This window comes from Schistocerca nitens, chromosome 3 (genome assembly GCF_023898315.1).
Source record: "Schistocerca nitens isolate TAMUIC-IGC-003100 chromosome 3, iqSchNite1.1, whole genome shotgun sequence".
Lineage (NCBI taxonomy): Eukaryota > Metazoa > Arthropoda > Insecta > Orthoptera > Acrididae > Schistocerca > Schistocerca nitens.
In genome coordinates this window covers 341,660,091-341,732,179 of record NC_064616.1, presented here as the reverse complement: position 1 = coordinate 341,732,179, position 72,089 = coordinate 341,660,091, and the positions used below count along the sequence as shown (strand labels likewise).

Sequence of the window (72,089 nt, the reverse complement as noted above, 5' to 3'; positions counted from 1 at the left end):
TTGATGTGTAGCATTAAATGTAGTAAACCATTGCACGAAATTTTGAAGAGTTTGCAGAGGTAAAAGTCCATAGCGTATACTTTCCGTATGGTCGATTTTAGTTGCCACAATGTTGAGAATGAAATGTGGACAAGATACCTAAATTTCATATAATATTTACTGTATAACAATATCTCATTTAATTTAAGTACCACATAGGTTTCGTATGTAATATTGAGAAATATTCCGTCTTTCGCGACTGTAATAAAAGTTTTATTTACACAGGGCGCGTTTGGCTTTATTTTAAAGTGAAAGGTGAAAAGGTATGGCACATATACAATGGTATTCATGTTCTATTTCTTGTTTTTGTTCCACAGTCGCAGTTTTACCAATGGTATTGAAATATATCCCTCTTCTGCAACTGTAATAAGCGACTTATTTAGACCAGATGCGTTTCTCTCTTTTGAAGCATCATAAGAGGACTGCTTTTTGTGTCCTCCATTGCCAAGTCACCTTTCGCAGTTTTGTGCTGCGGTAGCACAATATTCAACGTTTGTGTTGGCTCATCAGTGTTTTAGCAAATAAATGCTGTTTGTGTGTGCCACACACAAAATTATATTTGACATAGCTCTGAGCACTTCACTGACAGACGGTATATTCAAGTCCTAATGTTTTTGTAAGTCCACAGTTTTGTTTAATGTATTTTGTCTACTTCCTTTTGATTGATTGAAGTGCTTTAAAATAAAGCCAAACGTGCCCAGTGTAAGTAAAACTTTTGTTACAGTCGCGAAAGGTGGAATATTTCTGAATATTACATACGACACTTACGTGGTACTTAAATTAAATGAAATATATAGGTATCTTGTCCACATTTCATTGTCAACATTGTGGCAACTAAAATCGACCATCCGGAAAGTATACTCTATGGACTTTACCTCTGCAAACTCTTCAAAATTTCGTGCAATGGTTTACTATATTTAATGCTGCATAATAACTGCGTTGAACATCGAAACAAAATTAAGTCATTTATGGGGGGAAGGTATCAGTCAAGAAGATAGGTAAAAATCTAATTTTTGAGCCAAATAGTTTTTGTGGAATCGAATGATAGAGTGTCAAAGCAGTCGGAACACAATGTGTCTGCACAGGCGAGCAGTGCAGTGACAAAATCGCCCACAGCGCGGAATGCAGGGAGCACGTCTTTGTAGCAGCGAAAGGGTTAATGCGGCCGTGGTGGCTTTACTTCATGAATTGCGCGCTCCCCCCTAAACGTAAGCTTGCGAACAATGCTATACTATGGCGCTGCTTCTCTTGGCGCGTGCGTCGTGTGCAACTGGCAACGCAGCAATCTCCCGCGTCTAGGCGGGCATGCGCGAGCCGCCAAGATAAAAGAATTGAACTATAGTGCCGACATTGTGCATGCTCTGTTGCCTGTGTCTATGTGCCTGTGGTTCTGTCAGTGTGATCATGTGATGTATCTGACCCCAGGAATGTGTCAATAAAGTTTCCCCTTCCTGGGACAATGAATTCACAGTGTTCTTATTTCAATTTCCAGGAGTGTATTTTCAACCCATTCAGCTGTTCCACATCCACAGGGATGTCTACCACTATGTCCTCCATACGGGAATCTGTACGAGACTCAAACGGTGGTATGTTTGTGTTCCGGCCGGTGTGGCCGTGCCGTTCTAGGCGCTTCAGTCTGGAACCGCGTGACCGCTACGGTCGCAGGTTCGAATCCTGCCTCGGGCATGGATGTGTGTGGTGTCCTTAGGTTAGTTAGGTTTAAATAGTTCTAAGTTCTTGGGGACTGATGACCACAGATGTTAAGTCCCATAGTGCTCAGAGCCATTTTATGTTTGTACGATCCTCCAGCGTGAAAGATTTCTCAAATACTAAATTTGAAATTTCAGCTTTCGTTTTGCTGTCTTCCGTTGCCAGGCCAGATTGATCAGTGAGTGACTGTATGGAAGCCTTCGACCCGCTTACCGATTTTACGTAAGACCAGAATTTCCTTGGAGTACAAGACGCTGGACCGATTGACTTACACTGAGGCTAAGAGGAAATTTGAAAGCCTACATCCTGTATGCATGACATCGTCTTACACCGCCGCTACAACAGCTCTAGCCCCATTAGCTCCACCAACCCCAGTCACCTCTCAGAGCCAGAAGACTACACCTGCTTCCTTGATGGTGGGGGCACTTCCCTCCCTATTGCTCCTGCACAACCTACTTCAGGAGTGGAGAAGTGTACAACTTCTTCGGCTGCTTTCGCTAGGAAGGGCTTGGGTCACTCCATCCCCAGGTTTCTGCTAGTGGGAAAGATGACACCCGCCAGTGGATGAAGAGCCCAATAGCTGCTGGTCGCAGGGTTTCACGCTTATCCTCAGTCCTGGAGACTGAATTAGTGAAGTCCTAACAGCCAGGGAAACCCAAGGAACTAAGAGAGAAATCCAAAAAGAAGATCCCAAAGACCAAGGGAATTGCGGTGGCACCCACACCACACTACCTCCGAGCTCTGCGTCTGTGTATGAGGTGGAGATTCTGCAGTCCACTGAGGAACTAGACCTCACCAGAACCTCTGAGAAAATGGATATAGACTGATCGGGCAAAACGTAGGTGGCAGCAGGTGACCCTGAGGCGTAAACTGCCTCATTGAATGTCCATGCCTTCCCAGTATCACGATGTCATCGTCCAGTGGAACTGCGGCGGTTTCTTCCGCCGCCTGGCTGAGCTACGGCAACTGTTAAGCGTTACACCTGATTTCTGAATGCCCTCCAGGAAACCTGGTTCCCGGCAATGCAGATCCCGGCCCTCTGCAGCTATAAGGGATACTACAGGAATCATAGTGACTGTAATTGAGTGTCAGGTGGAGTTTGCGTTTGTCCTAAACCCAGTCTGTAGTGAACCTGTGCCCCTTCAAACCCCTTTTGAAGAGGTGGCTGTCAGAATAAGGACGACACAGGACATAACTGTCCATAAAGTATATCTTCCTCCAGATGGTGTAGTATCCCTGAATGTATTAACTGAACTGATTGACAAACTTCCTAAACCTTTCATACTTTCGGGAGATTTTAACGCCATTAATCTCTTGTGGGGTGGCACCGTGCTTGCTGGCTGAGGCAGAGAAGTCGAAACTTTACTGTCTCAGTTCGACCTCTGCCTCTTAAATACTGGGGCCGACACACATTTCAGTGTGGCTCCTGGTAGTTACTTGGCCATTGATTTATCAATTTGCAGCTCAGGACTTCTCCCATCTATCCACTGGAGAGCACATGACAACCTGTGTAGTAGTGACCACTTCCCCAACTTCCTGTCATTGCCACGCCGTCAGGCCCACGGACGCCTGCCTCTATGGGCTTTAAACAAGGCAGACTGGGAAACTTTCACCTCTGCTGTCACCGTTGAATCTCCCCGACATGGTAACATCGATGTGATGGTTTAGTAGGTGTCTACCACAATCGTTTCTGTGGCAGAAATCACGGTCCCTCGCTCTTTAGAGTGCTCCCGGCAAAAGACAGTCCCTTGGTGGTCGCCGGAAGTCGCTGAAGCAATTAAGGAGCGTCGGCGAGCTCTACAGCAACATCCTTCCCTGGAGCACCTCATAGCCTTTAAACGGCTATGTGCTCGCGTTTGCGAACATACCAGATGATGGAAGCAAGAGTGCTAGGAGAGATGGATCTCAACAATTGGGTGCCATACATCACCTTCCCAAGTCTGAGCAAAGATCAACGTGTTTCTGGGTACCCGACCCCAACAGGTGTTCCCGGTATTAACATAAATTGCGTGTTATCTACCGGGCGCTTTGCCCCGGGCCCTCTGCCCCGGGCAGTTTGCCTCAGAGAATTACCCCCAGCCTTTCGCACTCTCAAACGGCGGCTGGAAGGGAAAGTCCTCCCGTTTACTAAACACCACTGTGAGTGCTATAACGCCCCATTTACAGAGTGAGAGCTCTTCAGTGCCCTTGCACATTGCCCCGACACAGCTCCTGGACCAGATCTGATCCACAGTCAGATGATTAAATGTCTCTCATTTGACTACAAGCGACATCTCCTCGTCATCTTCAACCAGATTCTGTGCGATGGCATCTTTCCATCGCAATGGTTCCATTCATATCCAGGAGAATGGAGTCCTAAAGTGCTCTGTATTGACTGTCTCTCTATTTTTAGTGGTCATTAACGGTCTAGCAGCAGCTGTTGGGCCCTGTTTCTCACCTTCTCTGTATACAGACGACTTCTGCATCTCGTACTGCTGCTCCAGTTGCGGTGTTGAGTGTCACCTACAGGGAGCCATCCACAAGGCGCAGTCATGGGCTCTATCCCACAGTTTCCAGTTTTCCGCTTCAAAGTCATGTGTTATGCACTTCTGTCAGTGTCGTACCGTTCATACAGAACCAGAACTTTACTTTAATCACGATCCACTCACTGTAGTGGAGACACATCGATTCTTACGACTGGTTTTCGACGCCTGATTGACTTGGCTTCGAAACCTTCATCAGCTTAAGCAGAAGTGCAGGCAGCACCTCAATACCCTCCGCTGCCTGAGCAACACCGAGGGGGGGGGGGGGGGGGGGAAGGAGGGGGGTGCAGATCCATCTATGCTGCTGCAGCTCTACAGATCCCTTGTCTAATCCCGCCTTGACTGCGGGAGTCTGGTTTATGGTTCGTCGGTGCCCTCAGCGTTGCATTTACTCGCCCCAGTGGACCATTGTGCCGTTCGCCTGGCGACAGGAGCTTTTACGATGAGTCCGGGGACCAGCGTCTTTGTGGAAGCTGAAGTGCCTCTATTGCAGGTTAGGCGTGCACAATTGGTGGCCAGTTACATAGCACACGTTCGTAGTTCTCCTACGCATCCAAATCGTCTCCTTTTCCCATCCATGGTGGTTCATCTCCCGTATTGGCAGCTCAGGTCAGGGTTTCCAATTGCATTTTTTGTCCGATCCTTTCTTTTTGAACTGGAGTCCTTGCCTTTACCACCTATGTTTGAGGTCCATTCACGTACACCTGGTCGTGCGGTAGCGTTCTCGCTTCCCGCGCCCGGGTTCCCGGGTTCGATTCCCTGCGGGGTCAGTGATTTTCTCTGTCTCGTGATGACTGGGTGTTGTGTGATGTCCTTAGGTTAGTTAGGTTTCAGTATTTCTAAGTTCTAGGGGACTGATGACCATAGATGTTAAGTCCCATAGTGCTCAGAGCCATTTGAACCACGTACACCTCCAGGGTGTACACCCAGGCCGCAGCTTCGCCAGGACCTTTCACATGGCCCTAAGGACTCAGTTAACCCTGCAGCTCTCCGCTGCCACTTACTCTCGATTCTTGGCAAGTACCGAGGCCACGAAGTGGTTTACACAGACTGATCGATGGCTGACGCTCATGTAGGTTTAGTGTATGCCCATGAAGGACATATTGAACAGCATTCCTTGCCCAATGACTGCAGTGTTTTCACTGCCGAGCTGGTGGCCATACCTCGTGCTCTTGAACATATCCACTTATGCCCTGGCGATTCATTTCTCCTATGTACTGACTCACTGAGCAGGCTACAAGCTCTCGATCTGTGCTACCCTCGTCATCCTTTGGTAGCGACCATCCAGGAGTCCATCTATGCCCTGGAACGGTCGAGTCGTGTAGTGATGTTTGTCTGGACCCCAGGTCACGTCGGAATCCTAGACAACGAACTTGCCAGGAGGCTGGCCAAACAGACTACCCGGAAACCGCTTATGTAGATCGGCTTCTCTGCAACTGACCTGCGTTTAGCACTACGCCGCAAGGTTTTGCGGCTTTGGGAGACGAAATGGCATAACCTCAGCACACATAACAAACTGCGTGCCATTAAGGAGACTACGAATGTGTGGCAGTCCTCCATGCGGGCCTCTCGCAGGGTATCTGTGGTTCTCTGCTGGCTCTGAATTGGCCACGCTTGGTTGAAACATGGCTACCTCCTGCATGATGACCCACCTCAGTGTCAGTGCGGCGCCTGGCTGGCAGTGGCCCATATCTTGGTGAGCTGTCCTCCTTTGGCTGCCCTGCAACGTAATCTTCAGTTACTGGACTCGTTGCTATTAATTTTAGCTGACAACACCTCATTGGCTAATATAGTTTTACGTTTTATACGTGAAAGTGGGTTTTATCATTCCATATGAGTCTTAGCGCATTTCCTTTGTCCTTTTGTGTTCTGGCTTCTCTTCTTTATTCTCATGGTAAGCCAGCCACGGTCATATGCTCTCTTGTTTTTACCCCTTCTACCTGTTTCTTGCTTCTCTCTGTGGTTTTTTTGGTCCCGTTTTGTCCATGATAGTGTTGGTTGTCCTTCTGTAGTTCTTCTGGCTCTTTTTTTCTCCTGTTATTGTGCTGTACATCTCCTTCCTTTTCTTCTTTCCCCTGTGTAATTATTTTACCAGGAACAAGGGACCAATGACGTAGCACTTTGATGCCTTCCCGTCCCTCTTTTAAACAAACCAACCAACCAACCTTTCCCACACCGCTTGGGAGCGTGGATCATTCGACCCTTCTCCACCCCTACTGGTCATTAGTTCTGTCCGGTCTGTACTACAGTTGTCAAGCTTATGAATTAGCTGCCCCTTTCACACTCTTCCTCTTGGATCTGGTTCATCATCGTGGTATCCGTTTAGCCACCAGTGCCTGTCCCACTACTCCTGTGGAAAGACTTCAGGTTGTTGCTTGGATCCCTCTCTTTTCATGTGGGTGGTCCAGTTCCCAGTTTCCTATGCAATCACTATCCACACTTACCTTGCTCACCCCTCCTATTATTTCTGCAGCTTTGGGCCATTGTCCACCTGCCACCTACGCTTGGGTGGGTTTACTGGTTGGCCTCTACCTTGCTTCTCTCCACCATGACTACCATCTCTCCTCCTTGTTCTCTTCCCCGCATTATCTCCCGACTAACCCTCTGCCACCAGTGGTTAGTTCCTTTATAACTTTGGGTGGATCTCTTCCAGGTTCCGAAAACCTCCATCGCTCCACTGATGTCAGTGTTTGTTTCGAGCGCTGTTATGCTAGTTTCAGGATGCCATTGTTGTTTACACTGATGGCTCTAAATGTGATCATCATGCTTTCACTTCTTCTTTTGGCATGGAGCACTTTCTCTTGCCTGCCATGTGTGGGGCGTTTACTGCAGAATTGATAGCCATCTATTAGGCCCTCTGTTTTATTAATCAGTCCTACGTTACCCGAGTTTTGTTGTGTATGGACTCAATGAGTGGTTTTCAGGCTATCCCTTGGTGTTTTTCCCACCACCCCATGGTCTCTGCTGTCTCCGACTTTCTCAATGACCTTGTTTGGTTGACCTCCTTTGGGTTCCTATTGCTGTAGTTATCCCGGGTACTGAACACGCTTATCATTTGCCTGGAGGGTGCTGGCCACTACCCCCTATTCTCCATGACCCCCTCCAGGGGTGGATTTGCGGCTTTACATCAAACCCCTTTTTGCTCAATCGTAGCCTAACGCTTGGGAGGCTACACCCTTGTCTAATAAACTTTGCGCCATCAAGGAGACTTCCACTATGTGCCTTTCTTCCATCTGCCTCTCCTGCTGGGAATCTACCAGCCTCTGCCACCATTTTCATATTGGCCACACTAGGTTGACCCATGGGTATTTACTCCACAATTAGCCACCCTCCCGCTTTGTGGCTCCGCTGATGGTGATCCATATTTTGCTGGACTGCCCCTGCCTTTTCGCCCTTCACATTAAATACGTCCTCACCTTCCTTGTCTTGCATGTTAGGGGCTGACACTCGCATGGTTATGTCTGTCCTACATTTTCTTCGTGAAAGTGGCCTCCACCCTCAGGTATAAATCCTTGAGTTTTGCTCTGGAATTGGAGTCCCTCAGTTAGCGTAGGCATTCGTTATGGAGGCCTTGACCTGCCTCCACTCTGGCCCAGTTCTCCACCCCTTTCCTCTACATTTTGTCTGGTGTGCTTTGCTATTTTGTTACCCCTTTCTTGTGTCTTCTTCCCCTGGTGCTGTCCCTGATGTATCGTAATAATGGTATTTTATGGTGTGGGTGTTTGGGCAGGTCACTGGCAGTGCTGGTGCCCCACTATGCATAGTGTTTCTATGACACCCCTTCTCTCCCCATTTTAAGCGCCCCTTTTCCTGTTCTTTCCTCCTCCTGCTGCACTGACATCCTTTCTCTCTTTGTTTGCACGTTATCCCTCCCCCTTAACAGGACTGTGATGTTTGTGTTTTTGCTCCTTTGTGTTTGCCATCCTAGATCTTGGGATGATGACCTTGCTGTTTGGTACCATCTCCCAAGTGAATCAACTAACCATTCCTTCACCCGCGCGGTTGACAATTCTTGGATGATCATTGGTGCACATTACGAGAGTTGTGAACACGTAATACTCCCAGGAACATTGCCGAAGATGATCGTGTTGATGCTCTAGGCGTACGAGACAGGGAGGCATAATGTTGCATGGGCGTACTGGCCTCCAAATCTACTGACGTGGTACTCTCACCAGGCAACGTTCTGGTGACACTGCACTTCTTCCCCATCTGCATATTTTCAGGGATGCCTTCAGCCCTGACTTTATTTTTATGGATTACAGTGTGGGACCGCATCGAACAACACACGTAGAGGAGCTCCTGGAACTAGAGGATATCCTGAGACTGGATCGGCTTGCCAGTTCCTCCGACTTAAAACACATCGAGCATGTGTGGGATGTGTTGGGCAGACATATTGCAGCACGTTAGATGAACCAACCACCATCCAGTAGTTGTCAACCTCTCTGGTGGAGGAATGGAATATTGTACCACAAGAACCCCTTACTAACCTTGTGGCCAGCATGGAAGCACGCTGCAGATCATGAACTTCGTTCTGTGGTGATCACACTGGCTGTGAGGAACTATGTGCCGCAGCTTGCAGTGTCCACAGACTACCAACAATCACGATGACTTCAGTGTAATTATTGTCTTTCAATTAAGACGTAATTTCTGTTCGTATCATTATGTATTTCTTTCAGTTACTTTCTCTACAATACTGTAGCATGTCTTCCTGTGTATAGTCAAAGTTTCATCCAGCTGTGTTACCTCGTAGCGAAAAGTCGTGCGAATGTAACTTACATCCTTAAGTTTTGCACACCATTGTATGTGGCCTACCCTGAACATGTGTACTGCCAATAAATGTACCTGTGTAAATCATTACAGTTGTGTGAAAGTAGAATACCACAACGTAAAAGTCTACTGTGAAAGCTAGTACGTAAATACCGTTCTACCTATTACAATTAGTGTTGTCTCAAAAACTGAAGCAAAGGTATTTCTCTGTGAACAGGGCGTCGTACAGGATGACACTTGGGCCATTAAAATAAAGAAAACTTTACTGAAACTGGTGGGCAGTGTTCATCTGGCGGGAGAGAGTGGACAGATTGCGATGGCAGCCCCACGTGATTGGCCCCAGCATCTGCCGCCAGCTGAGGCCATAGAAAGTAAGGTAAGCGCTACGAGAAGCCCGGAGGACTGACAACAATATTCTGTTGGAACAGAAGGCAACACTCGGTATGTTTTCTCCGTCTTTAATTAGTGACTTAGCTCAAATCCATTCACTTATATTTCAAATGTGAATCAAAAATACCTACAAATAGCTACAACCAGTCCCGCAAATACTTACTTCATTTAATAGTTTGGAGCCATTCCTGACACATCTTTTTCAGATGTGTGCACGGATGTTTTCATAGCGATATATTGGTTTCAATGAACATATTCTGCATATTATATCTAAGTTTTAGCTAAACGCATTTCCTATGCTAGTAAAAGTAAATTCAAAGCAAATCAGCAACTTACGCAGAATCAAAGCATGATAAATGATTCGGTATTGCCCATCAAGAACATTTTGTTGAAGATTTTTCTGTGTTAGAATGTTCCTAGGCTTTACTTGTGTTTGGTAACATTGTACATTATGAAGCTAGAGACATAGAAAATGAATCTCTACTGGTATATCGTGGATATAGGATAGCGGCTGGTCAGATATTTACCAAAGAAAAATCACCATACAGCCGGATGTTTCCAGGAGTTATTTTATTAACACAACCAGTTTTGGCATCTCATTAACACCCTTTTCAGATCCCTATGCACGACGAGTGCAGGGGATCAGATACATCGATACATACAACACTGGAGCCATCAATACGTGGATCCCTTGAATTTCTTGTGGAGCGTGTACTTCGAAGACTTAACAACAGCACAGGGTTGGGGGAAGGAGGAGGAAATGGGCTAATAGAATACTGGAATAAATACATACCAAGGCAACGCCAGGTACTCAGCTGGTTATCTATAAAATCGACTCGTTAATAAAGCGTATAATGCAGGCTTGGTCGAAATGCTCTTAATTTATGGTGACAATCACAAAAATGATTGAAGAGCAGCAAAACAGTTCCCGAGCAGACGCTGTCCAGCTTGACCCACCTCCGTTGAGACGCGAAGTGCATCAGGTATTCTGGTGCTGTTAAGACTTCAATCATGATGCGTCAGCTGCCCTGTGAGTTAACGTGTCACAACGCTGTACCGTGCTCGCAGGTTATAATCCTGTCACGGGCACGGATGTTAGTGTTAGTACTAGTCTAGCCTTGGGAATAATGTAGTTTCGACATACCACGAGTGACTATTGTATTCATAACTTATTTTGCAGAAAATCGGGAGAGGTGGTTAAAAATATCGGTATAAGGCCCTAAAAATCAGGACCTCAAGAAAACCTAATATTTCAGACATTAAATTAATACGTTTGCTTAATTTTCGTTTGAAAAATTAGTATAGTGGTACAACAACCGAATAAATAATTTGCTATTCATCTATACTGGATCACAAATGTAGTTTGGTAACGTTGTATTCAAAACTTCTAAGGCCTTTAAAAATTAATCAGCAAGGCTTTTAATACATTTTAAATAATATTTTGAAATGTGTAATCCACTGCCAGTATTACAAACATGAACCAAATTAATGGTATCTTTATCATTTAGGAATATGATGTCTGTCGTCTACAGTTGTTCTAGTCTTCTACTAGCTACTTCATACTTTTATATATCCCATTCTTTTACACAGCCCTTACAAGGTTTTCATTTCTTAAGGCGTATTTCTAAAATTCTGAACAACTAATTTCAAAGTTTATTGTTATGACAGTTACTTCTCCATTGTCAAACAGTTACGAACTGTGAACCATGTTAATGAATCCCGAGAAAAATCTGTCGCTACACGGAAACCATAAATGAAAATAATTTGAGCAGATTACTAAAGCTTGGATTTTTGAAATTACTATATTATTTCTCAATAGGTCTCATGTCTTTACTCATCGTTCTCAGTAAGTGCCTCAATGTAACACATTTCGGCATAAAACTCGTCTATTTCAAAGTATCGGGAGATATCTAAAGTCTAAATTTTTGAAACAGCTGCCTAATTTACTGCAGCACTTTCTATAGAAAAGGACCTAAACAGAACGATTTTTCTGCTGCGAAACTCACATTGTGTTTTATTATATTAGTGTGTGTGCTTTTATACCAAAGCAAGAAACTAATTTTAACACTGTAACTGTTTTCGAAAAGTACAATTTGGTCATGCACTGAGGCGTCTCTTTAGTTGATAGGCTGATCGTGAACTCCTGGCGCACCATATTCAAAGGTTACCGCCAAAATCTAATTTCGGAGGCTTTACGTACTCGAACATACACCATGTGATCAAAAGTATCCGGACAACCCAAAAACATACGTTTTGATATTAGGTGCATTGTGCTGCCACCTACTGCCAGGTACTCCATATCAGCGACCTCGGTAGTCATTAGACATCGTGAGAGAGCACAATGGGGCGTTCCGCGGAACTCAACTGACTTCCAACGTGGTCAGTTGATGGGGTGTCACTTGTCATACGCATGTACGCGAGGTTTCCACGCTTTTAAATATCCCTGGGTCCACTGTTTCCGATGTGATAGTGAAGTGGAAACGTGAAGGGCCGACATCGTCTATTGACTGACAGACCGCCGACAGTTGAAGAGGGTCGTAATGTGTCATAGGCAGACACCTATCCAGACCATCACCCAGTAATTCCAAACTGCATCAGGATCCACTGCAAGTACTATGCCATTTAGGCGGGAGGTGAGAAAACTTGGATTTCATGGTGAGCAGCTGCTCATAAGTCACACATCACGCCGATAAATGCCAAACGACGCCTCGCTTGGTGTAGGAGCCTAAACATTAGACAATTGAACAGTGGAAAAACGTTGTATGGAGTGACGAATCACGGTCCACAACTTGGCGATCCGAAGGCATGATGTGGGTATGGTGAATGCCCGGTGAACTAATCTGCCAGCGTGTGTAGTGCCAACAGTAAAATACGTAGGCGGTGGTGTTCCGTTGTGGTCGTGTTTCCCATGGAGGGGGCTTGCACCCCATGTTGATTTGCGTGGCACTATCACAGCGCAGGCCTGTTTAAAGTATCTTCTTGCTTCCCACTGTTGAAGAGCACCTGTTCATAATGCACGGCCTGTGGCGGAGTGGTTACACGACAGTAACATCCCTGTAATGGACTGGCCTGCACAGAGTCCTGAGCTGAATCCAATAGAACACCTTTGGGATGTTTTGGAACGCCGAATTCGTGCCATTACTCACTGACCGACATGGATACCTCTCCTCAGTGCAGCACTCCGTGAAGAATGGGCTTCCATTCCCCAAGATACCTTCCAGCACCTGATTGAACGTATGCCTGCGAGAGTGGAAGCTGTCATCAAGGTTATGGGTTGCCAACACCACACGGAATTCCAGCATTACCGATCGAGGGCGCTACGAGCTTGTAAGTCATTTTCAGCCAGGTATCCGGATACTTTTGATCGCATAGTGTAAGTATATTTGGACTTGGTAGCAATACCCAAAATCGGGATACTGGAAGAACTATGTAAAGGTTACGTGTGACCTCTAGTGACAACCATAAAAATCGGGACATTCCGCGAAAATTGGGATCTTTGACAACGTTAGTCCCTGGACACTTTTAGTCTAGGCTAAAACAAATGACAAATATCTTTAGTGGGTCAGAAATAGCTTGATTAAAATCCTGGTCAACTGGCACTACAAACTGATTTTAAGATACTTCTATTGCTCCCAGGTATCCAGCCGATTGCTATCATTACGAAAAACTATTTTCGATAGTCTGCCTTGCCTTCATCTTCAGGTGATACCTTTAGAATGAGGGCCTTTGCTAAATTGCACCTCCTTTATACTCTCACGACTCCCCACCCTTCCACAATTAATTCGCTGAAAGCTACGTCGGGTAGAGTGTTAGAGGGACGCAAACGCTGAATGCTGGGCGCGTACTCAGGTACCTCAGTGCTTCTGCCGCCTCCGTCTTTTGCGGAAGTATGTCGTGACCGGCGTTGTGACTTCAGGTGGCTGAGCGCTTGGGTCCCACGCTTTACTGACAAGGGGACCATCAGACCTGTTAACGACGGATTTTGATGAGTCTCAGGTGTGTTGTACAGGGGCTTGTCTTAATTGACCGCCCCTCGTTTACGAGAAAATCCATGTAGAAGTTTTATGCTTACCTCCTATACCCGCTGTGTTTGTCTTGTTTCGATAAAAGGGTGTGTAGCACAGTGGCTAAGTTCAGGTACCTCGCTGGCGGTACCAGTTCAAATCATTCAGGTGTACTTTTCTTTACAATACAGATTCTTCGTGAGGGCAGACTGATCAGATACTTTATAATCAAATGTATGAAGAAAAAAGAAAAGCATACACCTGCAAAGCAAAAATCATCCTACCAAATGTACTCCACTTTGCCAATCCTGTAATACTGATTTTTGCAGACAGTTGAACATTCAAAACAATTCCGACTCGCTGAGAACTAATAGAGAAATTGCTTCCAGGAAAGATTCCATAAAAATGCGTTCTTTAATTCTGCATCAGTGTAGTGCATATGCTTTCACAATAATGATAAAATAAGCGTGGATCGTATCGAAGTTGATGAAAGAAAGAACACAATCTTTTTGAATTGAAACGAACTGTTTTTTCCGGTATCGCTTGTGAAAAATCCGCGTGTCTGAAAGACAGCAACTTTTAGTAAATGTGCGTGGTGGTCTACACTTTCGTTTTGTTTGCTTACCGCCGGCCGGAGTGGCCGTGCGGTTCTAGGCGCTGCAGTCTGGAACCGAGCGACCGCTACGGTCGCAGGTTCGAATCCTGCCTCGGGCATGGATGTGTGTGATGTCCTTAAGTTAGTTAGGTTTACTTAATTCTAAGTTCTAGGCGACTGATGACCTCAGAAGTTAAGTCGCATAGTGCTCAGAGCCATTTTGTTTGCTTACCATCTGAAATTCTGTCCTAGCACAGAAAGCTATGCAAGCGACACCCTGTAAGACAATTCTGTAATCTATTCTGTAACTAGCAGAATATTTATTTGAAGAAAGTTTGCTGGAATGAATAATTAATTAATGAAAATGATACGGCGAAAATACTACTTTCGAATAATTTTGCAAGATATGTACTATTTACTATTCTGTACGATAAAACTGAGAAAGTACACGGTCAGAGCTGCTGCGCTATACTCGCTTGGTCGAAACATGACCAACGCTACCTGTATAGCAGGTACGCATAAAACGACATGGATTTCTTTGGGGAACTAGGCGCCGACGCATAAAAAAGGGTTAGCTCGGTAATCAGTATAATCCCATCTACAACATACTTAACTCATCAAGATCTGCGACTAGTGGGTCTGATGGTCCCATTGTGAGAATGGAGCCAGTGTCTCTATAGATAAGACGGTCAGCCACTAGTATATCAACAGCCTTCTTGAGAACACAGCCGCAAAACGAAAATGTCTGTGTTAGCGCCTTAGTTTATTCATATTCCATTGTGTTTCCTGTAGCCATGCAGTGTTCCGCAACCGCAGATTTTGTTGGTTGGTTGAGTTCGAGGTCTCTGCTGTGCTAGCGCATTTCTCAACTGTCCGTGCAGTTGTCCGATGTATGCCTTATTGAATTTGCATAGAGTACGATACATGGTCGATTTAAGTAGCCCTAAATCATCCTTCACCGTGGCTAATAATGCGTGCGCTTTCCGTAGTGGACTAAAAACACATTTAGTATTTTTGTCGAACCAATATCTTGCCAATTTTTTCGTTACCTTCCAGGCGTGAGACAGATACACCATTGTCTCAGCCTCCCTGTCGTGTTCTATTTGCCGGTACATTTTGCCTGAAAGCACTTCAAATTTATGCTGGTGTACAGTGATCGGAAGTTGGAAAAATTCCTGAAGCCTTTCACTTTCCTGTGGCCAAATCAAAAAACGCGTCATGAACATATTTGGAAAAGCATGTGGGCTTCAGTACAATTTTTACAGAGCTTTCTCTTATAAATCTTCCATGAATAAATTTTTCACGACCAGTAACAAAGTGCACCCCATGGCGACGTCATATATTTTTTCATAACAGTCATAATCGAAGAGAGGGAATGTATATGTGAGGACGAATTCTAGGAGGTTGGTCATTGTGGGATTAATTTTCTTCCTGACCTGCTTGAAGGAATCAACAAGTGGCACTAGACAGAAGAGGGAGACCACATCAAAATTTATAAGGCGCAGTTGTTGTGGCCACTAAATGAAATGTACAGATGTATATATTCAGACTGAAGCAATGAATGAAAATTTGTACCAAGACCGGGATTTTCACTCATCGCTTCAGTCTACATATATAAAACATAGATGTTTGAGGCTTGAAAAGGCCTCTGGAACCATATAGTTTAATTGAGAAATGTACAGAGTTCGTGGGTTGCTGGCATCAACCCACGTAGGGCCTTAATACTGCCGCTAGATTTTTGGCCAGCTAGTGTGTAGGTGCATCTATGTTGCTTACAATAGGTCGTAGAGGAATGTATTGTTTATGAACTTCTGGTAAGCCATAGATCCTTGGCAGTGAAGCAGCTTGTGGTCGAAGCATTTTGATGATTATCTTCGGCAGGGACTGGCGTAGAGGCTCGCTGTTCTCCTCTTTACTCTGTTAATCGAATCTTCTTTCAATTTCCTTTATGATGAATCATGGAGTAAGCTGCACATTTTGTGACTCTATTCTGGTAAGGGAAGTAGTGCAGTGGCGTTTCCTTTGTCTGCATGTAAACTGACTGTTCTAGGATCATTCCGTAGTTCTTGAATGAGAACTTTAGCGCCTGCAGGCTATTTGTCTTGAGTGGAACAGCTCTGGTGAGCACGCGGCACGTTTCCCGACGTAACTTTTCCACGTCGCTGGACAGGATGGAAGTTATTCGTGATTAAACCTGCAACAGGTATAGAAGTGCAAAATAAACCCTTTCCTAGAACTGATTTCGCCGCGTCATCGATCTTTCCCCCTTCAGATTGATTACGACTCGTCGTTTGTCTTCTTGCTGCCAGACGTTCGAACTTGGAGAATAATTTTGTTGTAGAACTACATCGAAATATATCTGCCTGAGCCCAAGAGACTATCCACTCTCAAGGAATAGATGAGAGTAAACAAACCACTTTTAAGGGGACTACGAGTAAGTCCTTAGGTGTTGTGTCCAGACGTCGACGTGTGTACCGAATCCTTTCCCTTTTCAGGACCGGACATGCTCTTCTTGCTATCTCTTGTGGGGCCACAGTATTTATGTGATGGGCAATGCTCGTGAATGTTGGTATTTGAGCCATGGTCACCGTACCTCATCAAGGAAGCGCGAGAGCTGGGACGACTCTCTACCCTATTGCGGAGCTTATCCAGCTTATTAAGTCTCTGATACATCTCCTTCCAGTAGAGTACACTGATGTGTGACCTTAAGATTTCCCGGTGAATCTATTGTTTGTAATGCTTTCGGGTGGCCAGCCGGGTGTAGTCTTCTATGTAACACGATATTTCGACAGTGTAACTTTCCATTGTTTTAAGGAGAAACCTGTGGAATGAGGGCCTTCACTACACAGTCTCTCTTTTATACTTACAAGGACTCCACACACAAGCGACGGATCGCAGCGTTCCCACGTATCATAGATCGCATGTGTGTGGGCAAATCACAGCGATTGCTGATCGCATGGAACTCTGACAATCTGATAGCTTGCACATGCGATTAGTGCATGTAATATGGCTACCTGGCTGGCTGACAACGATGGGTGCCTGACTGCGAATGGTTTGTCTAGCTATTTCCGCGTGGTTGCATAGTTTCGTTTCGATTTCTCCAGAATTTATTGTTGTTCAGGGATCACGAACCACTTCGAGAAAAGACGTTGACGCCAGAGTGGTCATTTATATTAAGACGTAATAAAAGGAACCTCTGATTTTGCTGTGATTGGCATTTTGAAACTTGTACTGTAGCAGAATTAATGGGAAGTTCATAGTAATAGTCAACATGCACTGAGCTCCATCTCACGATTTTGAGCTACTTATGAAACAATTACAAGCATCATTGAAGTTTTCAACTTCTAAACATTATGACATACAGTAATGTTAACTAGATATTTCAATTTAAATGTTCTGGGAAAATCTAATATGCAGCTATACTAAAGTCCCTCGTCATGTAATATAACCAAAATCTCCCTCACAAAATTTATAACATCAGTCTCGGTAACCAGCAGTGCTGCTCTTGACAACATTTCTATACACACTCCAGTATGCTAAAAAATTTTTGTCAATATTTGCTGTTGAACTGAAACACTAATGAATGATAAAGACACTAAGGGCAAATAACCGAACTGTATAAGCACACTGGAAAGACGTAAACAACCCACCTAGCGTCAGTGAAATGGAATATGTTCTATAAAGCTAGCAAAAGTTTCAAAGAAAAAGTTTCGAAACAATAAATTAAAATTTAATAATTTACTTTTAGCAAACAATCGTCGGGATACGGAGGTGAACTGCAACTACATCTAAACAAAAGTTCTTTTCCATAGCAGAACTTTACATCGGCAATCGTAGTACTGGTTGAAATTGCTTGGCATATCTCTCGTGTGTGGCGAGCGACATACTGCAGCAGCATCAAACATCACACGCCACGGATCGCTGGGATTCGTCGCTCGAGTGTGTGTGTCCGGGGGTCCCGGCTTCGATTCCCGGCCCGGTTGGGGATTTATTCTGCCCAGGAACTGGGTGTTTGTTATCATCATCATTCGTGATAGTGGCTAGATTGGACTGCGTAAAACATTGGAGTATGAAAAGATTGGGACTTTGTTCCGGCACTGTTGACCGCGCAGCTGAGTGCCCCACAAACCAAACAGTATCATAGCGTGTGTCCCCTTATCGCTCGCCACCTCTTCTCTCACTGTGCGGCCAGACGTTGCATCAACTGGATTGGTGGCTGGACGTGATTGCCGAATGTTGGTTGCGAACTCTTCCTTCAGAGCATCTACCGCCACAGTGCGGAAGTCGCTCTTGGCCGATGTTATGACTTCAGTTGGCTGAGCTCTGTGTCCCAAGCTTTACTGGGAGAGAAGCCAGTGTCTCTATTGATCGGGCCGTCGGCTACTCGTATTTAAAGATACTTTTCCGGACTCCATTCGTACAATTAGATTTCATTTTTGAAAAAATCTTAACCAAATCAGCAGAAATGTATTGTTGCAGGATCATGGTATGTGGCAGCTTTACAATTTCCTCATAAGACGTACAGAGGAAGAAAAGATACAAGAAGACACACAAGACGTGGAAGACGCTCCGGACGTTCCGCAGTCATCAAAGGTCAGTCAACGCACATGCAGCAAATGTGGTAGATTGTGAATGCCATTACATCATCTTGTTAATCTGAAATACCATGCATTTCGAATTGTGAATTTGCATTTAGAATTCCATTGCGTCCGATGTCAATTTTTCATGGGAAGTTCTAGTAGCATCAACAAATGCTTTAAACAATATAAATGAGTTTCTACAAATCGAGTCACATTTAATTTCAGAAGAAAACGTTCATTTACGTACAACAAACTAAATAATACAAATGACTAAAGTAATACATGGACAGCGTTTAGCGAATAAGACTATGATCCAAATTTTTTGATGTACGTTTTAATGAAACCTAGTCTGAAAAATCACATTATTAAGCTTCATTCCTACTCTTGTCACCAAAACACAATGAGAATTGTTTTTTTACAGCCAGGTAGTAGATGCCAGATCAGCCAATCAAGTAAACACTTCGACCAGATCGAGTTTGCGACACCGGTCACAGCTGAAGTGCCTCGAACAACTTACGCCACAACACAACGTGACTAAGAGTGAAGGAGCCTTTGGTAACCCAGGGAGCACCTTCATGATACCGAGAAACCCCCACATTGCAAATTTAATCTGGTGGCCTGCTCTGCTAACTGGCTCATAGAGTTCCAGCACGAGGCGAGCCATACCTGTGGTGTGGCGGTTGCTGGACTTGAGAAACTTCACGGATAAAGGGAGCTGGTGTGCGGCCAGCCTCCACCCTCTGAGGCACTTCGGCCGACTGACGGCAAGTTGTCTACGTCCCGACGGGGATAGGCACACCCTCGCGGCCATCTAGACATCACCAGCCACCATCCTAGTCTACCACAGGGAGGGGGGGGGGGGGGAGGGCTGACCAATTTATTGCTGCTCAGCAACAGGACATCCGGTGTCGGCCAATGCACCCAAGCGCACGACACGGGAACAGCAAGTACGCGTGGGGTGCATAGCCAGGGAAACTCCGGAGAGCCTGAGTGGGCAGAGCTCGTTCTTCGCCCTCTAGGGCCCACACGACGAGGGGACAGCTGCCACCGGCGACCCAGGGCAACGGACGTCACAGGCACAATCTGGGCATCAGCGCATTCCGTAATCGGCTACGTTTACACACACGCTGCATGGTCCTGAGGCTGGCTGGAGAGGCTGCTTGAATAAACACCTGTCAATACTACCACTGATTCACAGCACGCACCAGCGTAAATCTGTCCTCTTACTAGACATTTCTCTCACCCCTCCTGACGCGTAGTGGCTCGGAATAGCCCAGGTCACAGCTGGCCAGTAAGTGGTTGTTACACTTCACGACATGACGTGATGTCAAGAAATGTTCATCCAACATCCATACGCAGCGATTTGGCGAGGGAAGTGATTGTGGGTCGGCACCCAAACGATGTGTTTAGAGTCGAGTTGTAGGATTGAGTACTTTCGCAATTAAGTACGAGAGGTGGTACTTGGCATGTCTCCACTTCAGCAGTATCGGCTGAGCACAGTGGGGTGCTATGCGTCTCACTCTGTTTGATTCTGTACCTGTTCTCAGGCTTTAGACTTAATTTGTGAGTGCTAAGTAGATTATTTTTAAGGATATGAATGTTACGAAGCCACCTGAACCCGCAGGCTTTCCATTGTTTAAGGGTAATGGTAGACCCTATAATCTAGTACCGGTAAGGTGTCAGTTTTGAAATCTTACAGGACACGAATTGGCGTGCAATAAGGCTTCAGCAGCCACATATTTTACTTGAAGATAAGTTGGTCGTGAGGCCTGCGATTGCTCAGACTGTACATGGGCGATGATACGTCGGCGAAAGTAATTTATAAAGTTTCGAAAGTATTGAGTTCATTAGTTAATTAGGGTAACAGGTAAAGTACGTAAAACTATAGACACGTTGCTACTGCTACTACTACTGCTACTACTACTGCTGCTGAGTCTGTTGCTGCTCTAACAGAGCAAGTTCATGTGTTATCAAATGAATATCCTCGAGGAGCATGAGGAACTCCTTCGTAGATAAGTGGCTTTGGGAGATGCGCAGATTTAATCACATTCTGAGTCAGGGGACGATAAGGCAGAGTTGGGGGTAGCTCAGTCATCTGATCCGTCTGTAGACGCACTTACCAGTCCCTTTTCCGGTAAAACAACAGAAGATGTGTCGATATTCATTACTGATGTTACAGTTACTGCTGCAACGAGCGGTTGGTCAGACAAGTAACCCTTTGTGTGACCAATTTGCATTTAACAGGGAAGCCAAGATATATGTGACATGTCAGGAGGCCCTCTGTAAACGACAGTCGTTTCAGCAGTTGGCCGCTGGACTACGCCAGCGTCTCTGAAAACGAAATAGCACGTGGTTTTTCGGCGTGAAGCTCAGTACTTCGCTTCTGAAACGTAATGACTCGTTGGAAGTATTTTCAAACAGGATTCGCAAAGTCAATGCGCAGACGTATGGACTTACTCAGAATGGGAAGGCCAATAAGGTGCTACTGCAGGAAGCAGGAACAGAGCGACAGATGTCGTCTTGCGCAGAATACCCGCGGAAATGTCACGAAGAGTTCGCACTGAAAGTCCTAATGGTTTAAAAGCAGCTATTAGAATAGCACCGCAATTGGAGCAGATAATTTTGCCATGAAGCAACGGGTAGATCACTGTGTATTCGCTTCGGAGGTCAAACGTTACAGATGTGGACGCAAAGGGCAAATGCAGGAACAGCGTAAGCAACCAGTGTTACTCGTGTGTGGAAGTGGGCCACAGAGCATAGAGTTGTTGGAATAGCAAGAATGGGAAGCACAGTCAGGATAAGCGGCCGTTAAACTCGAACGGAAATGCTTCGGCCATCGGAAAGCGGCATCGATAGACATAACACCACGGAAAGTAATGCACAGACGGAATGCTGTTTAGTGAGTGGTGTTGAACAGAGGTTTCTTTTGAACACGGGGCGGCACGTAGGATATGTTACTTCCTAAGTGTACCTTACAGTTTGTTTCCATTGACACTGTAATCTAGCGTGTTAAATTGCAGCCATCATAGTGTAGGTGAAGAGTACATCCTTGTTTTCAAAGTTATGAAATGATAAGCTAGACTTCAGAATATCGTGTGGAGTGTTTTTCTGCTGAGGAAAAGTCTGTGGGTCTGAGATGATCTTCTCCAGTATGTAGCTCGAGTAAGGTGGCGCAGTGCTGGATCATCCCTGTCTTCTTCCGCAGATGAGTTACTGCCCAGCCGATAATTACATTTATGCCAATGCAAATTTAGTTCCCTGCTTTCTTTCCATAACGTAAAAGGGGCTCAATCATCTCTGGGAAAGCTTCAGCTCGTCTTTCCGTAAAAGGTGTACATAAGCCTTTGTTTTTCGCAACTTCAAACGAGATATGTTATCTCTCAGCATCTTGTTCTGTCAAGGTTGATATTTGTTACCATTTTCAACTCTGATAGGATCGAAAATAGGAGTAATTCTTCCCAAACCTATTTATCCAATAACGCTAGACATCTTTCGTTACCCTGAAATATTATTAACTGATTTTATACAAGTCGTCACCTGCTCTAGGCTACTAAAAGATTCATCCCTATCGCATATTCCATTCGAAACTTGGTTATTAGTACGCATGCGATCTCTTCCCCTCGCGCGAAAGACGGATGCTTTCTAGCTAATATTCCACGGCTGTTTCCCTACCTTATCCATGAGGTAGGCGTACATACTTAATCAACTCGTCTAGCATGTAAGCATTGAAAAAAATTACGAAGACTCGTATAAATCTTGATTTGTATTGAAACATGCGTATAACTGGAAGAAAACCATACGAACAGTGGGAGAAAAGCATTAAATCTCTGAGAATCAACCGATAAACAAACTGTATTGCTGAAAATTAGTGTCTGACTACTTCCCTCCGCTGCTCTAGTGGTGGTTTGCCGTTTGATTTCCTACGCCAACAAATGAGTGTATGACATACACTCCTGGAAATTGAAATAAGAACACCGTGAATTCATTGTCCCAGGAAGGGGAAACTTTGACACATTCCTGGGGTCAGATACATCACATGATCACACTGACAGAACCACAGGCACATAGACACAGGCAACAGAGCATGCACAATGTCGGCACTAGTACAGTGTATATCCACCTTTCGCAGCAATGCAGGCTGCTATTCTCCCATGGAGACGATCGTAGAGATGCTGGGCGTAGTCCTGTGGAACGGCTTGCCATGCCATTACCACCTGGCGCCTCAGTTGGACCAGCGTTCGTGCTGGACGTGCAGACCGCGTGAGACGACGCTTCATCCAGTCCCAAACATGCTCAATGGGGGACAGATCCGGAGATCTTGCTGGCCAGGGTAGTTGACGTACACCTTCTAGAGCACGTTGGGTGGCACGGGATACATGCGGACGTGCATTGTCCTGTTGGAACAGCAAGTTCCCTTGCCGGTCTAGGAATGGTAGAACGATGGGTTCGATGACGGTTTGGATGTAATGTGCACTATTCAGTGTCCCCTCGAAGATCACCAGTGGTGTACGGCCAGTGTAGGAGATCGCTCCCCACACCATGATGTCGGGTGTTGGCCCTGTGTGCCTCGGTCGTATGCAGTCCTGATTGTGGCGCTCACCTGCACGGCGCCAAACACGCATACGACCATCATTGGCACCAAGGCAGAAGCGACTCTCATCGCTGAAGACGACACGTCTCCATTCGTCCCTCCATTCACGCCTGTCGCGACACCACTGGAGGCGGGCTGCACGATGTTGGGGCGTGAGCGGAAGACGGCCTAACGGTGTGCGGGACCGTAGCCCAGCTTCATGGAGACGGTTGCGAATGGTCCTCGCCGATACCCCAGGAGCAACAGTGTCCCTAATTTGCTGGGAAGTGGCGGTGCGGTCCCCTACGGCACTGCGTAGGATCCTACGGTCTTGGCGTGCATCCGTGCGTCGCTGCGGTCCGGTCCCAGGTCGACGGGCACGTGCACCTTCCGCCGACCACTGGCGACAACATCGATGTACTGTGGAGACCTCACGCCCCACGTGTTGAGCAATTCGGCGGTACGTCCACCGGCCTCCCGCATGCCCACTATACGCCCTCGCTCAAAATCCGTCAACTGCACATACGGTTCACGTCCACGCTGTCGCGGCATGCTACCAGTGTTAAAGACTGCGATGGAGCTCCGTATGCCACGGCAAACTGGCTGACACTGACGGCGGCGGTGCACAAATGCTGCGCAGCTAGCGCCATTCGACGGCCAACACCGCGGTTCCTGGTGTGTCCGCTGTGCCGTGCGTGTGATCATTGCTTGTACAGCCCTCTCGCAGTGTCCGGAGCAAGTATGGTGGGTCTGACACACCGGTGTCAATGTGTTCTTTTTTCCATTTCCAGGAGTGTATATTCATGCCAAAAGCAATCTGTTAATACTAACGACGCCAATAACTCACATGCAGGTCTCTCTTCCTGCCTGTCAATGTAGGACACATTTCTTGCATTAAATAACACTAACACTAGAGTACCATTGAGATACAGATGGTATTAATGAAGTTATGATTATCACTTTGCAGAAATCAAGTCGCGACCATGCAGTTCTGTACTTATTTGCGAGATACTCGTTTCCTTCATACTCCATAGAGATCTAAACAAAGCAAATGACATCTTTCACCGGGGCTTGATGTTACAATCAGATGAAGTATCTGCTAACCTAGAAAGGTGGGGAAAGGCTGGAGGGGTTGCAGCATGTCCTCCCCTATATAGATAATAGAGTTTACACAGAAGCATTTGTTCTTGAATCCAAGGGAGCCACACTCCCCCAGAGAAATTGGAGATAAGGTTTACTATTGTGATGTCAGTCCTCAAATACTACAGGCTATGCAGTGCTTAAAGTGCCTCTGTCTTCACTCGTCTTGATATGGTAATGAACCGACTGACGGCAGTTGTGAATGCACACAGCATCACGACCCCCCAGGGGGTCCACAACACTTTTGTGGATACGTGTGTAGCGAGCACGGGACCCCGAGCTAATGTGGCCCTCCTTCCTTTCCGGGCTGCATACCTTCCTTTTCCGCCTCCTTCCCCATCCCCCATCTTCACCCCCCCCCCCCCCCGGGTCACCTCCGCCTCTTTTCTTCCCTTTCTCCCCCTCTGGGAGTATGTTTTGTTCCTAAGTCTGGAGACGGACGCTCGAAAATGTAACACATTCTTCGCTTTCTCTGCTTGCAAGTCTTTGTCCTTCCTTTGTCCATCTCTTTTCCTTAGCTCTTCTCTTTACCCTTTCTCTGCTGCGGCGTTTGAGACCTCTCTTCTTTCCTCCCCCTTCTTTGTTTTTCCCTTTTGCTTTTTTCCTCCCTGTGCTTGTCTGAAGGCCGACCCACGCATTATCATGCGTAGCTGGTGACGGGGTAACACGTAATTCCCCGGGTAGACAGGTAGGACACGTACGTACCCCCTGGTAACGGCCAGGCCCAGGGAGGGGTGATTACCCGAGCTGATACCTTCCGAAAGTGCCGATTGGTCCCTCCGTCCGTTTGTCGGGAGGTGTGACCTGAGGTGTGAACAATCACCTAAGGCGGGAGTGCCTTCAGAGAGGGCCCTCACAAGGGATGAGCGCGCCATCGGAGATGCCGGTAATCATGGGGGATACTTCCGGAATGGTTTCCTCATCTACTGCGTCTGCTCACAAGCGTAAGTTCAATGAGTCTCAGCCACGGACAGTTCTTCCATCGTTGCCACAGTTCCTTGTTGTTTCTCGGTCTGACGAAGGTCACAACTTCTCCACGGTCAACCCTTTCATTATTCAGAAAGGTGTCGATGCAACTGCAGGTCCTGTAATGTCTTGTTCCAGATTATGGAATGGCACCTTGCTTTTAGAAATAGTCAGTGCCCTCCAGGCCCAAAAATTGCTACGTGCTTCAATGCTACACACCTTCCCTGTCCGGGAGGAAGCGCACCGCACTTTAAATTCCTCACGTGGACTCGTTTATACATGCTCCCTCGACGGATTGTCCGACGAGGAAATTCAACACTACCTGTCTGACCAGGGCGTAATGGCTGTTCATAGTCATGAAAAGGGTTGACACGAACATCGTTCCAACCTGTACTGTCTTCTTGACATTTGACAGAGTTCAACTCCCATCGAACATCAAAGCGGGCTATGAGATAATTTCCGTTCACCCTTACATCCCAAACCCTACACGTTGCTATCGGTGTCACCGGTTCAATCATACCAGCCAATCCTGTTCCAATCTGGCCGAATGTGTTACGTGTGGCAAGGATGCCCATGAGGGTGCGTGTCCACCTCCATCCCCTCATTGCATCAACTGTATGGGTGACCACACTGCTTCCTCTCGAGATTGCCCCATTTTTAAAGACGAAAAGTTCATTCAGGAAATCAGAGTGAAGGAAAAGGTGTAGACCTTTGCTGCTCGAAAATTATTCGCCAGTCGAAAGCCCACTGTTCCTCAGACAGGTAAATACAGCACTGTCCTCGCCTCTCCTCAGCCAACAAAGGAGGCAGCCACGCAGACTTGTGATCTCACCTTTAGTGCCACAGTGGTCAGGTCGGCCAGTGCAAAGATCGTCCATTCAACCTCCCCACTTTCGCCTGCTCACTCAACGGCTCACCCTTCATCGGCTTCTGCTAAATCATGAGCCCCAAAATCAGACACCTGGACTTCCAAAAAAGAGCCTACACGTGAAGATTTTTTACGTACCCCAAATTCACAACCATTAGTTCCTCCTTCATCTAAGCATCCCGTTTCCAAGAAGGCTAATAAGAAACCCAGTTCCTCTTCTTCTCCGCCATGGCGTGTCTCATCTACAGCACCACCTGACGGTAGCCGCCCTCGGCCGTCTTCCGCGTCGCCGAGGCGCACTGCTGGCGGCGGATCATCCGGCCGATCGCTGGTGGCAGGAGCTGCTCCTGAACAACCTATGGACCAGGATCTTCTGCCTTCGGCTGCCGTTCCACGCTGTCAGTCGCAAGCTCTGAGCTGTTGTTGAGGGCAACCATGGTCACATTCTTCCATTTTCTGTCCACCCTATGTCCATTATCCATTGGAATATACGCGGCATTCGAGCCAATCTGGATGAATTGTCGATCCTCTTACGATCCTACTCGCCAGTCATCTTCTGTCTTAAGGAAACAAAGCTGCGTCCCCACGATCGCTTTTTCCCCCCCAATTTTCAGTCAGTCCGATTTGATCTCCTCTCTGTTGAAGGCACTCCAGCACATGGAGGACTCGTGATTCTTCTCCATAATATTCTCCATTATCACCCAATCCCCTTACACACTTCCTTCCAAGCTGTCGCTGTCCGTCTTTCCCTTTCTGGATGCACCTTCTCTCTTTGTACTGTATACATTCCATCGTCCACACCAATGGCACGAGCTGATCTCCATCTTCTTGGTCAGCTTCCATCCCCCTATTTGCTGGTTGGGGACTTCAATGCCCACCACCAGCTTTGGGGATCTCCACATCCTTGTCCGCATGGCTCACTATTGATAGACGTCTTCCACCAAGCGGATCTTGTTTGTCTCAACACTGGGGTCCCTACATTTTTGTCTGCCTCCACGACAAATTTATCTCATTTGGACCTTGCGGTCGGTACTGTTCCGCTAGCGCTGCGCTTCGAATGGTTCGCCCTTGATGATACACACTCGAGTGACTACTTTCCATGTGTCCTTCGATTGCAGCCACACCTGCCATATATGCGCCCGTGACACTGGAAGTTTGCCCAAGCCGATTCGACACTTTTTTCGTCTCCAGCGACATTCGATGACCGTCACTTTCCTAACGTCGACGATCAGGTCACTCATATTACAGACGTTATTCTTTCAGCTGCGGAACGTTCAATACTTCGCACCTCCGAATTGCCCCGGCGCCCCCCAGTTCCTTGGTGGAACGAGGCATGCCGTGACGCAATATGCGAGCGGCGGCGTGCTCTTCGCGTTTTCAGACACCATCCTACATTGGCCAACTGTATCCGCTATAAGCAGTTCCGTGCGCGATGCCGTCGCGTCATCCGCGATAGCAAGAAGGCAAGCTGGGACTTCTTTACTAGCTCATTTAACACCTTCACTCCCTCCTCGGAAGTTTGGAGTCGGATTCGACGGTTATCTGGCGCGCCTAGTTTCTACCCGGTCTCTGGGCTCACTGTCGCGCATGATACATTAGTGGACCCCGTCGCAATTTCTAACTCATTGGGTCAACACTGCTGAGATTTCGAGCTCTTCAAATTTACCGCCAGCGTTTCTCCCTAAGAAACGCGCTGCGGAAATGCAACCTCTTTGCCTTCTCCTCTCAAAATCGCGAAAGCTACAACACTATTTTCTCCATGCAGGAGCTCCAACATGCACTCTCTTCTTCTCGCTATTACGCCCCAGGACCGGATGGTATCCACATCAAAATGTTGTTGCATTTACCATACCATAGTCTGCGTTACCTCCTTCGCATTTATAATCGAATTTAGACCGACAGTACTTTTCCCAGACGGTGGCGGGAAGCTATCGTCGTTCCTGTTCCGAAACCTGGAAAGGACAAACATTTCCCCTCTAGCTATCGCCCCGTTTCTCTCACGAGTAGTGTATGTAAGGTTTTGGAGCGTATGGTGAATTGCCGTTTAGCTTGGTGGCTGGAGCCCCGCAGTCTTTTAACACCTGCCCAATGCGGTTTCCGAAAGCATCGTTCTGCAGTTGACCATCTTGTTGCCTTCTCCACTTATATCATGAACAATTTTCTCCGGAAACGCCAAACGGTAGCAATATTTTTTGATCTTGAGAGAGCATATGATACCTGTTGGAGGACAGGCATCCTCCGCACACTGTTCTCTAGGGGCTTTCGAGGTCGGCTGTCTCTTTTTCTTCGCGAATTTATGGCAGAGCGTACATTTAGAGTGCGGGTGAACACTACTCTCTCCCGTACCTTCTCTCAAGAAAACGGGGTACCCCAGGGCTCTGTGCTAAGTGTTGTACTGTTTGCAATTGCCATAAATCCCATTATGGATTGTCTCCTTCCTGATGTCTCGGGCTCCCTCTTTGTGGACGATTTTGCAATCTACTACAGGTCTCAACGGACCAGCCTTCTTGAACGACGTCTTCAAGGATGTCTCGATCGCCTCCACTCTTGGAGCATCGAAACCGGCTTCCGTTTTTCTCCCAGTAAGACCGTTTGTGTTAATTTTTGGCGTCATGCGGAGTTTCTTCCACCTTCCTTACATCTAGGACCTGCCAACCTTCCGTTTTCGGACGTCGCTAAATTCTTGGGTCTTACGTTTGACAGAAAACTGTGCTGGTCCTCCCACGTTTCCTATCTTTCGGCTCGCTGTCTGCGATCCCTCAACACCCTCCATGTCCTGAATGGTACCTCCAGGGGAGCGGACCGAGTGGTCCTTCTCCGCCTCTATCGCGCCTTAGTGCGATCGAAATTGGACTATGGAAGCATAGTTCACTCCTCTGCTCGGTCGCCTATTCTTCGTCGTCTCGACTCTATCCACCACCGTGGATTACGTTTAGTGTCTGGAGCTTTTTACACCAGCCCTGTGGAAAGCCTTTATGCTGAGACTGCTGAACCTCCGCTGTCCAATCGGCGAGCTGTCCTTCTGAGTCGTTATGCTAGCCATCTGTCTTCCATGCCTGCAAATCCGGCTCATGTCATTTTTTTCGACGCCTCCTGGGATTTAGGGTATGCACGCCGCCCTTCCTCCCTACTACCACCGGAAGTCCGCTTCCGTCAACTGCTCCATTCTCTTTCCTTCAGCTTTCCTAAAACACTCTTGACAACTTGGGGTACAGCACCGCCTTGGCTCCGTCCCCAGACCTGCCTGCTCAGTGACCTTTGTCAGTTTCCCAAGGATGGTACCCCTTCACTTGTTTATCGTCGGGCATTTGCTGCTCTATGTGCACAAATGACGGAAGCCACATTTATTTACACTGATGGCTCAAAAACATCGTTTGGTGTAGGGAGTGCTTATATTGTTGGTGACACCCCAAATCGATTCGGCTTCCCGACCAGTGTTCAGTTTATACTGCGGAGCTTTACGCTGTTCTCCAGGCTGTCCGATACATCTGTCGCCATCAGCGGATAAAGTATGTTATCTGCTCAGATTCGCTCAGCTCTCTCCTCAGTCTCCAAGATCTGTACCCTGTCCACCCTCTGGTCCACCGGATTCAGGACTGCCTCCACTTGCTCCACTTGGGGGCGTCTCTGTGGCGTTCCTCTGGCTCCCAGGACACGTTGCTATCTGTGGAAATGAGGCGGCCGATATAGCGGCCAAGGCAGCAGTCTCTCTTCTTCGGCCAGCTATTCGCAAGATTCCTTTCGCCGATCTACGGAGTGTTTTATGTCTTCGTGTTGCTTTTTTATGGTACGTGCATTGGTCGACACTTCCAAATAATAAATTGCGGGACATGAAAGCTCTTCCCTGTGCTTGGACATCTTCCTCCCAAATGCGTCGTTGGGAGGAGGTAATTTTAACTAGACTCCGGATAGGTCACTGTCTTTTTAGCCATCGACACCTTTTAAGTGGCGATCGTCCCCCACTCTGTCCCCACTGAACTCAGCTGTGGACGGTAAGACATCTTTTACTTGAGTGCCCCTATTTTACTCCGTTACGCGCCCGTCTACAGCTGTCGCCTGATATATCTTCCATTTTAGCAGATGACATTTGCTCAGCCGATCGCGTTCTCGAGTTTATTAGTGCCAGTGAGATGACGTCAGTCATTTGAAGCTCTTTTTGGGGACCACCAATCCCCTTCTATAGTGGTTTTTTAAAGCTTTCCTTCTGTTTTTAGTTTTTTCAATTTTTTTTTAGTTTTGTTCCCATTGCTGCTGGTTTCCAGTTTCGTTTTTTTATTTTTTTTTACCTTTTCCTAAGTCACAGACTGGGCGGTAATGACCATAGCAGTTTTGCGCCCTAAAACCATAACAAAAAACAGCATCACGAAAGCCTCCCCCCCCCCACCCCAGGGGGCTCACCACTCTTTGGTGGGTCGTGCTTGGCTACCATGGGCCCTAACCTTTGCCGCATTTTTTTCCCTTCGGTGCTGCATTTCTTTCCTCTTGCTATTCTTTACCCCCTCCCTTGGGGAACATGTTTGGGATGTTATTGCGAATGATCTGCATTGTCTGTCACTGACGTAAGAACAGTCTCACCTTTGTTTTTCGCTCCCTTTTCCTTTCTTTGTTTCCTTTCTCTCGTTCCTCCGCTTCAGTGGTTGAGGTTCCTCTTTTTTCCTTCCTGTGAACTCCTGAAGGTCGGTCCACACGTCTGATGTGTAACAGATGACTGGGTAACGCGTAATTCCCAGCCCCGTGTCGACAGGTAGGGTTTGCACGTACCCCCTGATGCAGGCCAGGCCCAGGGAGGGGTGATTGCCGGAGCAGCAACCTTCCCAAATTGCCGATTGGTCCCTCTGTCAGGTGTTCTGGAGGTGTGACCCGAGGTGTGAACAATCAACTAAGGGGGATGTGCCCCCCCTTGTGATGGGGGCCCCTAGCCGGAAGGAGCGCACCATTGGAGACACTGGCAATCATGAGGTATTTTCTCGCAATGAGTCAGTCATCTTCCCAATCAACGACTACGAAACGTAAACGTAATGAGGCTAATGATTCGAAGACCCTTCCCATTGCACCACAGTTTGTCGTGGTCTCACATACTGAAGATGGTCAGTCCTTCACCACGGTAAATCCGTTTATTATTCAGAAAGGTGTTGATGCACTTGCTGGCCCTGTGAAATCCTGCTCTTGTTTATAGAATGACACTTTGCTTTTGGTGACCACTTCCGATTCTCAAGCACAACAACTGCTTGCTGCCTCGCTTTTCCGTGGGTACTCTGTTTGTGTTGAAGCCCATAGAACTTTGAATTCTTCCCATGGTGTAACTTACATCAGGCTACTAGATGGTCTAACCGAGGCCGAAATCCAGTCTTACCACTCTGACCAGGGTGTCATTGCTGTTCATTGTGTAATGAGAAAGGTAGATTCCTCCTTAGTGCCCACTCACATTCTTTTTCTCGCATTTGATACAGTGGTGTTTCTGTCCAAGATCAAAGCAGAGTATGAAATGATTACAGTCCGGCCATACATACCGAACCTGATGAGCTGCTATCAGTGTCGTCGTTTCAACATCTTGTCGACACCCGACAAAATGTGTAACCTATGGTAGAGATGTCCACGAGGGCAATGGTCTGCCTCGTTCTCCCAGCTGTATCAACGGCAATGGCGGCCATCCTGCCTCCTCTTGTGTTTGTCCCGTGTATTTTGATGAGTGGGCTGTCCAAGGGATCCTGGTGGAGGAGAAAGTGCCTTACCCAGCCGCTCGCAAGTTACTGGCTAGTCGCAAACCCTGCGTTCTCCAGTCTAGCACCTGTAGTTCTGTTCTTGTTACCCCTCGCTCCATGAAGGACATGGCCATGCAGACACAAGACTTCCAATTCAGCTCTGAGGTAGTGAAATCGCCCAGTGTCAAGGTAGCATCACCATCCCCAAATCCAGCTGTGCAACAAGCCATCAAACTCTCCTCAAGGGGCTAAGCTACCCGCTACACAACTGGTAGGCCAGAAAGGACAGTAGTAGTACTCCCATGAAGACTTCCTCCATCACCAAAAACCACCTGGGCCTTCCTCTAACTGGAAAAGCTTGTAGTAGTCCACCAAAGGCAAATGATGATCTCCTTCGCCAACTCGAAGATCTTCTTTGATGGTGTCGCCATGTTATACCTGAGCCTGGCCAGCCTTCGTGTCACTGGTGCGCACCAGAAAACGTTTTTCAGCGTTGGACTATACAGACTGACCACACGAGCAAGCTGATGCTTCTGTGGACCCCATGGAGCAGGATCCTCCTCCTCCTGTGTCCTGCAGTAGCAACTCTTCACCACCTGTCACTCAGCAGCCACTGAGGTGACACAGTTGCTCCTGCGTCACCTACCTCAGGAGCAACACCATCCCCCCCATCAGGGACGTCCGTCCCTGCTTCTAAGCCGGAGAAGTGTCAAACTTATTCGGCTTCTCACGCTCGCAAGGGGTCCCTTGGGTCCCTCCCTTCCCAGGTTTCCACCAGTGGGAAGGCTGACGACCGACAGTGGCGTAAGTGCCCGCAATCAGCTGGTTGAAGGGCTTCATGATCCTCCTCAGTCCCGGAGACTGAATCGGTGAAGCCCTCCCAGACAGTTAAACCCAAGGAGCAGTGTGAGAAATCCAAGAAGAGCTCTAAGCCCAAGGAATTCGCGGTGGCAGCCACCCCACCGCAACCTTCCAGCTCTGTGTCTGAGGACGAGGTGGAGATTCTGGCGTCCGCTGAGGACCTCGATCTCGCCGGTCCCTCAGACGTCATGGATAGCACTAGCACAGGCGCTCAATCCGAGGCAGCAGGTGACCCAGCGGCGTAATCTGCCTTCCCAGTCCCGTCACGCCTTTCTCCGCCATGGACAATACCATCCTCCAGTGGAACTGCAGCGGTTTCTTCCACCATCTAGCTGAGCTCCACCAACTTATCAGCCTTCACCCTTTCTTCTGCATTGCTCTTCAGGAAACTTGGTTTCCAGCAATGCGAACCCCCGCCCTCCGTGGCTATCGGGGTTATTATAAGAACCGAGCAGCTTATGAAAGGGTGTCTGGTGGCGTCTGCCTATATGTCCTTCACACTCTGCACAGCGAGTCTGTCCCTCTCCAAACACCTTTAGAGGCTGTTGCTGTTCGGGTGTGGACGCCACAGGCTGTTACCGTCTGCAGTCTTTACCTTCCACCGGATGGTGATGTCTTGCAGCATGTCCTGGCTGCACTGGTAGCCCAATTGCCGCCACCTTTCTTGCTATTGGGCGACTTCAACGCCCATAACCCTCTGTGGCGTGGGTCAGTGGCAACAGGTCGAGGCGCCATCGTTGAGCATTTACTGTCGCAGCTCGATCTCTCGCTGTTAAATGATGGTGCCTTCACACACTTCAGTGTGGCGCATGGCACATACTCCACCATTGACCTTTCAATCTGTAGCCCTAGCCTCTTGCCGTCTGTCAAATGGAGTGTGCATGACGACCTGTGTGGTAGTGACCACTTTCCGATCTTTCTGTCACTACCACAGCGTCACTCTTCTGGGCGCTCTAGTAGATGGGCTATGAATAAGGCTGACTGGGACTTGTTCTCCTCCACTGCCGCTATTGAGCCTCTATCTACTGATGACATTGATGCGGTGGTTCAATCGGTCACCACCGGCATCGTTACTGCCGCCGAATCTGCCATTCCCCGTTCTTCTGGGTCCCCTCGGCGGAGGGCTGTGCCTTGGTGGTCGCCTGAGATCGCTGAAGCGATTAAAGATCGCCGGCGGGCGCTCCAGCGTCACAATCGACATCCCTCCGTAGACCACCTTATCGCCATCAAACGGCTGCGTGCGCGGGCCCGCCTCCTTATCCGCCAAGGCAAGGAGGAGTGCTGGGAGCCGTATGTGTCCACCATTGGCCTCCATGTCACTCCATCGCAGGTCTGGGCCAAGATTCGACGCGTCTACGGCTATCGGACCCCTGGCAGCGTCCCTGCGCTCTCACTGAATGGAGCAGTTTGTACTGACTCCGACGTCATTGCAAACCGCTTAGCGGAGCATTTTGCTATGAGTTCCGCTTCTGCGAATTACCCCCAGGCCTTCCGCTCCATTAAAGAGCGGATGGAACGTCTGAGCCTTTCTTTTCGCACCCACACTTCTGAATCCTACAATGCTCCATTCAGTGAGTGGGAATTTCACAGTGCCCTCTCCTGATACCGCTCCCGGTCCCGATCGCATCCACTGTCAGATGCTGAAACACCTTTCGGTGGACTGCAAGCGACGCCTCCTCGACCTTTACAACCGTCTCTGGGTCGAGGGTGAGTTTCCGTCGCAATGGCGGGAAAGCATTGTCATCCTCGCTTTGAAACCGCGCAAGAGCCCTTTGGAAGTGGACAGCTACCGCCCCATTAGCCTCACCAACGTTCTTTGCAAGCTTCTCGAACGGATGGTGAGCCGGCGCTTGAATTGGGTACTGGAGTCTCGGGGCCTTCTGGCTCCGTCTCAGGGTGGGTTCCGTAAAGGCCGCTCCGCCGCCGACAATCTGGTGAGCCTGGAGTCGGCCATCCGTACTGCCTTTGCCCGCCGTCAGCACCTGGTCGCTGTCTTTTTCGACATGCGGAAGGCGTACGATACGACATGGCGTCATCACATCCTTTCTACGCTTCATGGATGGGGTCTTCGGGGCCCTCTGCCGATGTTTATCCGCAATTTCCTGTCGTATCGTACCTTCCGCGTGCAAGTCGCAGCCTCATATAGTTCCTCCCACGTCCAGGAGAACGGCGTGCCGCAGGGTTCTGTTTTAAGTGTCTGCCTGTTTTTAATAGCCATTAACGGGCTCGCTGCGGCCGTGGGAAGTTCTGTCTCCGCTTCCCTGTATGCTGACGACTTCTGCCTTTACTACAGCTCTATTGGCATTGCAGCTGCTGAACGTCAGTTACAGGGCGCTATCCGCAAGGCGCAGTCTTGGGCTCTAGCTCATGGGTTCCACTCTTCGGCAGCCAAGACCTGCGTTATGCATTTCTGCCGGCGACGTACTGTCCACCCGGAGCCGCAGCTTTCTCTTAACGGCGAACTTCTTTCAGTGGTGGAATCACACAGGTTTTTGGGGGTGGTTTTCGATGCCCGGTTGACTTGGCTGCCTCATATCCGGCAGCTCAAACAGGCGTGTTGGCGGCATCTCAATGCTCTGCGATGTTTGAGCCACACCCGCTGGGGCGCCGACCGCTCTACCCTGTTCCGCCTCTACCAGGCGTTCATCCAGTCTCGTCTGGATTATGGGAGCCTGGCTTATGGCTCAGCTTCCCCATCTGCGTTGCGGGTGCTGGACCCAATCCTCCACAGCGGGATACGCCTTGTCACTGATGCTTTCCGCACCAGCCCGTTGGACAGCATACTAGTGGAGGCAGGTGTCCCTCCACTGCGGTTACGACGCCAACAATTACTGGCTGCTTATGCTGCCCATGTTTTTAGCTTGCCCGGGCATCCAAATTACCGTGTCCTGTTCCCGCAGTCAGTCGTCCATCTGCCAGACCGTCGGCCCCAGTCGGGTTGTCCGATCGCCGTACGCGTCAAGGAGCTTATCTCCGGGCTTGGGTTTTTCCCTGTTCCGCCTCCTTTCCGGGCAACTCTGCGTACACCCCCGTGGTGTGTTCCTCGCCCTTGCCTTCGGCTCGACTTGGCACAGGGCTTGAAGGACTCAGTCCCTCCAGAGGCCTTCCGCCGCCTCTTTTATTCCATCCTGGCCACGTATCAGGGCTCTGGAATTGTTTACACTGACGGTTCGATGGTTGCTGGTCGTGTCGGGTATGCGCTAACTCTAGGGGACCATTCCGAACAACGTTCCTTGCCGGATGGCTGCAGCGTTTACACTGCTGAGCTGGTCGCCATCTTTCGTGCCCTAGAGTATATCCGCTCCTGCTCAGGTGAGTCCTTCGTTATCTGTAGTGATTCCCTGAGCGGTTTACGAGCTCTCGACCAGTGTTTCCCTCGTTCTCGTCTGGTGATGGCTATCCACGAGTCCCTGCATACTCTTGCACGTTGCGGCCGCTCTGTGGTCTTCGTGTGGACCCCAGGCCATGTTGGGATACCCGGCAATGAGAATGTTGACCGCCTGGTGAAAGAGGCCACTAGTAAATCATTTCTGGAGACTGGCCTTCCGGAGACTGGCCTTCCGGAGACTGGCCTTCCGGAGACTGGCCTTCCGGAGACTGGCCTTCCGGAGACTGGCCTTCCGGAGACTGGCCTTCCGGAGACTGGCCTTCCGGAGACTGGCCTTCCGGAGACTGGCCTTCCGGAGACTGGCCTTCCGGAGACTGGCCTTCCGGAGACTGGCCTTCCGGAGACTGGCCTTCCGGAGACTGGCCTTCCGGAGACTGGCCTTCCGGAGACTGGCCTTCCGGAGACTGGCCTTCCGGAGACTGGCCTTCCGGAGACTGGCCTTCCGGAGACTGGCCTTCCGGAGACTGGCCTTCCGGAGACTGGCCTTCCGGAGACTGGCCTTCCGGAGACTGGCCTTCCGGAGTCTGGCCTTCCGGAGACTGGCCTTCCGGAGACTGGCCTTCCGGAGTCTGGCCTTCCGGAGACTGGCCTTCCGGAGACTGGCCTTCCGGAGACTGGCCTTCCGGAGACTGGCCTTCCGGAGTCTGGCCTTCCGGAGTCTGGCCTTCCGGAGTCTGGCCTTCCGGAGACTGGCCTTCCGGAGACTGGCCTTCCGGAGACTGGCCTTCCGGAGACTGGCCTTCCGGAGACTGGCCTTCCGGAGACTGGCCTTCCGGAGTCTGGCCTTCCGGAGACTGGCCTTCCGGAGACTGGCCTTCCGGAGACTGGCCTTCCGGAGACTGGCCTTCCGGAGACTGGCCTTCCGGAGTCTGGCCTTCCGGAGACTGGCCTTCCGGAGACTGGCCTTCCGGAGACTGGCCTTCCGGAGACTGGCCTTCCGGAGACTGGCCTTCCGGAGACTGGCCTTCCGGAGACTGGCCTTCCGGAGACTGGCCTTCCGGAGACTGGCCTTCCGGAGACTGGCCTTCCGGAGACTGGCCTTCCGGAGACTGGCCTTCCGGAGACTGGCCTTCCGGAGACTGGCCTTCCGGAGTCTGGCCTTCCGGAGACTGGCCTTCCGGAGACTGGCCTTCCGGAGTCTGGCCTTCCGGAGACTGGCCTTCCGGAGACTGGCCTTCCGGAGACTGGCCTTCCGGAGACTGGCCTTCCGGAGACTGGCCTTCCGGAGACTGGCCTTCCGGAGACTGGCCTTCCGGAGACTGGCCTTCCGGAGACTGGCCTTCCGGAGACTGGCCTTCCGGAGACTGGCCTTCCGGAGACTGGCCTTCCGGAGACTGGCCTTCCGGAGACTGGCCTTCCGGAGACTGGCCTTCCGGAGACTGGCCTTCCGGAGACTGGCCTTCCGGAGACTGGCCTTCCGGAGACTGGCCTTCCGGAGACTGGCCTTCCGGAGACTGGCCTTCCGGAGACTGGCCTTCCGGAGACTGGCCTTCCGGAGACTGGCCTTCCGGAGACTGGCCTTCCGGAGACTGGCCTTCCGGAGACTGGCCTTCCGGAGACTGGCCTTCCGGAGACTGGCCTTCCGGAGACTGGCCTTCCGGAGACTGGCCTTCCTGAGACTGGCCTTCCGGAGACTGGCCTTCCGGAGACTGGCCTTCCGGAGACTGGCCTTCCGGAGACTGGCCTTCCGGAGACTGGCCTTCCGGAGACTGGCCTTCCGGAGACTGGCCTTCCGGAGACTGGCCTTCCGGAGACTGGCCTTCCGGAGACTGGCCTTCCGGAGACTGGCCTTCCGGAGACTGGCCTTCCGGAGACTGGCCTTCCGGAGTCTGGCCTTCCGGAGACTGGCCTTCCGGAGACTGGCCTTCCGGAGACTGGCCTTCCGGAGACTGGCCTTCCGGAGACTGGCCTTCCGGAGACTGGCCTTCCGGAGACTGGCCTTCCGGAGACTGGCCTTCCGGAGACTGGCCTTCCGGAGACTGGCCTTCCGGAGACTGGCCTTCCGGAGACTGGCCTTCCGGAGACTGGCCTTCCGGAGACTGGCCTTCCGGAGACTGGCCTTCCGGAGACTGGCCTTCCGGAGACTGGCCTTCCGGAGACTGGCCTTCCGGAGACTGGCCTTCCGGAGACTGGCCTTCCGGAGACTGATTTGCGGGTAGTCTTACGCCGCGAAGGTCTTTCGATTTGGGACGCTGAATGGCGCAATCTGCCCACGCCCAACAAACTCCGTCCAATCAAGGCGACGACGACTGTGTGGCGGTCGTCCCTGCGGGTCTCCCGCAAGGAGTCTGTTGTCTTCTGCCGGCTGCGCATTGGGCACATTCTGCTTACGCACGGCCACTTATTGCGCCGTGAGGACGCACCTCTATGTCGCTGCGGCTCCGTTTTATCTATGGTCCATATTTTATTGGAGTGTCCGCTTTTAGCTGTGCTCAGGCAGTCGTTCTCACTGCCTGACACGCTCCATGCCGTTTTAACAGATGACTCTGCTACGGCTGACTTAGTTTTACGTTTTATTCGGGCAGGGGGTTTTTATCATTTAATCTAAGTGTTTCTGTTTTATCTTATTGTTTTGTGTGGATTCTGGCTTTTGGCCTCCGGTTTTAGACTGATTTTTTAATTTGTTTTAAGTGGTTGGCTTTTCCTTTTTTATTTCTATGGTCGGCCAACCACCGTCACACTCTGTGATTTTAGTTCGTTTAGTCTGGTCTTTGTCTCAGTTTCTCTTGTTCTGTGTCGTCTGTGCTCTATTCTGTTAATCGTTTTTATTCTCCGTAGGTGCTTTTCGTACTTGGAAAAAGGGACCGATGACCCTAGCAGTCTGGTCCTTTTAATCCCACAAACCAACCAACCAACCACTGAGGTGACACCCCCGTACAATTCTTCCTCATAATGAGTCTCCTCCAATGGAACGTTGGTGGCATTTGGTCCCACAAAGAGCATTTATGTCTGCTTTTAGTATCGCAGCGGCCCCTTGTATTCAGCTTTCAGGAAACGAAATTGCGCCGTCACGAACACTTTGAGCTTACATATTTTTTTACCGATTCGTTTTGACCTTCCCCCTGAGGTCGGCATTCCATGTCATGGGGACGTCATGCTGCTCATATGGGATGACATTCATAGTCAACTCGTCTCCCTGACTACCCATCCCCAAGCTGTTGGACTTCGCCTTTTCCTTCCCCACCTGACCTTGTCTTCTGTTACATTTACGTCCCTCCATCATTCGATGTCACCTCCCCCAATTGGGCTACTCGGTGACTTCAATGCGCGTCATCCCCTTTGAGGTTCTTCCAGGACCTGTTGGAGAGGTGCCCTCTTGGCTGACCTTCTTAACCAACTTAACCTCTTCTACCTTAACACTGGAGTGCCCACTTTCTTTCTGACTCCTCGAACACCTATTCCCATGGGGACCTATCCTTCTGCACTGTCTAGTTTGCCTATCGTCTTGAGTGGTCCGTTCTTTCTGACACCTACTCGAGCGACCATTTCCTGTGTGCTATCCGTTTGCTGACGCCTACCCCATCCATGTGCACGCCCAAATGGCAGCTTACTAAGGCTGACTGGCAGCTTTACTCCTCCCTGACGACCTTAGAAGAAGAAGATTTCTCCAGTTGTGATGAGTAGGTGGAATATCTCACAAACGTAATCCTTACTGCTGTAGAACATTCCATTACTCGCACTTCCTCTTTACCACGTCGTGTCCCAGTCCCTTGGTGGACGCAATTCACGCAAGGAGACGTGCTCTCCACGTTTTTAACCGTCATCATACGATGGAAAACTGCATTCATTATAAACAGATGCATGCAAAGTGTCGTCGCGTTCTTCTGGATAGCAGAAGAGCTAGCTGGATTTCATTCACTAGTTCTTTTAACAGTTCCACCACTTCCTCTGTCGTGTGGGTCAACCTCCGATGGCTCTCTGGAACCAAGATCTATACCCCAGTTTCCGGCCTGACAGTAGCAGGCAATGCCATCGTGGACCCTATTGCTATATCCAACACCTTGGGCCGCCATTTTGCGGAAATTTTGACCTCTTCCCACTGTCACCCTTTCTTCCTCAATCTGAAACGAGAGGTAGAGGCTCGGGCGATACCCTTCTCTCCTCGGAATCGTGAGTGCTACAATGCCGCATTTACTATGAGGGAGCTAGATCATGCTCTGTTCTTCCTGATCCTCCACCCCAGGGCCAGTCGCCATCCACATTTCTCTTTTGGGAAAGCACTTCCTGCTTAACACGTACAACCGCATCTAGGCAGAGGGCTCATTTACTGGACGCTGGCGTGAAGCCAATGTCATACCCAGACCTAAGGCCGGTAAGAACAAGAACCTTCCTTCCAGCTACCACCCCATCTCTCTTACCAGCTGCGTTTGCAAGGTGATGGAACGTATGATTCATGCCCGGCTGGTATGGTGGCTTTGAGTCTCGGAATTGACTGACGAATGCACAGTGTGGATTTCGAGCGCGGCGTTCTGCAGTTGACCATCTGGTTACCTTGTCCATCCATGTCACGGTTTTCTGCGGAAATCCCAGATTGGCCGTGTTTTTCGATCTGGAGAAGGCCTAAGACACCTGCTGGAGAACTGGTATCCTCCATACTCCTTACACGTGGGGCTTCCATGGCTGCCTGCCCTGTGTCCTTCAGGCATTTTTAAAAGACAGAGTTCTTAAGGTGTGTGTGGGTGCTACCATGTCGGACACCTTTATCCAGGAAAATGGTGTGCTTCAGAGTTCCGTCCTGAGCGTCGTCCTATTTGATGTCGCCATTAACCCTATAATGGCCTCTCTCCCACCAACCATCTCCGGCTCCCTTTTTGTTGACGATTTTGCCTTCTTTTGCAGTTCTCCACGGACCTGCCTCACTGAGCGGCGTCTTCAACGATATCTTGATCGTCTTTACACCTAGCCGCGCGGGATTAGCCGAGCGGTCTCGGACGCTGCAGTCATGGGCTGTGCGGCTGGTCCCGGCGGAGGTTTGAGTCCTCCCTCGGGCGCGCGCGCGCGCGCGCGCGCGCGTGTGTGTGTGTGTGTGTGTGTGTGTGTGTGTGTGTGTGTGTTTGTCCTTAGGATAATTTAGGTTAAGTAGTGTGTATTCTTAGGGACTGATGACCTTAGCAGTTAAGTCCCATAAGATTTCACACACATTTGAACATTTTTTTCTTTACCCCTGGAGCATCGACAATGGCTTTCGCTTTTCCACTGACAAAACCATCTGTATGAATTTCTGACAACGCAATTGGTTTCTCTCACCATCTTTACATACTTGGCCTGTTGCCCTTCCATTCGTTAAAACTACGAAATTCCTGAGGCTCATGCTCGATAGGAAATTCTTTGTCCTCCCATGTATCTTACCTGGCATCCTGCTGTTCGTGGTCCCTCCATGTCCTACGTGTCCTCAATGGTACTTCCTGGGGTGCCGATCGACCCACCCTTCTCCGTTTGTACTGGCCCTTTTCCGTTCGAAACTCGACTAGGGGTGCTTCGTTTATGCGTCTGCACGTCCATCCATCATGGCAACCGTTCGGCCACAGGCGGCTTTTACACAAGCCCGGTTGAGTGTCTGTCTGCTGATGCTGCTGAACTACCACTGTCCTACCGCCGTGACTTTCTCCTCAGCAGGTACGCATGCCGTTTGTCTGCCTTTACCTTCTTCGATGATTCCTTTCATCGTCAGTATGAGGCTCGTCCCTCTTATGTGTTACCTCCTGGCTTTCGCCACTTGCTATGGCGGCTGAACTTCACACTACCTGCAACTTTCCTGGTCAGTGTAAACCCTTCACCACCTAGGCTTCGTGAAGCGGCCCATGTTAACCTTTGACTTCATTCGCTTGCTATGGACACTACTCCTGCCTTGATAAATCGCCTTTAGTTTCACGACCTTCGCACGGAATTTCGCGATAGTGCCTTTGTATACACTGATGGCTCTCGGACTGACCGTGGGGTCGGGTGTGCCTTCGTCATTGGTACCTGTCTCTTTCGGTATCGGCTTCCGGCACACTGCTAAGTATTTACAGCCGAGCTCTTCGCCCTGTGTCAGGCCACGGAGTACATCCGGCGACAGCCTTTACAACTCTATCCTCTGCTCAGACTCACACAGCGCCCTTCAAAGTCTATGTGCGCTGTACACCACCCCTCCCTTAGTGCAGCAGGTCCAGGAAAACTGTCAGTTTCTCACTCTTGGTGGAGCCAGTGCAATGTTTCTGAGATTTCCTGGTCATGTCGGTTTGCCACGAAACGAGGCTGCTGACGCCGCTGCCAAGGCTGCAGTCCTCGTACCTCAGCACAAGAGTTCCTTTATTCCCTCTGATGATTTCTGTGTTGCCATCTGTAAGAAGGTGGTGTCCCTTTGGCATCGCCAATGGTCCTCCCTTCATGGGAATAAGCTCTGGCTTATTAAGCCTCTCCCAGCGGCTTGGACGACCTCCTCTTGGCTGCGTGTTGGGTACTGCCTTTTAGTCATCGTCATTTGATAAGTGGCGTTTTAACCCGCTTGGGTTTTCTGTCAGAGTTATCGGCAGTTTTAGCAAATGACGCCTGGGCTGTCGACCGCGTTTTACTTTTTATGCGTCAAAGCAATACGGCGAAGGCCATTTAATTTTTAGTTTTATACCTCCGTTTGTGTATGGCGTCTTTTTTTAGCCCTTTTTCCACGTACTTGTTTTTAGCTGTATTCTCTTATGTCAATTGCGATATATGTATAGTCTTCTTTTGACTCCTCTCTGTCTTCGTGTTCTATAGTCTTGACTTGGGCGTGTATGACGCCGGTTATTTTTTGCTCCCTAAAGCAAAACAAAATTAAATCAATCACTATACACCTTGGTCCATCTTCGACCTGTGTCAGCTGTCAGTAGATCCTCCTCCACCTCGTCGACTTGGCCTACTTACAAGAGAAATCCAAGAATACAAGACCTTTGTTAATGATCGTTTCTAGACGCTAAAAAGGAATGCAAACTACTTCGCCCTGTTATTAAGGCGTCAACTGGAGGAAAAAAAAAACTAGCTGTAAAACAGCACACCAACCTCTCTTCGCACTGCGACGAAAACCTCTTGGTCGGAGGTGGACTGCCGCGCAATTTTTGGAGGTGGAGTAGACCATTTTATTACCTCTCCCTTACCTTCATAGGGCACCTCGATCCCTCATCCTCGGCTGCAGAAGCATTGCTCTTCTCTGGTGTCTTTGGGTAGAGGGACTCCCACTGGGGAACGTTTCTCCTGGAACCATGTAGACTTTCAGCTAGACATCTGCAACTGTCTGAAGGAACCACAGTCTGTGGGCCATAGAGATACTCACGCTTCTTCTGTGCTCAATTTTAAAACCGAGCGAGGTGGCGCAGTGGTTAGCACACTGGACTCGCAAACGGGAGGACGACGGTTCAATCCCGTCTCCGGCCATCCTGATTTAGATTTTCCGTGATTTCCCTAAATCGCTTCAGGCAAATGCCGGGATGGTTCCTTTGAAAGGGCACGTCCGATTTCCTTCCCCATCCTTCCCTCACCCGAGCTTGCGCTTCGTCTCTAATGACCTCGTTGTCGACAGGATGTTAAACACTAATCTCCTCCTCCTCCTTCTCAATTCTAAATCAAGCAAATCTTCTCAGACCTTGAACAAAAAACGGGAAAAGTTCAAAACAGAAGTCGACGAAGAAATCTAGGGCAAGTCTAGCTGCCCCAGGTCTTCCTGCTCTCGTTAACTGGATACTATGTGCCCTGTCATTTCAGCAACTTAGGTAGCGGGAAGACGAGTGAAGACTCGGCAGTGAGATGTACTGACCCAGCCTTTCCAACCCTTCCGCCCCCCCCCCCCCCCAAATTGCTACACTACGTTAACCCCCCCCCCCCCTCCGCGCGATATATACGGAGGAATTGTAGTGGGTATTAAAACCACAGACCTGAATTACACAAGAACTATCATTCTATTGTGCAATATGTATCGCCCTGCAAAAAACTCATGCAGCGACAATGAAAGACAGCCAGCGAGCTGTTCATGAATCCGAACACCACTCGTAGACATTCAGTCTCATAACCTTTTTAGTTAACAATAGAAAGGGTACTGGGAACGATACATGTCCTGTCAGTGAATACGTACCTCTCTCTCGTAGGTGTGTAGCAAGCTCTGTGGGCTAATTGTCAGTCAGTGGTCGGCGACTTTTCCATCCTTTGATTTCATTTAGGTCTTTTAAGCTATTCATCTGACCTTGGGCAACATTTCTCAGTTAACTTTGCAGTGTCATCAGCGACCACCTCTTATCCTTCCGTTTTCCAGGAGCATAAACGAAGGACAGAGGTTCAAATGGCTCTAAGCACTATGGGACTTAACTTCTGAGGTCATCAGTCGCCTACAACTTAGAACTAATTAAACCTAACTAACCTAAGGACATCACACACATCCATGCCCGAGGAAGGATTCGAACCTGAGACCGTAGCGGTCGCCCGGTTCCAGACTGTAGCGCCTAGAACCGCACGGCCACTCCAGCCGGCGACAGAGGAAACTTCGCTCTTTACTGTGCGGTGTTCAATCGTATAATGAACCATTTACACAACGGGAACTGTTTCGTACCTTCGACTCGGTACACGACACATCAGGCCTTGGCTTGATCCGCAATCCGGTGATTCGAATCCTGAATGGGGATTAGAAAAATTGCCTTCCCACTGCTTTTAACCCTATAAGAATTTCCCCCACAGTGGGTGAATAGTATCATTGTCCCAATCCTTAAACCAGTAAATAACCTTATTTTCGTTGATAGCTACCAGCCAGCCAGCCTTGCGTGCTGTGTAAATTAATCGAAAGGTCGGTGGCCCATTATTTGTATTGGGTTCTCGGGTCATGGGGACTTTTATCGACCTACTTGTGTAGGTGTTGGGATTGGTTGGTTCACAATCAACCACCTGGGAAGATTATAGTGGCGCCTTACTGACATTTATCTAAAACTTCTCGTCCCACCAATCATTCAGGGTTAGTCGGAACATACCTCAGCTGTACACAGCTGCAGGAGACTGGCGTAGCACAGGGCTCAATCTTCAGTGTCACCTGTTTCGTTGTAGCTGTCAACGGCCCCGTGGGCTCCATGGCACAGACAGTTACTCCTACCCTCTACAGAGATGACTTCTGCATTGACTCAGCTCTCAGTCCGTCACTCTTACTGAGGGTCAACTCTAAGAAGGCATACGAAGAGACTCGTGACTATGAGTCTAGTTTCTCAACCACTAGATCACATCTCGTACACTTCATTGTGGCACCACTATCCACCTGGACCCCGAACTATTTCTAGGATCCAGGGTAGTAATTGTACAATCACGCTTGGCCGCCTCTTTGATAATGAACTGATGTGACGTGGCTGGCCCACATTCGTCAGCCCATATTAAGGTGAATATTGACACTACATGCACTCACATTGGTGGAATCATCTTGAGCATTGATTCAGCAGAACTATGACACGTACGTATGGTTCCATTGTTATCACGTTTGTACTTTCTATGTCAGGTACAAGATTCTGCAGCACTAGCCGCTTTGTGACAGATCTAATTCATCATTGTGAGGTAAGGCCTGTGAAAGAGTCCTGTAGACAATATTTTGACGGAGACTGGAATTCAGAAAATGTGGTTTCAGCGTTAACTACTACTACTCAATTATACTCCACACTCTGACAATTCCTTACCAGTTTAACCTATCAAAAGCTTTTCACTTTCCAGGAATTTTGACGTAACGATCGACCTAGGGCAAGACCCCATATGGGAACCAGACTGAAAATTCTAGGTAGATTGTAGGTTCTGGTAGAGCTACACAGCAGCTCCAAAATTACTATTTCTCCTACTGACCGCCAACACATCTGTTATGTCACTGCCAAGGCACCGAAATTATGTATGCTGATGACTCTAAGGGCGTCAGAGGAAAGGATTTGCTTTCACATGTACTAATAGCCTGGAACTAAATTTTCTGCCAGAGACCTACATTGTCTTCAGGGTAGAACTAGCGACTAATGCACGAGCCCTCTTTTTAATCAAGGAAAAAAAACCGTAACCAGTTTCTGGTAGGCAGTGACATAATGAGAAAATCACAGCCTACTAGTTGATACCAGCGTCACCACACGATATTATCTACTGTGGATAATCGTTCACATGGTACTATCTACACTGGCCTCTCCGTTGCCATCCTATGAACCCCCCAGTCATGTGGACATCCCCGGTAATGCGTAGCTATTTTGATCGGTGTAACAAGTTTCCAAAAAGAATCTTCTCTAAGTACACTTAATTTAGTGCTCAATATAAAGTTCGGCTGTAGAAAGAGATCCACAGCTCAGAATGACATGAAAGTTCATCAGCATATTATTGAGGCTGGCCGGAACGTCGTGGAACAAAACTGATTTAACGGACATTTGTCCAATAGATGGCACTGTAAACGTCAGAATATGTACACCATCAGACTCACGGCACACGTATGTTCCTCAGTTTGCGTCCAAGCCGCCTAAAATTAGTTTCTCAATCAAGGATCGCGCGCTGCTGGTAAAGCTCGTTTACAAGATCGGTGACTGTGTGCCAGTAGCCCTGCAAAAGTTCAAGACACTCAATGATCTGATATCTGTTAAGTGTCTAGAGAAAATGATTACAAAATTCTAAAAGACAGGTTCTTTTAAAGTGCGCTGTGACAAAGGGAGGAAGGCAGTTTATCCGATGTTTGTCGAAGATGTGGTCAGAACCATTGCAGGAGTGGTCGAACAGTGACCTGCAAACACGTAGTACGTGGGAAAGTATCCTAACGTTGGACATGTTTGCGAGCACGATGCATAAAATCCTACGTAACAGCCTGCATGGCTGTCCATACAAAATTACCGATATTCCGGTGTTGCTTCCTGCTGACCTGCTAGCAAGACAAACGTTCGCTCTGGAACTTCTTGCGCGTATGGAAGTGAACAATGAATGGTCATCGAACATTCTGCGGACAGACGAAGTCCATTTCCATCTCCATGGGACATGGTCAATACGCAGACTTGCAGAAAAATTTGCACCTACATCAGCCACTTCATTATGTAAAAGTTACTATGTGGTGCGGGTTGATGGCATCTTTTATGGTAGGGCAATATTTTTTCCAGATGAATCCTGCGGATCCTGTTACCGGTATCGTCACTGGAAAAGCTGCGAGTGTCTTTCTTTCGCTTATGTTTCCTCCCTGGGGACGTATGCCTCTTCATCGCGGGTTTGCTCCAAGCTCCGTAGCCTTCTGAGGCGCCAGCGACAGTCAAATGTGCAGGATGTTGACCTTCAAGGTGCTCTGTGCACTGAACCATTGGTCCATCCAGAACACGTCGTGACACACTTAACAATGGCATAGGCGTCCTCTTTCTATACCGTTACCTTTCTCTGGCAGAAACGCAGAGGTGCACAGACAGATCTCTGCTTTAGCCCGCACCACGCTGAACACTACAATGAACCCTTCGCTGAATGGGAATTCATGCAGGCTCTTACCTCTTCACGTGTCAGTCTCAGGCCTGGATTTCATCATCAACCATATGATCCAACACTTGGACGTTACCCACAGGCAACGTCTCCTCAGGGCCTTCAACCACATTTGGCTCATGGGTGCTTTCCATCTCTAACAATACCACCACTCGCAAAGTAGGCTAGAAATCAGATTAATAATGTTGCTCACGCAGCCCATGTTCGCTTTATCGGGAAACAACAAAGTTATTGACTAGGGATGGTATCGTCAGAATGGAAATAATAAAGTCACTGTAAAAAAGTCATTAATTTTGGCACTTATCTTGAATGGTTTCCCACGTAGATTTGGTCGAAGTTGTTATGGCTCATCTTGTTGATTCTAGGGTGATTCCACTTTGACTGCTAGAAGGTCCAGATCTGTATGTTAGCAATATTTGAAGACCTAACAAGTGCGTTTTTCAGGAAATTCTTAACGATCAAACAATCCCAGATCAGAACAATGGTATGATAGAAATGATTTTTGACTTGGTGTTCACGATCCACATATTTATTAAACTTCTTGTAAATTCACATATACTTCTTCCTAATTGTCACATCAGCAAGAAAACAGTTTTGTATCAATCTTCATATATTTGATTTCCACTTTAACCAAACAAGACTTGACTGTTCTTTTACAAAGCGAAATAACAACTTCTTCTGCAAAGTGAAACAAAGACTGCTCTGTGCGCATTCGCGCCAAAACGGTTACAAGTCAGTCAAAGATTGAAAGTCTCACAGAAATGAATACACACAAGAACCATATCACTGTAATATATCGATACATCAGAGCACCTATACATTAATAAACCAAATGTGAATATTGTCACAAAAATGTCTGTCACTTCGCAGAAAAGTAGTAAGACATTACTGGTATCGAGAACTGGGGTTGGAGTGCCGTAATGGTCACGTAAATAAAGAACCATTACACGTCGCAATGGCGAGACAGTGTAGTTATCGCCGTCCTTAAGCCCAGGAAGAACCCAACGTCTCTCGACAGCTACCTCCCAATTAGCCTGACGAATGTACTTTCTAAATTGCTCTAGAGGATGGTTAGCTTCATATTATGTTGTATACTCGAATCTTGGGGCCTTTTGTCCCCATATCAGTGTGGCTTCCAGGAAGGACAATCTACAGCTGACCATTTACTCAGATTGGAAACAGCATCTGACAGGCTTTTACTAATCGCCGGCATCTTGTTTGACCTACATAAGGCATGCAACACGACTTGGCGCCATCAAATTTTAGTTACTCTCCATGACTGGTACTTCCGTGGCCCCCTTCCAATTTTTATCTGAGAGTTTTTATTTCACGGGCTCTTCTGGGTTCGAGTTGACACTTCACTCAGCGCCCCTCAGATGTAGGAGAATGGTATCCCACAGTGTTCAGTGTCACGCTCTTCGTCATAGCCATCAATGTGCTTGTAGTCTCTGTTGGGCTGGTGGCTAGCCCGCATAGTATGTCGACGATTTTTGTATGTGGTGCAGATCCCACTCTGTCACATCTGCTGAGCGCCAGTTCCAAGGCGCCATCTGACAAGCCTCTGCGTGGGCCATCTCCAGTGGCTTCCAGTTTTCTCCCTCCAAAACGCGTGTTATACATTTTTGCCATTGACTCATAGTACACCCCGATCCAGAACTTTATTAGGCAACCAGCTCCTCGATGTTGTAGCAACGTCCCATTTCTTGGATCTTGTGTTTGATAAAATTCTGACGTGGCTGCCCCATATTCGCCAGCTAAAGACTACATGCATGCATGTGGAAGCTTAATGTTGTCTGTCTCCTGGCCCACACATCTTGGGGTGCAGACAATGCCACTCTTCTCCATCTTTACTGTGCTCTGGTCTTGCCCAGACTAATTATGGTAGTTAGGTTTATGGCTGAGCGGCTCCTTCCACTCTGCAGAGACTTGACCCTGTTCCTAATTGTGGGGTGCACCTGGCTACTGGTGCCTTTCACACTAGTCCTGTTGACAGTCTCCTCGCAGAAGCAGGGATTCTCCCTCTACAAATACGACAAAGCCAACTCCTGGTTTCTTATGCAACCGCCATTGAAAATTCCCTGACCATCCCATGTACCCTGTCCTCTATGCAAACGAGGGATGTCTCCCTCCTGATAACCGCCCATGGTTGGTATTGCCGGTTGGAATGTGTCTCACTTCCCTCTGTCGGGATTTCCATCTCCACCCACTGGAATGCACCCCATATATTTCCTACCATCCCACCCTGTACCCTTGGATGGTGCCTGTACGATGGATTAGGACCATCCTATGCCAGGGTCCGAAGGTCTCTGTCACCCCTATGGTTTTTGGCGTCTAGGACGTGCCATCCTTGCAGAATTCCAGTGTGCTACCATCTTCTACACTGATAGTTCTAAGACGATAGATAAGGCGGGATACACTTTTAAGTCTCCTACTTGCTTAGTACACCATTTTCTGCTGGTATCATGTACTGTTCACAGCAGAACTCCTAGCCATTCACAGAGTCTTCTATTTTGTTTCTCAGGCCTCTCCCTACATGTTTAAATTTGTATCGACTCAATGAGCAGCCTGCAGGCTATCGATCGATCAAACTCTCTCCCCCCTTTGGTCTCTGCTATCCAAGACCTTATCTCTGCCCTTGGCTGTGCCGCCTGCTCAGTTCTCTTTCTCTGGGTCCCAAGTCATTTAGGCATCCGAGGAAATGAACTGACTGACAGTTTGGCTTACCCTCCATTCCCTTTCATGATTCCAACTGCGGATATGCGGATCTACGTCAAATCATCCTTTTCCCAAAAGTGGAATGACGTCTGGTCGCTACTGCTCATAGTAATAAATTCCGCACAATCAAGGGGTCTGCTGCAGTTTGGCGCTTTTCCTTCTGTTCCTCTGGGAAGGAGTCCACTGTCTCACGCCGTCTATGCATTGGTCATACCAGGCTCACTCATTGTTTTCTATTGCATAACAAACCACCATCACAATGTGGTTGTGGAGCCAGACTGACGGTATCCCAGATATTCATGGAATATCCCCTTCCTTTGACCCTTCATCCTAAGTATCGTCTTCCAGATTACTTAAATTCAATATTGGCAGATGATTCACAGGTGGTTGACCTGGTGCTCAGTTTCCTCTGTGAAAGTGGTTTTTATTTTCAGATATAAGGTTTTGCTTTGCTCCTGGTCAGGGGCAGGGTGGTAGTTGTTGGGGCCTCTCTTCATATATTCTCGATCTGGGACCCATGACCACTCCCCCTTGCAAAGACTGCTGTTTTATCCTCCTGTTTTCCCAGTTTTCAGATTTGGGCTAGCCTTTTATACCTTTTCTGTATATTTTAACTTCGTTTTATAGTTTGGCTCCTCTCCACTTTCAGCGGACCTCCTATATCCTGTGCGTAACTTTGGAATCGCGGGACTGATGACCACGCCGTTTAGTCCAATACCCCCCCCCCCCTCCCCCTTCAATCAGTCCATCGGAGTCTTTCGCACACCAATGTCATTCCAACCCTTCAACACCGCGGATGTGTGGATGGGATCCTTTTTATGGAAGATGGCGCTCCTTCGCACATTGCACAGCAAGTGAAGCGGCTGCTGCAAAGACATTTAGGAAATGCTAGAATTAACTATCGTTATTTCCTCACAGCCTGGTCATCCGCCGGCCGCGGTGGCCAATGGTTCTAGGCGCTTCAGTGCGGACCGCGCGACTGCTACGGTCGCAGGTTCGAATCCTGCCTCGGGCATGGATGTGTGTGATGTCCTTAGGTTAGTTAGGTTTAAGTAGTTCTAAGTTCTAGGGGACTGATGACCTCAGATGTTAAGTTCAAATGGTTCAAATGGCTCTGAGCACTATGGGACTCAACTGCTGAGGTCATCAGTCCGCTATAACTTAGAACCACTTAAACCTAACTAACCTAAGGACATAACACACATCCATGCCCGAGGCAGGATTCGAACCTGCGACCGTAGCGGTCGTGGGGTTCCAGACTGTAACGACTAGAACCGCTCGGCCACTCCGGCCGGCTCAGATGTTAAGTCCCAAAGTGCTCAGAACCATTTGAACCTGGTCATCCAGATTACCTGATCTCACTCCGTGTGACTTCTGGCTGTGGGGTTATCTGAATGATGCTGCGTTCAGTGCTCCATTTATGAAAGTAGCTGAATTGAGGCAAGCATTGCGAAACGCATTCTGAACTTAGTCCCAGATACACTTCCTTCTGTTATGAAACATGCTATTCCTCGATTTCAACTTGGGGAGGAAGACGGTGGACAGTATATTCAAAATGTCTTGCGCCAGTCTCTAGAAACCTGTTTTTGTTTTGCTTTTAATTCGGTTTTCGGCTTCAGGAAAATTAAAAACCAGTTTTTCCCAATCCGATTGGTAAGGCCTTGCCGTAGTGGATGGAACTGCCCAGCAGTGCTACAACTGTTGACTGCCGAACTTTCGCAGTCATGCACAGTGATCAGTACAGACGGTATAATGCGATTCGTCTGTCATATGTAGCAGACCCCATCTGCGTCAAGAGGGTTACAGCAGAATATATGGCTAAAATGTTTGTTAAATTTTGCTTCACCTTTTTTACAAAAAACTGAGCTGAGACCAGGTTTTTAGAACATGATTGCTTTTAATCAAGCCATCAAACCACAGCATTTAATATGAACAACAGCTGCTACCGTCTCTCCCCATAGCAGTGTCTCTTTGCTCGCAAGTTTTGCCGAAGTTGCTGTTGTTCATAAACACAAATAACCAGTCATGAAGAGCCTTTGATTAATCTTCTCCGAAAGTGAAAACGAGGAGAACATACTTTCAAAATTCTTGTATATTATCTGTAACTCTGCTTCCAAATAATAGATCTACGAGGGTTGCCCGGAAAGTAATGCACCGCATTTTTTCTTCAACAATTCTTTATTGAACGTAACGAGAATTACATACACGAAATAATGGTGTTTTATCAACACACCCTATTTTTCCACGTAATCTCCATCCAACTCTATGGCCTTCCTCCAGTTCGAAACAAGGGCGTGTATGCCCTGTTGGTACCAATCCTTGTCCTGGTGGCTGAGCCAGTGCATCACTGTGTGAATCACTTCATTCTCGAAGCGTCTTCCACGAATGACATCTGTCAATGGCCCAAACAAGTGGACGTCCGAGGGGACTAGGTCAGGGCTTGTCAGCTGGATGGCGCAACACTGCCCAACATTGTTTTGCGATGTGTTCAGCAGTCCTCAGACTTGTATGGGGCCCAGCACTACCGTGTTGCAGCAAAACATCTGCTGGGCTGCTGTGGTGCCGAAGTCGCCGGAAGGGCGTCTTGAGCTTTGTTAATGTGTTGACATATGCTTCTGAATAAATGGTACCGCCTCTTGCCATTACGTCAATGAGAATCACACCTTCACAGTGCCAGAACATGATCATGCCTTATCGGCAGAAGCAGTTGATTTGAATTTTTTCTTCTGTGGGGAGTGGGAATGGCGCGATTCCATCGAATGTCGTTTTGTTTCGGGCTGAAAATGGTGAAGGCAGGGTTCATCACCTGTCACAATCCTGGACAAGAAGGCAGAAACCCCCACCCCCCTCCCCACAGCTTCAAAACGTTACAGCAATCAAGATAAACGTTTCTTCTGTGCGATTTGTGATCCACCGTTAGACGCTGTGGGACCCATCTTGCACACACTTCTGAATATCCAAGAGTGAGGATAATTGCTTCCACACTTCTTTGCTGATTGACAGATGCAGCGCCAGATGCCGAGTCGTAATGTGTCTGTCCTCGCGAATGACATCAGCTCGCTGCAACATGTCAGGTATGACAGCCTTGGATGGTCTCCCCGACTGCTGCAAATCTGGAGCTCGGCCGAACCGTCTTCTGATGACCTCACTCTCTGTGCCCAGAGACTAACTGTACATCTGTCGACAGCAGATGCTCCATAGACTTTACACAAGCGTTTGTGAATATTTCCCATAGTTTCTTTCTCTGCAGTGAGAAACTCAATCACGGCACGTTGCTTGCAACGTACATCACCTACAGACGCCATTTTGAAACTGTCCTGCAGCTACACTGTCTGTCGGAAGTGACGGAAACTTGGAGTGCTCACTCAGGAGACTTCAAATAATACGTACGTAACGTTTCGCATTCGTAGCATTGTTTTCAGCTGAGAAAAAGAAAATGCGGTGCGTTACTTCCTGGTCAACCTTCGTATTAACATTCACAAAAACGCACGCAGTCACAATCGCACCAAATGAAAGTTATATTACGAATAATAAAATAATTGTTTTGCTAATAAGGGCTGAAGAGGAGCAGACTAACTACGAAGAAAATCATGTAATATAAAACTACACAAAATTTAATATTACTCGTGATCCTGTTTGAAGGCGAGTCTGTTGCCCAAATTTGTCAATTACTACGTTAGAAAAATTAGGCTTCTCAATCACTTCTTTCTTGTGAACACTTACCGTGAACAACACACGTTTTCACTCATTTTATAACAGTGCAATAGTTGTACTGTACGAAGACTACTGAAGAATTGTCCAGTTGTGCGAGTAGTAGCATGCAAAGCAAGATTCGTAGTAGTAAAAATCCACATGTTTATCAGTAATATCAGTGATCCATAGATTTATAGGTATCTGTGCTCTCATTGACTAAAATTCTTACCACAGTGTTGCTTCATATAAGCGTTTATCATTATTATTCTATTTTTCAGCAGCATTGGCTCAGGAATCACTTAGATTCGCCAAGCTGTAAATTATGAAGTACACACGTCACAGCATGCTGAATTTATTGTAATTTCGACAGAAATCCTGATAACATTTCAGTGCACGTCCTGCTGTCAGAGGATGTTTTAAATTTGCGGAGTGAATCTGATCAGTATTGTGATTTGAGAAAACTATAATATACCTGAAATACTGTACCTGAAACCGAAGAGATAGGACTACTGGAGAGCTCACCAGAGTGCATATAGCTGACTGCTCTGCCACCTTCCCGTACTAGAGGTATGCATCCTTCTTCTCAAACTCCAAATTACTTAGAAACTGGATCAGTTGACGACTTGGGATGAACTGTTTACTATTTAAAACACAGCTGCTGACTGCCGCCAGGCCATGCCAGCCCTGAAAATTCCTAATTATAGTTACTTCCGGCGTTAGGCTACTGCAACCTACACAATTAGTCTCATTTCTGGTCTGAATGTCTCGACCTGGCAAAAGCGTTCTCCTGTTGTTAAATAAACATAATACACTGAACTAATTCACCAAGCTTCCTTCCTCGGCCTACACTTCCTTCCAGCACTATGAAATTGCGTAATATACTTTTGGATGTCTTCTTGTGATGAAGACAACAAAGATACTGTGAAATCGATCGTAAAGGCATAGTGCAGTGCACACGATACCTTACTTGGCGTTCTATGAAATCAAACGATCCAGAAAGCTGTGCGTTTAGCTATTGTTGATTGCGTTATGAAGGCTACTCCGGGGAATTTGATTCCGCTACAATTACAATACACCTTATGGGCAGATTGACAACAATATTTCGAAGAACCCAATAAAGAAAGCAAATCCGCAGATGCGATAGAGTGTAAGGGGGTAGGTTGTGAGAGAAAACGGGGGGGGGGGGGGGGAGGGGCGGGGGGGAACCTGTGGTATGGAGTATGTTTAATATTATACACGGTGGTCCATTGATAGTCACCGGGCCAGATGTCTCACGAAATAAGAATCAAACGAAAAACTACAAAGAACGAAACTCGTCTAGCTTGAAGGGGGAAACCAGATGGCGCTATGGTTGGCTCGCTAGATGGCGCTGCCATAGGTCAAATGGATATCAACTGCGTTTTTTAAAAATAGGAACCCCCATTTTTTATTACATATTCGTGTAGTACGTAAAGAAATATGAATGTTGTAATTGGACCACTTTTTTCGCTTTGTGAAGCTGTCGCGGCTAATCCGCACATCAGTAGCAGACAAATTGCGCGACAATCGGGAATTTCAAAAACTTCGGTGTTGAGAATGCTACATCAACATCGATTGCACCAGTACCATATTTCTATGCACCAGGAATTGGATGGCGACGACTTTGAACGTCGTGTACAGTTCTGCCACTGGGCACAAGAGAAATTACGGGACGATGGCAGATTTTTTCACTCGTTCTATTTAGCGATGAAGCGTCATTAACATACAGCGGTAACGTAAACCGACATAATATGCACTGTTGGGCAACGGAAGGTCCACGATGGCTGCGACAAGTGGAACATCAGAGACCTTGGCGGGTTAATGTATGATGCGGCATTATGGGAGGAACGATAATTTGCCCCCATTTTATCGATGGCAATCTAAATGGTGCAATGTATGCTGATTTCGTACGTAATGTTCTAGCGATGTTACTACAAGATGTTTCACTGCATGACAGAATGGCGATGTACTTCCAACACGATGGATGTCCGGCACTTAACTAACGTGCGGCTGAAGTGGTATTGAATAGCATATTTCATGACAGGTGGATTAGTCGTCGAAGCACCATACCATGGCCCGCACGTTCACCGGATCTGACGTCCCCGATTTCTTTCTGTGGGGAAAGTTGAAGGATATTTGCTATCGTGATCCACCGACAAAGCCTGACAACATGCGTCAGCGCATTGTCAATGCATGTGCGAACATTACGGAAGGCGAACTACTCGCTGTTGAGAGGAATGTCGTTACACGTATTGCCAAATGCATTGTGGTTGACGGACATCATTTTGAGCATTTATTGCATTAATGTGGTATTTACAGGTAATCACGCTGTAACAGCATGCGCTCTCAGAAATAAGTTCACAAAGGTACATGTATCACATTGGAACAACCGAAATAAAATGTTCAAACGTACCTACGTTCTGTATTTTAATTTAAGAAACCTACCTGTTACCAACTGTTCGTCTAAAATTGTGAGCCATATGTTTGTGACTAGTACAGCGCCATCTATCACAAAGCGAAAAAAGTGGTCCAACTAAAACATTCATATTTCTTTACGTACTACACGAATATGTAATAAATGGTGGTTCCTATTTAAAAAATCGCAGTTGATATCCGTTTGACCTATGGCAGCGCCGTCTTGCGGGCCAACCATAGCGCACACCTATTCAGGCTCCTTATGGAGTACAGAATGCTAATGGATCATCTCACAATGTCACAGGCTTTGTCGATACAATACAATGAAAATAAACAGCTCAAATATGCAGACATGTAGAATGCATAAGGATGTTTTTCTAGTATAGGAAAAGTGGTCGATTGTGACCTTTCTGAAGGAACCATCCCGGCATTTACTTGAAATGGTTTAGGGAAACCAGGGAAACCTAAGACAGGATGGGCAGTCAGAGCCACCGTCATCCACCCGAATAAGATAGCAGTGTCCTACTACTGGGTTGTTATAATTAAAGTAAAACTATTCACAGAGGTCTTTCGTGGGTTGTAATTGCCGTATGGCAGCAGACTTTGGTAGATATTCTGATGCGTTAATGTGGAACCGATTTTTCGCTGGAAAAAAAATTAGTTCCAAATTTCAGCACCTTACCGACTTCTCTGGTGCTCATATTGAACTAATGGTGTAAGTTTCGGTTAAGAATGTCAGTATTATGCCTTTCTCATTTGTCGTACCTTTTCTGACCACATCCCATTCCTAATCCATTACATCTGGAAACATTTCTATGCCATTCTTGGAGTAACAGCGGAAGATTTGCACCTGGTAGCTAAAATTGAACTATTTTTTCCACCATAAATTGGTTCCATATCACTTCATTAGAATAGCTACCAAATTTCGCTGTCATATCATAATTACAGCCCACACTGGACCTCTACGAATAGCTGCAGTTTAATTATAAACACGAGGTAGCTGCGCTGCTTCATTCGGTTGATTCCTATTGTGTATTGGATTATATACAATTTCCTAAATATAATTTACAACAAAAAAAAGCTTTTGGTGTTTCTTCGCATCTCTCCGTAGTATCAGTGCACAAATCATGAACACGCAATAGTGACTCAAAGATCAAGAACATATTGCTATGACCCTTGCACTCCTTTGTCTGTTCGGAAATAAATAATTCACTTAAGTAGTTTTAGTACCTTCTCGATTGTTATATAACTAATCTATGGTGCATAACGTTAATTTTTTGCTGCAGTCATCCACCTTGGCATGTCGGTTATTAGAAACATTGTGGTTATATGCAGACGTCATGCGGAGTTTATTTTATGGCAGGCTGTGTATTACAACGACGCTCGCTGCAGTACTGAATCTGAAGTGAGCAACTCAGACAGCCCGCAACTCCCCTCGTCGAAGCGCTGGAAGTATGAACTGCTACCGACCTCGGACAGTTCGCCCACCGCCATCAGGGCAAAGCTGACACGGAACGCACAAGCCTATGACGACTCCAACGACGATGACAGGTCATTGCAGGAGGAAAACGATTTCAGTGAAGATGCAGAGGATGCGTTATGTCAGCAAGATGGCCCATAATTTCAAACAATCTGTAACATTAAGATAGTCTTAAGATGTTAATGTATTTGTGTATGCTGATGTCTAGCAGAACTTTGACTTAGAAACAGCGTTTGTCAGATATTCGAGTATTTTAATAGTACCTGTCATTTAATAGTATTTAATTTTTCTCATTTATTAGGATTTAATTTTATAGTTCAGTACAATAAGTGAAACGTTTGTTCTGTAGTTGATGGCCAGAAACGGTATGATTGTTGACGTGTCAGATACATAACAAATTTGCAGTTGAAATTTTAAAATGGTTATTAAGATAATACTAAGATATTAAATATGTTAATACAGAAACCAGGAACTCCAGAAATAAAAGCTTAACGTCCGTTTCCTAGGTATAATGAAAGACAATTCTCTGAACCTTTCATATAGCTTTCAACTCTCCTTCCCTCCCTCCCTCCTTCTCTTCTCTCTGTTCCCCACTCACACAATCTCCCTTCCTTTCCACAGCAGTTTGTGAACATAAACTAGTGTTTTTGATGGATATATAAATTTGTGTAATGTCAATAGTTAGTGTCTCTACCATGGTCTGTTTCTCGTCTGCCATCATTACTTTGAATGTAATAACGGTAAATGTTTAAAAATAAAGCAGATACACCACAAATAAAGGACACAGTGTCTCAATGGTGTCGTTTGTGGCAGTACAGAAAATGTTTCAAAGATATGGCATATCACGGCACTTAACTGATACTTGAATAGTTACAGAGCATCAAGAAAGACATTTTCACTCTACAATGGAATGTGCTATGTTTCGAAACCTACTCCAGATTAAAACTGTGCGCCTGACCGGATCCTTGCCTGTGTCGTGGCCTGCACTAAGAAAGAATCCGGCGTTCGGTCCTCTGGTGCACAGTTTTAATATGCTTGGAGGTTACAGCTGCAGGCCAATCTGTGCACCTCGTTAACAGAACTGAACAGTGGGAAAACTAAGCAGCAACAGAAAATACTGAAACGTGTGACCAACATTTCCTTTTTTATTTTGAGATTGTTAATTGTAGTAGAGGATCGAGGAGAGAACGAGCTAGGAATTAGTTGATGACGGTATCAGTATTCCTGGAATTGATGTCAGCATCAGCTTTTCCCAGAATCACTAATAAAGCACTTGGCACTCCTGCAGTGACACCATCACTCCCCCTCACCCCTGTACCAATGGCGTTACGTCGATGGACTCCCAGCAGCAACAATGGTGTGAAAGCTCGATCTCCCACACTTAAAGAAATTTTAATTTCTTGTAGTTCGATTGCGTACACACTGTCATTGGCCGTCTGTACGTCAATTATGAAGTGCAGCCAGCAGCAGTGGTGATCAGCTGGGAAGAAAAAGATTATCAGTAAGTAATTATCTACCTTGCATAATAGTAAATTATTATTACTACCACCATTTATGTTTTTTGCTATACTTAGAGCTTTGTTATTTTTATTGTTAAAAGCGAGGACATTCAGAAGCTCTTGCCTGAACCACAGCAGCAGTCAATGTACACGTGACATCTTCCTGACCTTTCTGACCTGATGTCGTTCGACTATGTCATAGCACAGCCACAGCCGTAAAGCGAGTCTTGGCAAAGTGCAAGCATATGATGCTATTCACCAGTACATACAATTTGACTGCAAGAGAATCTAAGTGTATGAATGTAGACTTAGCACCCCCACATAACTTTGATATGGTGATGGAGATAGAGAATTTTCGTCTTTGTTCTAGAGTTCACTATTTGCGGTGCAAATAGGACTATCGGTGTAGCACGAAAGAGTTCATAGAGAGAGATGACGTCTGAATACAACCCATCGCATACTCCTATTAATACTATAACGTTACAGGGTGAGGTGGTGATTGTCAAAATATATGCAGGTGCATTGCTAGACTTGAAATCTGAAGGAGCAGTGTGGTCAATTTAAACAACCTGTACAATGCTTTGCTGATTGCGGCAGACAGACTGGGCTGCTGGCGTCCTTATGTTACAGATACATATTGCGACTTTGTTGACTATTTGCGTGTGAATAGTGTGAATATAAACCAGTTGGAACAGGTTATAAATGTCCCTGTTCATCAAACACCAAAATATGCATCTGAAAATCCTATATGCCTAAAATCAAATGGGTCAAATGGCTCTGAGCATTATAGGACTTAACTTCAGGGGGTCATCAGTCCCCTAAAACTTAGAACTACTTAAACCTAACTAACCTAAGAACAGCACACACATCCATGTCCAAGGCAGGATTCGAACCTGCGACCGTAGCAGCAGCGCGGCTCCGGACTGAAGCGCCTAGAACCGCTCGGCCACAATTTCCGGCTGCACTTAGTTGTTTCAGAAGCTCAGTAATACCCTCCTTCCAATCTGAACCCCCAGAACTTTGGAACATTACCTTATTTAGTGATTCCTGTGCATGTGTGCTACATCAACTGTTGATATGACTTATACAGAACTGAATACTGTGTTTTTTTTTTATTTTAGGGACAGTCCGTTTTCTGAAAACAACTTAATAATTCTCCAAAAAACGTCATTGTCATTAATAACCTCTTCTGTTCTTTTCTCTCTAATGTGATTTATTACAACACCAGTACCATCTGCAAAAAGTACCAGACTGTAGCGCCTAGAACCGCTCGGCCACCCCGACCGGCCTTAAAATCAACTGTGGCTAAATTCACTGAAGGAATGTCAATGTTTGATGCAATTCGGGCTAAATTCAGAGAATATAGAAAAGAATTATTCGGACAATACTGTAAAACTGAATGATCATGTGCTCTACTAAAAAACTGCGTGTGCGTGTAGGGCGGTATCTGAGACACGGAGAGGGTCGCAGCAACACCTCTCGAAGTGAGCTCAGTTTGTGCGGGAGCCAGGGCACCTAATTGTATTAAAGGCAGCAAACAATTACTATAAGAGATTTGTTATCTTTACAGGCAGCTAAATCTACTAACTTTTTACACTTGTGGTTCTATTTATTAAACCACTTCGAATGGCTGGTCCACGCTCGACAAAGATTACATGTGGACCTTTTAATGTCGTTTTCTTCACTGCACCTCAAGTGTAGTAGTACTATTTCTTCCTCATAAGTGTAGGGTAAATATTATAGTTATAAATCGAAGCTTACACACGAAATATGCCGCAAGACTTGATAGTCTCGATTTCTCCGTTAAATGAATAAAACTATAGACGGGTAAAAGTTTACGTTTGATACACAGGTTCTTTTTGCTAACACTACTATTCAATTCGACTACAATAGTAGGCGGAATGTCTTGACAAGCTGGAGCTTGTGAAAGTACAGGGTGGGGCAAATAAAAGTGGCTTTGAGAACAGAGCTCCAGGTTTTAAAGAAACACAGCAGAGGAAAGGAAATACTGTAGATGATACTAGATGTTGAAAGTGACCAGCATTCATCTCTTGGCACGTCTGGTCCCTGGTCAGCAAGTTGCTGAAGGTGTATCGAAGCTGGACTGCTGGAATTGCTACGATCTCATCCGAAATGTTCTGCTGAAGTTCTTGAAGACCGCGAGGGCTGATGCCATACACCTTACATTTGAGGGTTCGCCACACAATTTAATCACACACTAACAGATCATGTGACCTGGGTGGCCAGCTAGGACCGCGACCGCCGGCCGCAGTGGCCGTGCGGTTCTAGGCGCTACAGTCTGGAGCCGCGAGACCGCTAGGGTCGCATTCGGGAGGACGACGGTTCAATCCCGTCTCCAGCCATCCTGATTTAGGTTTTCCGTGATTTCCCTAAATCGTTTAAGGCAAATCCCGGGATGGTTCCTTTGAAAGGGCACGGCTGATTTCCTTCCCAATCCTTCCCTAACCCGAGCTTGCACTCCGTCTCTAATGACCTCGTTGTCGACGGGACGTTAAACACTAACAACCACCACCACCACCACCGCTACGGTCGCAGGTTCGAATCCTGCCTCGGGCGTGGATATGTGTGATGTCCTTAGGTTACTTAGGTTTAAGTAGTTCTGAGTTCTAGGGGACTGATGATCTCAGAAGCTGAGTCCTATAGTGCTCAGAGCCATTCGAACCATTTAGGGCCGCGAACAGACTGCGGGTCTAAGCGGGTTGTTATGGTACGACTCTGAAGTATTTTCTGGTGATTTGCAGCCATATTTTCTTGTGTGTGGGCACGTTTCGGAATTTCTTTGACTTTTTCAAAGCAGATCCTGTCTGACGCCATTTTCGGACTAAACATTGCATGGCCCCCGTTGATGGCACTTTGACAACATTAAACTTCCCAGCAAACAACTGAGCAGACAGTTTCCACGACTTCGTTGTCACATAACGTTCCACAATGAACACCTGCAGTTCCACTGTGAGTACCATCGTCCACTTCGCACTGCTCCACTCACAAAACCACAGTCCTGAACCGGTGTGAATCACGTGATGGGTGTACATGTGGTGTCTGCGTCACGGGGTGTGGTTATATGCATACATTTATGTCCAAAGGTATCCACTCGTTTGGGTCACTTTAATTTGCCCCACGTCATAATGAGTTAATACTTCCAGCGATCACCGACTCAGTAGACCCTGATAAGCAGAAACACTGCCCACTGCGACGTTGGATGCCGCCTGATAGTGTTGCAGGCATGAGACGTGGTAACAAAAGTATGTAAGCGGAGCAGACACGGACGAGGATCACCCTAGCGAAAATATGGGATGGAAAAGGAGAATTCCAATGAGGTAAGGGTCTTTGACAAAAAGGAATTATGCAGAACCTGTGAACGAGTATCTCGAAAACGGCGAAGCTGGTCGAATGTTCATTTGCTACTGTCGTGAGCGTCCACGAAACGAGGTAGAAAGACAGTGAAACTCCCATTAGGCGCTAAATGGTTGGACGTCAACGACTCTTCACAGAATGTGGGGTTCGAAGGCCTGTCAGTTCTGCAAAGTAGGATACATGTTGGTCTGTGGCATCTCTGCCGAAAGAGCACAATGCTGGTGCACACACAAGTGTTTCTGAGCACGCCGTTCCTGGTACATTGTTAAACATGGAGCTCTGCAGAAGACCACCCGTACGTGCTTAATGCTGTCCCAAAGACATGGTCAGTTAAGATTGCAGCAGGCACTGGACCATTGGTATTCGACTATCGATCAATGGAAACATGTCGGCTGTTAGGGTCAATCATAGTTTTGCTTCGCTAGGTCGATGTTCGTCTCAACAAATTCCGTCATCGAGGTGAACGGTGGCTCGAAACGTATAGCGCGCCACAGGCGCAGGCTGATGGGAGGAGTGTTACGCTATAGGAGACATTCTCCTGCGCTTGCTTGGGACCTGTGGTATAGCCTGCGTCACATAGAACGGCGCTTCTGCGCATCGAGGCGGAGCGACAGGATGACATGGAGGGGATGAGGTCTGCGCGTGCATGGCGTCAGTGTGTGGGCAAACGAAATCCGTGCTGCCGAACTATGTTGCTGCAGACAAGTCAGGTACATTTGCTTTTGGTACATCCGTTCAAATCTGTGAGGGGAATAATATATTTTAAGACTGATTTTGATCAATCATATACATGAGAGAAATCTTACTTCATGTTCTGACATTGTCCAATGCTACACAGCAATTGTCTGTCTGAAATGAGTAGGTGAGAACAGCTGACACAGCTTTGTGAAGGCGTCAACCAAATTTTTCTCAAAATGACTTTTCGAAGGACAATATCATCGAAAATTGCGGCAACAATTACCATTTATTGCGATTTGCACTGTATTATGAGTAAAAACGTCATACACAACGAATTTAACTTGAACTCAAACCGAAATCATTGTTTGCTTGACAACTGCTTCTACTCCACATAACATTTTTCATGTATATAATGCATGTGTGTGGTTGTGTTTGACTGTAGTTCAATGAAAATCATTGTGCGTAAAAAGTTATTACTGGTAACAAAGAATACTGCAAAATACTATCATAAAAATTATCATTGTTATATTTTCGGGTGTCAGTAGGCATTATGGATGTAAACTAACTCGTTCGACATTACACTGAGGTATACACTCATGATCCATTGAAAAAGCAAACAGTTAACCATCTTCTGTGAATAACTCGTCAGTATGCTGACCGGTGACGTCGAAATCCACCAATATCTCGACAGGTAACCCTCCCATTCATTTCACGACATTTTCCATTTCGTGCCTTGAAAGTGACATGGGTTTACTTGTCCAAATGTTGGAGTTTTGATGGATTTATCCAACCGCATAAAAGAGAATGTAACACACTGGGGAAAGCATAACTTCTCTTTTGGCGATGTGTTGAACGTTGTAGTCTGAATACTTCACAGGCTACAAATTCCTAATCAATAACATCTAGGAAGTTCTCATATACTATGTATGCAATCGATATGTTAACAAGCACATTTTTTCAGCCGTGAGTCATTAAAACTAGGAGCTATTATTACTTAACTTTGTTCCAGAGTTCTTATTGTAATATCGTCAGTGCTATCCGAGTCTATGTCCGAACCATCTCAGTCTAAACTGAGGATTACAGATTCAAGGCTTATATCTATCTTCATTTCCCTATGAAAGTCTTCTTCCTGAAGCTTTTCAGCGTGCCGCACACAGTGTGTCCACGCTGAAGAGCGATTTGTCTGTTGCTTCATGCACAAGCCTTTCAGTGTCTGTTATCTTGAATGAATCTTTTGTTGTTTTAATCCAAATTCTATCGGTTTATATTGACAATGACGTGTGGATAAATGCAAAAGTGTATGACCACATTCATGTGCGGTTAAAAACCACGAGCTGCAGGAGTTCGCCACGAGTCTGGCTTATACTGTGCTGGAAATTTTTGTTTTTCAGCCAGAGCGCAATACCCGCTTTCTTGGCTTTCGTACTTTGTTTTATCTGTAACAGGTGAATGGTAATGGGCATAGCGCGTTACAATGACCGACTTCAAACCATAACAAATTCAAAAGAAGAGATAGCATGCGGAGTAATTACCCAAGAACATTTTCCTAAGGGAACTTTTCCAGTAGGTATTCATGGAATGATTCTGACTCACCCATGTTTCATCAAGGTAACACACTGTAGAGCTACCTCCTCATGCATCGTGCATCTTTAAAAGGGTTGTGGTTCGTGCTGAAACTGTGTCACTTCATTAAGTCAAAACACTCTTCTTAACATACACTCCTGGAAATGGAAAAAAGAACACATTGACACCGGTGTGTCAGACCCACCATACTTGCTCCGGACATTGCGAGAGGGCTGTACAAGCAATGATCACACGCACGGCACAGCGGACACACCAGGAACCGCGGTGTTGGCCGTCGAATGGCGCTATCTGCGCAGCATTTGTGCACCGCCGCCGTCAGTGTCAGCCAGTCTGCCGTGGCATACGGAGCTCCATCGCAGTCTTTAACACTGGTAGCATGCCGTGACAGCGTGGACGTGAACCGTATGTGCAGTTGACGGACTTTGAGCGAGGGCGTATAGTGGGCATGCGGGAGGTCGGGTGGACGTACCGCCGAATTGCTCAACACGTGGGGCGTGAGGTCTCCACAGTACATCGATGTTGTCGCCAGTGGTCGGCGGAAGGTGCGCGTGCCCGTCGACCTGGGACCGGACCGCAGCGACGCACGGATGCACGCCAAGACCGTAGGATCCTACGCAGTGCCGTAGGGGACCGCACCGCCACTTCCCAGCAAATTAGGGACACTGTTGCTCCTGGGGTATCGGCGAGGACCATTCGCAACCGTCTCCATGAAGCTGGGCTACGGTCCCGCACACCGTTAGGCCGTCTTCCGCTCACGCCCCAACATCGTGCAGCCCGCCTCCAGTGGTGTCGCGACAGGCGTGAATGGAGGGACGAATGGAGACGTGTCGTCTTCAGCGATGAGAGTCGCTTCTGCCTTGGTGCCAATGATGGTCGTATGCGTGTTTGGCGCCGTGCAGGTGAGCGCCACAATCAGGACTGCATACGACCGAGGCACACAGGGCCAACACCCGGCATCATGGTGTGGGGAGCGATCTCCTACACTGGCCGTACACCACTGGTGATCGTCGAGGGGACACTGAATAGTGCACGGTACATCCAAACCGTCATCGAACCCATCGTTCTACCATTCCTAGACCGGCAAGGGAACTTTCTGTTCCAACAGGACAATGCACGTCCGCATGTATCCCGTGCCACCCAACGTGCTCTAGAAGGTGTAAGTCAACTACCCTGGCCAGCAAGATCTCCGGATCTGTCCCCCATTGAGCATGTTTGGGACTGGATGAAGCGTCGTCTCACGCGGTCTGCACGTCCAGCACGAACGCTGGTCCAACTGAGGCGCCAGGTGGAAATGGCATGGCTAGCCGTTCCACAGGACTACATCCAGCATCTCTACGATCGTCTCCATGGGAGAATAGCAGCCTGCATTGTTGCGAAAGGTGGATATACACTGTACTAGTGCCGACATTGTGCATGCTCTGTTGCCTGTGTCTATGTGCCTGTGGTTCTGTCAGTGTGATCATGTGATGTATCTGACCCCAGGAATGTGTCAATAAAGTTTCCCCTTCCTGGGACAATGAATTCACGGTGTTCTTATTTCAATTTCCAGGAGTGTATTTGCACTGACAAAGCACTACCTTTGAAGCCAATTTCCTCATGCACAATTGTAACAAGTTTTGGTGATACCTGCTATTGCCTACTTACATAAATTTCAAACACACGGCGCTTTAAAATGTCGTTGTTTAAACCACTTGTGTTACAAGTGTCTCGCGATTTCGATGGTTTGCAGGCGACACGAAAACAAAATTTCCTGGGGTTTCTACAGTTCCGACACTCTCGTTTACTATTCTTTGTATAGTCCCCCTACCGACACGTGCTTCTGCAGTTCGTTCTTGAGTTTTCAAATTGTCAAAAAATAGGAGTTTCGCTTGCAGATTCACATTTGAAAAAGTTACAAATGCGTAACATCAACGACCTCAACTACTTGTGAAGCATATAAACCTACATGATTACTCTGCAAGTCACAATTAAGTGCCTGGCAGAGGGTTCCTCAACTACATTCAAGCAATTCCTCTACCGTTGCACACGCGAACAGTATGCGGGAAAAACGAAGACTTATATCTTTCCGTGCGAACTCTGTTTTCACTCATATTATTACTAGGTTTATTGCTCATATGTAGGTGGGCGACAAAAAAATATTGACTGATATTTCATGAGCTGAGCCTCCCGCAACGAAATACGTCCTTGTTTTGATGATTGTCACCTCACTTCGCGTATCGTATCCGCTACACTCTCCCCTATTTCGCGATGGTACTAAACGAGCTGCCCTTCTTCGAATTTTTTCGATGTCCTCCGTCAATCCTATCTGATGCGGACCCCACAATGGACAGCAATACTCGAGAAGAGGGCGGGTAGGTGCTGTGTAGGCAGTCACTCTAGTAGACCTGTTGCATTGCATAAGTGTTGTGCCAATAAATCGCTGTCTTTGGTTTGCTTTCCACAACATCTATGTGATCGCTCCAATTATGATACTCGTAATTGTAATCGGTAAGGCACTAACTTCAGATTTGTGTGTGTTGTCCTGGAACGTCCCCTTAGAACAATTTTACAAGACTGTGCTTTAACTGACACACAATATTTTTTTAGCGCAACGCAATCTGACTTTCAAAAAATCCCTACGAAAGAATGGCCCTGACTAACATTAACCTATGCGTTTCACAAATCGCTTACCTCACAAAAACCTTGGTTACTCGAACTACTGCAATACAGCAGGTGCCACTACTGCCAGCTAAATAAGAGATTCAAACTATGGAAGGCACTAACTACTGATAGGGATAGTTAGCAAATGAAAGATATTAATAGAGAACAAATACTGTATTTACCTTAATAGTCATAATATATATATATATATATATATATATATATATATATATATATATATATATATATATATATATATATATATATAGCAGTTCATGACAAATTACAAAACTCCGCCATCTCTCTCCCCACATCCACCACTGTTGGCGGCTCACCTCCAACTGCGCAACGCTACGCGCTGTTCACATCCAGCTGCCGCTGCCCAACACTACAATGGCAGACCGCTACGTAACGTTGCCAATAAGAAAACATAAACAGCCTACTTACAGTCCTGTAATCAAAATTTAGCGTGTTTCTTTTAGCACTCGTGTGGATGACTTCACAATTTTCATTGTTTTCGCGCCATACAGATATCTTAATGTAAATCGCTTTGCAATGTCTTCTGATCATCGCATGACTTTATAAGACGGCAAATCACAACAGCACCTGCAAACAATCTAAGAGGGCTGCTCAGATTGTCTCCTAAATCGTTTATGTACATCAGGAGCACCAAAGCCCCATAACACTTCCTTGGGGAACGCCAGATATTCTGTTTAAGTCGATGATGTCCCATAGATTACCACGTATTGTGACATTTCTGACAGGAAATAGACTCCAATCGCACAACTGAAACGACACTCCATAGACACGCAATTTGGTTAGAAAGTCGGTTGTGAGGAACTTCACGATTGTTATTTCACCTGACATATTCATTTGGAAATCGCACTAAAGCTTTTACAGATACACATTGACAACTATACTGCTACAAGAAAGTAACACCGACGACTGAGCGAATAATTCGGTCGCTCTGTGAATGAAACTGCTCTGTCGCGAAGTACAGCAGCAGCGCAGCATGCAGGGGAGAGATTCTCCCAGTCTAGGTTGTAGCTCGCGGCTAACGGCTCGGAGGCAGAAAGACTCATTGGCTGCTAGCAGCTGGTGGAGGGGATGCGCAGAACGGCCGAAAATCTGGTTGCCTTTTTACATGATGTAAACTATAGTAATCGAAGATGCGCTGACAGCTGTGAACCGCCTGCATACCTTCATGCTTGATGTCTTCTGCGACAGCAATGTCCTCTTACAGCACTAGAATCGTCCGCGTCTCGGAGCTAGAATCGTGCTGCAGTCGTTTGAGGAGCATTAAAGTAAACTCACGTTGCTGTCTCGGCGACCAAATTCGCCTGATGTAAATCCTATGGGCCCCCCTGGGTCCCTATGGGGCGCCATCACAGCGTACGCAAATCAGCGACCCGTTAATTACGTGAATTACATGACCTATGCATAGAAATTTAATGGAACACAGTTCCAGAAACGTAAAAACAAACTGTTGGATCCCTGAAATGAAGAATCAATGACGTTATTCGTTCCAAAGATGGATAAATAAGCTATTAAGCAGGTGGCCATAATTTGCTGGCTCATCAATGGAAGTTTTTTGTGTGTGGGGGGGGGGGGGGGGGGGCGAAGGAAGAGACTGAGAATTGCAGGAAATGTGAGTGCAGTCGAATATTTAACGTAAATGTTCACAGAAGGCAGTGAAAGACATGTATCCTCATCGCAGTTGTTTCGGTCTCTTGATACCTACACCCTAATCCTGTTACTACAGAGAGCAGACCTAGGAAGGAGAGCCAATTTCCTGAAAGCACAGGATGTGATTGTAGACATGTAGATGATAGTTTACGTTTGGTGCATTGGTTCCATTCGTGAACTCACTCTCCACTAACTTGACTGGTCTGACACTTACGCACTATGGTAAGAGGGGAATGGAGGCATTTATGCGTTGCTACACTTGGTCCATATTTACCCTGTTGTGCAAATGCTCAACATATTCAAAGTACGCTCTTGTTACATATGGATACCAATGGCACAATCTGTGACAACTAATAATGCACAATACAGGTGTTAGGTGTAAAAATACTTGAATCTTTTAGATATGTGTTCGTATTCCACGAAGTTAATTCTAGTGCTGCCTCATCGTACGTTTCTACGATAGAGACCTTACGAGCAAGCATGTGTGTTAGAGTAGGAGATCAGTCATACTCATCCGTTATCTTCACTATATATTACACCATACCACTAACATTGTCCGAATTGTACCATAAATATTGACTTTAAGCACTAACATTTTACGCGCTTTTTCCTTCTATTACCACATCAGTCACACTCTGGTGATGGCAAGTAGATTTAAACTGGTTAATGTGGGTCTGTCACGTTATAAGTGTTGGTGAAAAGCAGTAGGTTTGTGGACCTTGCCTTAGGCTCGGTAAGCTGTGGTAGTTCCACCTGTGGACGGCATCAGGCCAGGAGGACGTCTGGTGGACAGTAGTTGCTGATGCGGCTGCTGTGGTTCAGATGGGAACTTCTGCTTGCCCTCATGTGTGACAACGACAACATCAACGACGACAACACGAAGTATTAAGTACAGTGAAACACGTACCTAGTAATACTAAAGTAATAATTGTAATAGTAATAATACAGATAGATCGATACTTACAAATAGTCTTCTTCTTCCCAGCTGATGGCTGTTGCTGCTGTACTTTGCACTGTATGGATGCACAAATTAGAAAGGACGACACACATGAAATCTAACTACAAAAATTCAAAAATTGCTATTGCTTGAAGGGTGGGGGCTACGCTTGCACGCCATTAGTGGCGGCGGCGGCGGCGGCGGCGGCGGCGGCGACGACGACGACGACGGCGGTGTAACGCAATTGGCTGGAGGGGAGAGGAGAAGGGATGTTGTCACAGCATGAGTGCTGGATACTGGCGTCAGCAATTCTGGGAAATGCTGATGCTGCCCTCATCAATTCCCGGAATGCTGCTGCTGATGCCAGCTAATTTCTGGCTTGGTCTCTCCTTGATTCAGTACTGACGGTCTCTAAGATTTTGGAATGGTTTTCCTTCAACCCTACAGTGTATGGTATTGCCAACTGGGCGCATTTATTCCTCCAATCACAGCTACCACTGAATTGTGCCAAGTCACAACATTATACAGCCAGTATGTTTCTGTGGCTATCTGCTGTTAGATAGCATCGATATGAATTTCTCTACCATAGGTAGACAAATGCAGATGCTCCACCTATGAAAAAATTGTTGGCATTGTATCCTTTACTTCTACTTAATCTGTACAGAAGTTGCTCGCTACAAAAGGAAGTTAAAGATACACCAATGCGTTCCTTGCCCAGATCAATGCGGATTCAAAACGTGAATATGGTGACCTAATGGAGTCTAATAGGGCAGGGTAAAACAGTCGTGCGAACCAAGTGACAATCATTAAGTCTTTCTTACAGGACATGAGTTATGGATTTACTAGTAAGCAAAACGGGTGAGACAATGAAGCTCAAAGAATTCTGAGCTGAAGGTGTTCAGTGTACAATTTAGTGTATAAGACTTCCAGCATGTCCACCTGGTAGTACCATTCCACCACTACTAAACAAATGTGAGAGGCAGTCTTCGTGTGATCCTCCAAAAGATCTGTGTTAAGATAGAACTGACAATTGGCTATCACACGAAACAGGCAACTTACGTAACATACATACTTGTAAAGTATTTTCTAGAATGCAGTACATTATGGTATGTTCCCTGGTTTCAATAAAATCAATAACAAGAGCATATATTTAGGAATTGCCAGGAATCTTTAAATAGTATAAATGCTGAGTAGGTAATCGTTTATATAGTGTAATAATGGTTATTAAAGCAAACACAGGTACTTAAATTGTTCCACAGAGCAAACTTCATACCTTAGTATACGATAAAAATAACTTTCCTGCGTCGGTTCGTAACTTACGTTATCAAGCGAAGGTGCTTCAGGTCAAGTACCTAATTCAGTTCTTGGCATTAGTACAGACGTTTTTTTTTTCTTCCACAGCAGCAGCCAAATGAAAAGCAGGCCATGTTTCTTCTTTTTCTGGTGATAAAAATGTTTTTCTCAGAAAAAGGCACTGCTCAAGTTACAAACATAGTACTATGGTGATGTGTATATACGGGTAAAGTAGAAGCAATTAGGAGCTGGCTACTGCTGTATGTTGTTTATGATATCTTCTGTACACGTGTTCCGCTTTATAGAGAACCATCGAAACTCAGTGACAAAATAAATGAATTGATGCAAAAGGCTATTGTTGGTAATTATCATTCAGTCATCATTCCGTCCTCCAGGGACGAAATATAAAGGGCAGTAAAGACAGATGGAATACAATAAAGTGTTCTTTTTATTACTTCAAAATAAATCAGTGTTATTGTTAATACATTTATCGCACTGTAAAACTAGACGGTCAGTGCCTTCGTTG

At 47.1% G+C, this 72,089-nt stretch overlaps 1 protein-coding gene across 1 annotated transcript; it reads right to left on the bottom strand.

The window, feature by feature from the left end:
- Positions 1 to 20,527: 20,527 nt before the first annotated feature.
- Positions 20,528 to 70,607, bottom strand: LOC126249223 (basic salivary proline-rich protein 1-like). The gene is made up of 3 exons (XM_049950878.1): positions 70,446 to 70,607; positions 36,253 to 38,201; positions 20,528 to 20,627 (listed from the first exon to the last, which is right to left on the bottom strand). Exons 1-3 carry the CDS (start codon positions 70,605 to 70,607, stop codon positions 20,528 to 20,530), a joined length of 2,211 nt encoding a protein of 736 aa, XP_049806835.1.
- Positions 70,608 to 72,089: the final 1,482 nt, after the last annotated feature.

Excerpts from the sequence above, each read along its gene's own strand:
- LOC126249223 (XM_049950878.1), bottom strand. The coding sequence starts at position 70,607 with ATGAGGGCAGCATCAGCATTTCCCAGAATTGCTGACGCCAGTATCCAG. Across the intron at positions 38,202-70,445 it reads CCGCCGCCGCCACTAATGGC|TCTCCGGAAGGCCAGTCTCC; the intron begins GTGCAAGCGTAG and ends CCGGAAGGCCAG. Across the intron at positions 20,628-36,252 it reads GGCCAGTCTCCGGAAGGCCA|CCACTTATCTACGAAGGAGT; the intron begins GTCTCCAGAAAT and ends CATCTCCCAAAG.